The 72089-nt window shown below is 37.7% G+C and overlaps 6 protein-coding genes across 7 annotated transcripts in view; all 6 read right to left on the reverse strand.

Annotated features, from left to right (window-relative positions):
- Positions 1-694, reverse strand: part of LOC309501907 (uncharacterized protein) — a 427051-nt gene extending 426357 nt beyond the window's left edge. The window contains exon 1 of the mRNA XM_082174163.1: positions 354-694. Within this exon, the coding sequence (XP_082030289.1) occupies positions 354-412 (59 nt within the window). The 5' untranslated portion in view covers positions 413-694. The remainder of the gene's footprint in view (positions 1-353) is intronic.
- A 23468-nt stretch (positions 695-24162) lies between these two features.
- On the reverse strand, positions 24163-26758 carry LOC309502033 (uncharacterized protein). Its single transcript, XM_082174358.1, has 4 exons — positions 26684-26758; positions 26081-26295; positions 24717-24786; positions 24163-24618 (listed from the first exon to the last, which is right to left on the reverse strand). The coding sequence occupies exons 1-4, from the start codon at positions 26700-26702 to the stop codon at positions 24602-24604; spliced, it is 321 nt and encodes a 106-aa protein (XP_082030484.1). The 5' UTR covers positions 26703-26758; the 3' UTR covers positions 24163-24601.
- Positions 26759-40562: 13804 nt separating this feature from the next.
- LOC309501962 (serine/threonine-protein kinase 33-like) lies at positions 40563-42300 on the reverse strand. Its single transcript, XM_082174262.1, has one exon. The coding sequence runs from the start codon at positions 42174-42176 to the stop codon at positions 40686-40688; it is 1491 nt and encodes a 496-aa protein (XP_082030388.1). The 5' UTR covers positions 42177-42300; the 3' UTR covers positions 40563-40685.
- Positions 42301-43890: 1590 nt separating this feature from the next.
- On the reverse strand, positions 43891-46288 carry LOC309501937 (retrovirus-related Pol polyprotein from transposon 297). Its single transcript, XM_082174230.1, has 2 exons — positions 44110-46288; positions 43891-44068 (listed from the first exon to the last, which is right to left on the reverse strand). Exons 1-2 carry the CDS (start codon positions 46269-46271, stop codon positions 44041-44043), a joined length of 2190 nt encoding a protein of 729 aa, XP_082030356.1. The 5' UTR covers positions 46272-46288; the 3' UTR covers positions 43891-44040.
- LOC309501991 (uncharacterized protein) lies at positions 44792-48658 on the reverse strand. 2 transcript variants are annotated; one of them, XM_082174303.1, is made up of 2 exons: positions 47075-48658; positions 44792-44862 (listed from the first exon to the last, which is right to left on the reverse strand). In XM_082174303.1, exon 1 carries the CDS (start codon positions 48567-48569, stop codon positions 47631-47633), a length of 939 nt encoding a protein of 312 aa, XP_082030429.1. In that variant the 5' UTR covers positions 48570-48658; the 3' UTR covers positions 44792-44862; positions 47075-47630. The 2 variants fall into 2 exon arrangements, with proteins under 2 accessions (XP_082030429.1, XP_082030428.1); XM_082174302.1 differs by lacking the exon at positions 44792-44862 and having other exon boundaries at positions 46405-47183; positions 47302-48658.
- A 702-nt stretch (positions 48659-49360) lies between these two features.
- LOC309500517 (serine/threonine-protein kinase 33-like) lies at positions 49361-50500 on the reverse strand (the record flags this gene model as incomplete). Its single annotated transcript, XM_082172126.1, has 2 exons — positions 49578-50500; positions 49361-49490 (listed from the first exon to the last, which is right to left on the reverse strand). The coding sequence occupies exons 1-2, from the start codon at positions 50375-50377 to the stop codon at positions 49361-49363; spliced, it is 930 nt and encodes a 309-aa protein (XP_082028252.1). The 5' UTR covers positions 50378-50500.
- Between the last annotated feature and the right edge of the window lie 21589 nt (positions 50501-72089).

Below are 72089 nucleotides of genomic sequence, written 5' to 3' on the forward strand. Positions count from 1 at the left end.
GTTTATTGACAGAAAAGAGAGCAGAAATGTCTGTGCAACACAGTTTTGTTAGCAAACTTGAATTAAATGAAGTGTATAGTTGTTTTCTAATGTCTGTCAATAATTTTATGATCTAAAAACTAAAGTCATTTATTTGGATTAATTCAGCGTCTAGAAGGTTATTAACAAATTATTAACTGTGATATTTTCTATAGAGCAAACAGGGCTTTATATACAATGTCAGTGTTAATTTAAGAAGTTCAAAAATTGTGCAAAGCATTTACAAATATAAAACAATGCTTAAAGTTTTGTTATTGACAGGGAAACACAAAGTCCAGTGGAGTTTAAACTGATGAAAACAGACGCAGTCTTACCTGTGTTTCTCTGAGAGACTCATCTGAGAGAGAGAGTCCTTTCCTCTTTCCTCTGACATACTGCAGCTAAACTGACACTGAAAACTGATCAGCACTGCTTTCTGAAAACACTCAATCCTTCAGCATCACCTGGAAATGACACCATTTTACACAGATGAAGAACATCTTATTTAAGACAATAATGAAGAATGCTGAGTTATCATCAACAACAGCAACAGCAAAAACAATGTATAAAATAAAGTGAGTTACAGACAAATATATTGTCATGTAAAATAACCGAATGGTCTTAATCATTTCTGATTGTTTAATGAGTTTAACTGACTCTAAATGTGACCCTGGACCACAAAATCAGTCTTATGTGTATTTTTTTTTAAATTGAGATTTATACATAATCTTTCCATTGATATTAGGTTTGTTAGGATATGACAATATTTGGCCAAGATACAACTATTTGAAAATCTGGAAACTGAGGGTGCAGAAAAATCGAAATATTGAGAAAATCGCCTTTAAAGTTGTCCATTTCTATAGGCGATTGTGCTGCATCCACTCACAAAACAATTTTTTTAATATATTTAAGGTGGGAAATTTACTAAATATCTTCATGGATCATGATCTTTACTTAATATCCTGATGATTTTTGGCATAAAAGAAAAATCAATAATTTTTACCCATACAATGTTTTGTTGGCTATTGCCACAAATATACCCGTGCTACTTAAGACTGGTTTTGTGATCCAGGGTCACAAATATGAATTCATTGGGGAACAGAAATTTACATTGTGCTGGGAAAACTGAACCCAATTTGTTATATTCTCTATTACAGTATAATATCATTTTACAATCATATTTACCCAATCTTTATTAATTGTTGAATCGTTTGTCATTTAATCATTACTTCAAGTTCACAATGGTGGTTGATTTCATTACTTTCAAATGATCCTAAAACAACTGATTATGTAAAAGTAACCAGAATTATTATAGACATACTATAATTATTACAGAATTATTATAGACATATTCTCAGAATAACTACTAATCATAATTGCTATATGAACTGAAATATTCAGTTTAATAACAGCAGATTGTTGTTCATTGACGTTATGCTTCATCTCTGTCTACTGTAAATGTCTGCTTCAAAAATACTTTCGATTTCACATCACAAAAACAACAGCCTAAAACTGAAGAGGAAATGGGAGAAAACTTTCAGAAACATATTTGTTTTCAATAACCCTTTATCAATAAAACGTTTTGTGTTTTAACTTCAAAAGATTGTAATTTCTGTCAGATTCTTCGTCTGTTCAGAGTAGCAGAAGAACAGCCTTCTGTAACTTCACATTTAAATCACGCTTAATATACAATATGAAGTTCCTAATAATTACAAATGACTTTAATGGTGAGTGTATTAAACTTACTTGCAGTCTTGTCCACTAAGAAGAGAATTTATAAGTATTTTAAACTCAGTAACGCTTGTTTGTCCGCGCGCGTCGTTCTCAGAATCTCTTCCTGGTCTCGATGGATTGTGGATTAAACACATAAATGGCCGCGAGTGTTATCAGTGAGCAACAGGTTTAGGTGTCAACAGGTGTTGTTACTGTCGCTACTCGATCCGTACCTGAAACACGATCGGTTCTGCGCATGTGCGAGAACGCGTCTCCTTCCTGTCTGATGTCGAAACCATTTACGGCAGTTGTTGTTCGACACTACACGATCCGTATCGTAACTGAAGCCCCTTAACTGACTTTTATTACTTTTATTTATACTTTGTCATTTTATTTATTGTTTATTTATTTTATTTTATTTTATTTTAACTTTAATTTATTTTCTTCTCCCTAAAGTTGTGTGTTATTTTACGTGCTCCATTTCCTGTTAACACTCATATTTTTGTCAATTCTGTATAAGCCAGTTATTGTTGTAAATTTTACATAAAAAAAAAACAACAAAAAAACTATCCGTATCGGAAATAGTTATTTACTAGTGATTATCTTAATATAAATAAATAAATATATGAAGAGTTCAGATGCAAAAGCCTCTAAGTGCCATCTGAAATTTTCTTCTAGAATTTTTATCAAGCTTGTATATTTAAGTTAAATAATTTCACTTAAATGACAATGCAATACCTATTAATTGTCATTTAAGTGAAATTATTGAACTTAAATATATGAGCTTGATAAAAATGATCATTCTAGAAGAAAATTTCAGATGGCACTTAAGAGGCTTTTGCATCTGAACTCTTCATATATATAAATATAAAGGTTACATTAAATTGATTCAATTAAATAAATGGAGAATTAAATCGTTTATGTATGGGAAATACAGATGTGCATTAAGTGTGGGCATTATGATGGTTGTAGTGTGCGATCAGCCTCCTCTGCAGAAGTAATATTGTAATATATTGTAATATTTACAATATTAATACATGTAATATTTCATTTGATAAAGGTTTGTTCTACTTATTTCAGCATACTTTAACAAATGTCTGCACTCAAGAAAACACAAAAAAAACAGGATAAAATTATTTATTTATTTATTAATAAATGAATTCATCCATACCTACCTCCATCCATCATCATCCCTCCATCCATCTATCTCTCCCTCCATATATCTATCTACCCCCATCTATCTCTCCCTCCATCTATCCATCCATCCATCCACCCCTCCATCTATCTCTCCCTCCATCTATCTATCCATCCATCCATCGACCCCTCCATCTATCTCTCCCTCCATCTATCTATCCATCCATCTATCTATCTATCTACCCCTCCATCTATCTATCCATCCATCTACCCCTCCATCTATCTATCCATCCATCCGTCTATCCCTACATCTATATCCATCTATCCCTACATTTATATCCATCCCTTCCTCTCTCCCTTCTTTCTTCCTCCTCAATCCCTCCCTCTCTCCTCCATCCCCCCCCCCCCCCCCCCTCCCTCACACACTCGCTCACTCTCACACACACACACTCACGCTCTCACTCGCTCGCTCTCACACACTCACTCACACACACACACACACGCTCTCCCTCCCTCAATCCATCGCACCACCACTGGCGAATCAATGGCACCTCCTCCTAAAAACACACACAAAAATAAAAAATAAATATTTGATACATATGATTTTGATGGGATACTTGTGTGAAAATCCAGCTTACCTCTGTGAATATTAATGGACAGGAAGTAAAGGTACTGAGAGCATACTGTGAAATACAAATAACACTGTAAGACTTTGATTTTATTATCTAACAGCTCTGACAAATGAATTATTCTTACCATCAGCATGTAAACAGCACAGGAATTCTCTGAACACTGTTGAAGAGAAACCTGTAAAAGGGAAAGTCTATCCAAAGTCATTTTAAAAACAACTGCTAGCTTGTTTAAACATTTATACATGCATACTTTAATTAGTTTTACACAATTCCATCCTTTAAAACATACCCCAAGGTTTTTTCAGTCCAGGATCCTGGGTCAATGGAGCTTGCAATGTGCCTGGCATTCCAAAGAAAACACAAAATACATAATATGTAATTAAATTATCAATTATGTATGCTGATAACAAGGCTTTTATGTGAACGAAGCCAGAGAATGAGGCTCCCTGGAAATTTTAACCAAATAACATGCCTGGAACAAGGCTAGTAAATTAATTATCTTTTGTCTCTCTCAACCTAAATATGGTTCTGTAAGTGTCATCTCCAAAACCATCAGGACGAAGAGAATCAAGGAAAAGTATCTCCCTTTTAGCTACCAACATAACCTGCAATGGGTATTTTGTTAATATCCATGAAAATAGAACTCACTTAACCCTACCTGTTGAATTTAAAATGTTACAGCTAGAAAGATTATAGAAAAGAAACTCAACACCGAGCAGATAGTGATCCGCTTCATCCGGCTGGCTGCTCCAAGCTGGAAATAGTATGAGATCCTTGGACCTCACGTTTTCCTAATAGTATTGGAACAAAATATTATTCAATAATCAATAATCATAAACTTCTGTGCCTGTTCCCAAAATAGTTATTTCTTGGTTGATGAGTATATGATAGCAAAACATTTAGCAAAAGATAGCAAACTTTTGAACAATACCCGTTCTTGTCTTAGGACAACTTTGATGAACTTTTTTGATCCACTTCAAATATAACTTTTAAATCAAGGAGGTATCTAACAATCAAAGGTGGCAAAAGTATAAGAGATATAAGATAAAAGAATAGATATAAGATACCCATTAAGTATGTAAAATTACCCATTCTTTCACATCCTGGATAATTGTAGACCAATAGTAGCCAGCAATAACCCGGTTTTGAGTGCCTTTGACACCACTATGATTGCCAGTCCCAGGGTTATTGTGGGACTCCGTGAGAACGGAGGATGGATTGATCCAAGATGGCGCCGCGGATGGCTGCCTCGGTGTTGAGCTCTCCAGTTGTTACACTGTTTTTGTTAGTTTGTCCTGTTTTATGTTTGTCATTCGCTATCAGTTATACCAGGGACGAACTGCTGAACATTCGGCAGTGCACACCAACTGATCACCAACCAGTTTTTGATTCTTCTGGCGTTTTGCGGAACATTGTCGTCGGTTGCGCCGCTGCACTGTGGAAACAGTATAAGACGCGCAGGCGTGGGAAGCGAGCCGGCACACTCGTGAAGCTCACCCAGCTAACACAAATACGTGACTGTTACGTAACTGCAACGTAATCTGGTGACCAAACTTTCGTCGTGGCGACGTAATTAGTTACGTCGTGGCAACCGGAAAAGTGAAATTCCCAGATACGTTGCTACAACGTAACTTTGTAACGTTGTCAGCAGGTAACGGCGACGTCGTGGCAACGTTGTGGATCGACAGTCGTGTGTTGGTAGCCAGTTGGTCATTTTAGTTTTTAATAATATGGGCGGACATGCAGTGGTCTAATTTAACTTGTCCTCATTGGCCCAAAACTATTTTAGAGACTTTTTCAACGACATATAAACGATATACAGACTCAAAATTTGGTTAATTCAGTTCATTTACTATAGAACAAAGCATAAACAGCAAAAACAGTTTGCAAACAGGTTACATTTAAATTAACAAGATTTTTCTCAAAAGCTTGGACATCAAACTACTCCTACACGTCTTCATTTTGGTGGCCCTAATAACAAAGCAAGAATAAGAAAAGAAAAATGCAAGAAAAAAAGAACAGTTGAGTGTTTTCCCATTTAACATTTAAATACACAAAGCAATTAGCACTGAAAGATAGAATCTGTATAAGCAGAGTTTTGTTTAAAAATCGCTTGTATATTTTTCTAAACATTGTCACAAAGTTATGTTGTGGCAAGTGCATTATTTCCTTTTAAAATAATTTGATAACTTCATGACATGTATCACTATGTTCTATAAAACCTTAGTTTGAAATCTTTTTTTTTTGTACATTTTATAATACATATTTTGCTTTTCTTCTTCTGAAGTCATAATTACAATGTCCTTTTTTTTTTTTTTTTACTAGGAAACTAGGCCTATTCATGATTATTCCTGAAGGCAGCATTAAACTCCTAAAATGTCAGGTGGTGGTGCAACTGTCCGAACAAATAAACAGATTAAGAAAACAATTTAAAATGGTGTCTTAATAATAACAAAATAAAAACTATTCCATCATTTTAGGTTTGAAGCCTTTCATATAATTGTTTTTTATAAATATTAGTAGTTTTAAAGCTGTTGAGATAATTGAGAAACTTTTGTCCGCCATTTGTATATTCTCAAATGTTATGAATTTACAAGGTAATAATAACAGTAAACAATGATAATGCATCATCCAGAGGAGCCGAACTGATCTCTTTGGCAGAGTGAAAAAGTTTGTAGAGCTCTGATAAAATACTGATAAAAACTGCTAATTTCAAGTATGGGTAGGTTGGTGGTACACTTTCCATGTCAGGTGGTACAACTACAATACATAATATTTTTGCTGTACCACCTGACATAAAAACTTAAATTAGTTTAAACACTTTAAAATATCATTTAACATCTGAAAATTGTTTAAACACATTGTCTTCAAGAGTGTTGATGTCATTAGAAGTCTTCCCAAGTGAGGCTGGATCTGAACTGGAGCTGCTGTAATCTCTAGTAAAATATGCTGAGCATCCTGAGATAGAAACAGGGAGACAACAGGAGAAAGATTAGCATTGCTGCTGTTCATATTATTTCAGGCAAAAGATGGTCATGTGCACTTTTTACTATTTCATCACATATAGTGCAAGATTATGAGATGTGTTAATTGAATGCTTGGCTAAAGAGATGTGTCTTTAATTTAGATTTAAATTAGGATAGTGTTTCTGCCCCAAATATTATCAGAAAGGTTATTCTAGAGTTATTCCCTTACATTCTATTGAATTAATAGGAAATCATCTGATTTTAAAAAGAAAACATGGCCTAACGAGTCAGCATTTTAATATTTGAATACTATACATTCTTACAATGCAAACGTCCTAAACATTTCTGAGTATTATCAATGTTGAAAACAGTTGTGCTGATTAATCTTTTTGTGTAAACCAATGTAAAAGTTTAATCCATTTTCTTTTTTCTCTCTCCAGGATTCATTGTTAAATAGACCCAACATATACACTACTGTTCAAAAGTTTGGGTTCAATAGAGTAAAAAAAAAAAAAAAAAATCATATTTTATTCAGCAAGGATGCATTAAATTGACCAGAAGAGAGTAAAGATTTCTGTTTCAAATAAATGATGCTTTTTTTTCTTTCATTCATCAAATAACCCTGAAAAACACAAAAATATGAAGCAGCACTGCTGTTTTCAACACTGATAATAATCTTAAATGTTTCATCTATGTTTTTAGTTTTACTTATTCACTTATTCTTATTGCTCATACAGTGTCACTTAAGTTTGGATGTCAAAACTTTCTTAAAATAAATTAAACAAATAAATGTAAATGCAAATATGAGAATTTAAAATAACAGATGCAGGTTGATGTACAGTAGGTGACAAAATATTGTGAGAAAATGGATATGAAGTAATTTAATGAGCTTCCTCACTTCACCTGTTTCCAACTTCTCTGGCAGCAGCAGCTTTCTTCAGAAATATTGAAGTCGTGGAGCTTCCCCTCTGTTGTAGAAGGATTATTTTGTTGCTGCTGAAATCACAGAACTAGTTTTATCAATTTGTGTTTACCACTGAGCTAGTTTCAGCCAATTTCCACACTCCATGTAACGTTAAGTGACGTCATCGAGTACGTTTATGTTAAAAACGTTTATGTTAAATAAATTAGCTCACTTCCAAACTAACTTATTTTTTACAAAACTATCAAAACCTCTCATCTACCCATAAGATGTGATTAAAATCCTAAACTTTCATATGAAAAGCTCAAGCTATGAAGTTAGCATAACGTTACCTCTTCTGAAAACGGTTGAGATGCTAACGGACTTTTTCCTAAGACACTAAACCATTTCTATAAAGCAAATATTCAACATAAGCGTGTCAATTACAAGTACGAGAAGTGTCAAGAACAGTTGTGTGTATTATTTGTGTGATTTTAGAGACTAAACTCACCTGAAAGCAGTGAAAACAACAGAGACGGAGTTCTGCCGCTTTGTCAGTTGCAGTCAGTGGGGCGGTCGGTGACGCGCCGTTTCCATGGCAACTCATCTCCGCTCCAGTGTTTGAGGGCGACTCGAAGGTTCACGCGCACGCCCATTAAAACGTCAAAGCCACGCAACATTTCCAAACATAAACATCTAAAATTATAACCTTACTTGAATAAAATTAACGTATTTCAAACGTACAGTACGGAATACTAAACAAACAATTGAAACAAATAAAATATTTCATAGAAATGCAGTCTGATAAGATGGTAATGAAATTACGGGCCCGTGACGTTGCAGTTCCGTTGCCAGTAAGTCATGAAATTACCAAGTTATTACGAATAGAGTACGTCTCTGGAACGTAGTTGGTTATCTTATAACTTTAGGAGGACGTACTGACGATGTTGTGGGTTGGTAATATGATGGTAATGAAATTACGGTCCTGTTACGTTGCAGTTCCGTTGCCAGTAAGTCATGAAATTACCAAGATATTACGAATAGAGTACGTATCTGGAACGTAGTTGGTTATCTTATAACGTTAGGAGGACGTACTGACGACGTTGTGGTTTGGTAATATGATGGTAATGAAATTCCGAGCATACGACGTTGTAGTTACGTTGTCAGTTGGTAAGTCATGAAATGACCAAAAAGTACGAATAAATTACGTAACTGCGACGTCGTGTGTTAGCTGGGCAGGCAGCGCGGATTCAGAACGGCGCTGCCTAGCATCCATCTGGCGAATGTCCGCTCTCTCCCTAACAAAATGGACGAACTACTTCTGCTCTCACGCAAAAACAAGGACTTTACCAACTCTGCTGCTCTGTGTTTCACGGAAACCTGGCTGAACGAAGCCATTCCGGACAGCGCGTTACATCTACCGGACTTTCAGCTGTTCAGAGCGGATCGCGATATGGAGTCAACGGGGAAAACGCGCGGTGGTGGGACATGCTTTTACATCAACAGAAGGTGGTGTACTGATGTAACTGTGTTAAGGAAGATGTGCTGTCCTGATGTGGAAGTGCTTTTCATTAACTGTAAGCCGTTCTACTCGCCGCGGGAGTTTTCCTCGCTCGTTCTCATCAGTGTTTACATTCCACCGCAAGCACACGTGAGTACGGCGCTGCAACAGCTGGCTGATCTGATCACAGAAACAGAACAACAACACCCGGACTCTGTTCTTATCATTCTCGGAGACTTTAATCAGGCAAAACTCACACGTGAACTGCCTAAATTCAAACAGCACATTACATGCCCCACCAGAGACAATAATATTTTGGACCATTGCTACACCACAACAAAGGATGCATATCGCTCCGTCGCCAGAGCAGCTCTAGGACTTTCCGATCACTGCCTGGTTCATCTTCTACCAACTTACAGGCAAAAACTTAAAACTGCTAAGCCAGTAATAAGGACTGTAAAGAGATGGACCAACGACACAGAGCAGGTCTTACAAGCCTGTTTTGAATGCACTGACTGGAGTGTTTTTGAAGCTGCTGCCAGCGATCTGGACGAGCTCACAGAGACTGTAACATCATACATCAGTTTCTGTGAGGATTTATGCATCCCTACCAGGACTTATGCTGCCTTCACGTGCTATGGAAAAGATGATATTTTCCACTTGTGAACTGGTATTTACCAGTGTGTTGTGTTCAAGTGCTTTTGTTGTCGTAATGTAGTACCCGCAAGGTCTGTGTCAGTAGAGTATCTTTTATATCTTTACAAAAAAAAAAAAAAAAAAAAAACGTAAGTGTGGTGCTTTCTGATGATTAAAACATAATGAATAATAAAAAAATAAAAAAAACATGACATAAAATGATTAAATATGAACCAAGGAAATTGCGGCGAAGTTGAAAATTGAGTGTTAACGCATTATATTACAATCGTTAATGACACAACATTGTATAGGCTACAAAAACTATCCGCTAACAGTATTCAAGACTCTTGCGTTGCTCTCCGCCATTTTGAAAAGGTCAAAGGTTATCTCATCTCGGCAACTCGTGCATCAAAATATTCTACGAGTTGCCCAGTTGAAAATACCACATGAGGGGGTGTTCATGTGCATTTTCCATGTCGGCTTTTGGTATTTACCATAATTACCATAGCACGTGAAGGCACCATTACTTATCATTCAACAATGATAAACCATGGTTCTCACCAAAACTCAGACAGCTTCGTCAGGTCAAAGAAGATGCCTACAGGAGTGGGGATAGGATCTTGTATAATCAGGCCAGGAACACATTGACAAAGGAGATTGAAGTGGCTAAGAAGAGCTATGCCAAAAAGCTGGAAAACCAGTTTTCCTCCAACGACCCTGCATCAGTGTGGAAAGGCCTGAAAGACATTACCAACTACAAGACACCATCCCCCAGCATCGACAGCAACAAGCATCTTGCGAACGAGCTGAATGTCTTTAAATGTAGATTTGAGACCCCCGATCAGACACCCCATACCCGCCCTGACCATCTCTCTACACAGCCATCAACACCTCCAGCCATCCCCCTCCCCTCCCCCCCTGCACTTCAGATCAGTGAGGATAATGTGCGTCAGATCTTCAGGAAACAGAAGAGAAGGAAAGCACCAGGCCCAGACGGTGTTTCACCAGCCTGTCTGAAAACCTGCGCTGACCAGCTGGCCTCTATCTTCTCACTGATCTTCAACAGATCACTGGAGCAGTGCAAAGTCCCTTTCTGCTTTAAACGCTCCACCATCATCCCAATCCCGAAGAAACCAAAGATCACAGGACTCAATGACTACAGACCTGTTGCCTTAACATCTGTGGCCATGAAGTCATTCGAAAGACTGGTGTTAGCATATCTGAAGGACATCACTGGACCCTTGCTGGACCCCCTGCAGTTTGCCTACAGAGCAAACCGGTCTGTGGATGATGTGGTCAATATGGGACTGCATTACACCCTACAACATCTGGACAAACCAGGGACCTATGCAAGGATTCTGTTCGTGGACTTTAGTTCTGCCTTCAACACCATCGTCCCATCACTGCTCCAGACCAAACTGACCCAGCTCTCTGTCCCTAGCTCCATCTGTCAATGGATCACCAGCTTTCTGACAGACAGACAACAGCTAGTCAGAATGGGCAAAATCACGTCCGACAGCCGCACCATCAGCACCGGTGCTCCACAGGGATGTGTTCTCTCACCACTGCTCTTCTCCCTGTACACAAATGACTGCACCTCTAAAGACACCTCTGTCAAGCTCCTGAAGTTTGCGGACGACACTACTGTTATCGGACTCATCCGGAACGGTGACGAGTCTGCGTACAGACAGGAGGTGGAGCAGCTGGCTCTTTGGTGCAGTTATAACAACCTGGAGCTGAACACGCTCAAAACAGTGGAGATGATCGTGGACTTCAGGAGAAACCCCCCTGCACTCCCTTCACTCACCATCATGGACAGCACTGTGACTGCAGTAGAGTCATTCAGGTTCCTGGGCACCACCATCTCTCAGGATCTGAAGTGGGACACTCACATAGACTCTATTGTGAAGAAAGCCCAACAGAGACTGTACTTCCTGCGTCAGCTGAGGAAATTCAACCTGCCACAGGAGCTGCTCGTACAGTTCTACTCAGCTGTCATCCAGTCCATCCTCTGCACTTCCATCACCGTCTGGTTCGGCTCTGCTACCAAAACCGACCTCCGTAGACTACAGCGGATAGTTCGGACTGCTGAGCGAATCACTGGCACTACCCTTCCCACACTCAAAGTACTGCACTCATCCAGAGTGAGTAAAAGGGCTCGCAAAATCACTCTGGACCCGTCACACCCAGCACACTTTCTGTTTGAACTGTTACCGTCTGGTCGACGCTACAGAGCACCGAGCACAAAAACAACCAGACACAGGAACAGTTTCTTTCCCCAGGCCATCTACCTCATGAACACTTAAATGTTCCCCAACTGTGGAACAAACATGTGCAATACTTCCCTCAGACATTTCATTATAGCACCTTATAACTTTATATATATTTATAATTTATAATCTTTTATTTCTATTTTATTTTTATTTTTTTCTATTTTTTATTTATACTTATGTTACTTGTCACTTGTCTTGTCACTTTATATTGTATGTGTACTGGAAGCTACTGTCACCAAGACAAATTCCTCGTATGCGCAAGCATACTTGGCAATAAAGCTCTTTCTGATTCTGATTCTGATTCTGATTCTGAACAGACCTCTTCTTTTCCTCTGACAGGACAACTAGCCGCATATACTGCATACTGGGGCCGATGTCGAAGAGTCTGTCGTCTGTTTTAAAAGGAAAAAAGAAAACGTCTGAAAGAGTTGAAGTTCAAAGTGAAGACTAAAAATTTACTGTTTAATGTTATGTATTTGTATTATTTTTCTTTATTCATAATTTCATAATGTATTGTGTAAAGTCAGACTATGTTTGAACTTGTGTGCTGAGCAGAGAGCTAGAGTTTTATTTTGCTTAGAGGTATGCAATGTTCACTTAGCAGAGTTCCAATGATGATGATACTTCAAATGTGTACAGTTGGTATGCTCTTTGCGAGAAGAGGAATGTTTCAACTAATGCAAATGTACCATTTGTGTACCACTAATGTATTAATGTATATACAGAAGGATGGTGGATTGCACCATGTGTAAGAATTAGGTTTACATTCCATTTTTAAACATAAGCTATATGTTATTGATACCTTAAAAGGAAACTGTAAGTCTCTCTGTGATGTATATAAGCTCAACCTTACTGTACCACCGCAGAGAAACAAAGGCATAAGGCTGAGAAACAGAGGCAGAGAAACTTAATGGCATGAGAAACAGAGGTATGAGGGCAGAGAAACATAAAGCCAGAGAAACCATTTCCATCTAGCATGATGGGATGAGAAGATATCTGGAATGAAGACCTCTCATGTAGCCTTATTCTTATATGCCTGTTTCTCTCTGTCTGACACATGATACATAATAAATTTAATCTCTTGGCAAAGGTAACTGGTGTAGCTTCCGTGATTCAACCATAAAGGGGAAACCATGATTTTTAAATCTACAATTTGGCGTCACGAACAGGATCGATGTTTTCAGGATCAATTTTAGTCATTCCAGGTAAGACCTTATTTTATTCTAAATAATTATGAGTCTGCCTGATGATTAAACATAGACTGAAACTTCTTAAAAGAACTGTGCTATTTTAAATTGTCAGACATATTAAAAATTGGAATTCAATTAAGTAATTCAATTTAATTTGGCTAATTTAAGTTCCTCTGAAAAGTAAACCTCTAGGGTATTTGATATGCTGGGATAGAGATAGATCTTTTTTAGAAAGAAGACTATCTAGTCAAAAAAAATCGAGAAATTAGCTGTAAGACGGTTAAGCTAGGAAATTTGAGGATACTTGATTAATAGGAGCGGTTAGATGTAGGGAGTTTCCAAAGAAAGGAGTAAAAATAGTCTCTAAAAACATTAACGCTGGAATTAATTCAAGTATGAAAAGGCAGCAAGACTTGATTGACAGGAGTAGTTAAGTGTGACGAGCGCCATAGAAAGGGTTAAAAATAAGCTCTAAGGACATTAACACTGGAGTCATACAGGTATGAATGTGCCGATGTAACTAGATAAGATCGCAGGCATTTCTGATTTTGACCGTAAACATGTTCAAATATTTGAGGATACTATTCAGAGCAAGCTTAAAGGGAAAAGAAAAATTCAAAGAAATTAATCTGAGATAAAACTAAAAAAGAAAAGAAAAAAAGAAACTGATCTGAGTTTAACTGAAAAAGGAAGAAAAGAGATAACTGAAAATATAAGGGTTAATTTTGTTCATCGAGTGAGAAGGGAGAGTGAAGCAGCCCCTTCCTTTGGAATCTATACCCTCCTTTAGACACACACACACAGAGATATAAATAGGAAGCCTGTTGATTCTCTAGAATACACAAAGGTAATTGTATAGCAAAACATTATCTTTGGGGTATTTGAAGAGAAAAACAGAAACAAGTTAAGCTTTTTAACAGATTTCTGGTGTTAATGTGAGTTTGAAATTTGATCATTGTTAACATTACAAAATTTAAGTTTTGTCTGAAGAAGAACAAGACATAAATAACATCACAAGATTGAAGTTTAGGAATTAATTTGAGGAAAGATCTATGATAATAGTTGTATAGTTAAATGACAAGTACAAGCTGATGAAAATTATAGATAATGACTCCATAAGAATGTGAGTTGGAAAATATATAAGGAAAAAATTACAAATATAAACAAAGATGTCTATTTGGAATACATATTTCTGACTAGGTCAGAGTAAAAAGTGAGTAGAATGAAATTATAAAAGTATTGAAAATGCAGAATTACTCTGACATTCTCTTAGAGTTTTTTCTCTCATTCAAAGTCATTTAGATTTTGTTATTCGAGCCTCTGTCATAAGTAACAAGCTATTTAGAGTGAGCACAGCGTCTCAGTTGGAAATTATAGAGACAGAGATTTTTAATAAATAATAATATATGCAATTGGGAGTTAAATGTTTTAATGATATTCTACCTTAAATGATAAAAATGACTATGTTTATCCCATGACCAGTAACTTCTTTGTCTCATCTTTGTCTTCACCATGTACAGGAATGATGGTTCCAGTTATTGATTGGTTCCGGTTATTGATGTAACAGAACATTACACTAAATTAACGGTTGTAATAACTAAATTCACTGGGTAAACTCAGCATTGATATGTTGATGTTTGAAGATGTCTAATGGATTCTAGTGATTAAATACTATCATTAATTTGTCTCCATGTTTACACTATTAGGCATTCCAAATGGCTCTGATGGCTCTTGAATGCACTTTCCTGAGCTTTGGAAAATACCAGTTAAAAATGTCCTAATGGGAAGGAGCGGTTACCAGTGTGAATGATGTGATTTCTCAGAGACGGGTAAGATCCTCTTTTGGCCAACGGAGGACAACCTAAGGCAGGGGGGTCACCGCCACTGGGCACCTACCCTGAAGGGAGGTGTTATGTGAGATGGGTATGGTTGAGCAGATGTTTGTTAGGCCAACAGCATCACTGAGGGTTACAGCAGTCTGCCCTAAAAAAAGTGAGCTCTCCAAGGCCTGATCACCAGAGACCGCATTCCTTGAATGGTTTGTATTTCATTGTGACAAGTGCCATAACTTGATGTATCTATGCCAGGGGAAAACACCCTGAGGAAAGGAAATTAAATATGAAAGAGCTGATGGGAAGGAGTTTTCAAGAACTAGCTGAGACCATGAGGGTAATTGTCATTAATGATATGGAGAGTAAAACAAAGATTGTTAATTATTTTAGATTATGGTGTTAGTTGCCTTATAAAATGTCTAAAAGTTTTAGATCCTGAATATGTGATGGCTGTATGATGTTGAATTAATTTCTATCATAGTTTTCACATTTCAGATCATTAGACATGGCAATTCCAAGACATGGTGGTGTTTAAAGATGAAGACTTTGTTTTTGCTAATTCAAAAGAAGTAACAGGGAATAAATTAATTTATTATTATAACTAAAGATAACTTTAGAAATGCTCCTTTGATAAGAAATGGATAGAACTGAGAATGGGACATGAGGAGTGAAATAAGAGATTTTACATATTCTACACTACTTACAAAACACAACCTCACAAACAATGAACACTCGCTTACTGATTTTCAACCCCAATGGATAGGATCCTTTAACATCAACGTTTATTTTGGTTGTTGTTTTGGTCGGGAACTTGAGGAGTTAAGTACTTAACGAGTCAAGGCACCGGCAGAAGAATTATTAGTTTTTATTTTTTTTAGATGGTTGGGGCTCATTTTAAATGCTTACACATAGACGTTAACATAACACATAGTACACGGGGACATGACATGGGGTTGGGTTCTTTGTTCTTTGTTTTGTTTTATTTTCTGTTTCTATTCTTCTATCCTTTTCTGTCTATTTTCTTTTTTGGTCTGCTTTTCCTTTCCTCACTATTGCTTCATTAGATGGCCACTGGTGGAGTGAAGTGTGGAACTTACGGTCGTAGTTCCAGTGGAGGGACTGAAGACTAAAAATTTACTGTTTAATGTTATGTATTTGTATTATTTTTCTTTATTCATAATTTCATAATGTATTGTGTAAAGTCAGACTATGTTTGAACTTGTGTGCTGAGCAGAGAGCTAGAGTTTTATTTTGCTTAGAGGTATGCAATGTTCACTTAGCAGAGTTCCAATGATGATGATACTTCAAATGTGTACAGTTGGTATGCTCTTTGCGAGAAGAGGAATGTTTCAACTAATGCAAATGTACCATTTGTGTACCACTAATGTATTAATGTATATACAGAAGGATGGTGGATTGCACCATGTGTAAGAATTAGGTTTACATTCCATTTTTAAACATAAGCTATATGTTATTGATACCTTAAAAGGAAACTGTAAGTCTCTCTGTGATGTATATAAGCTCAACCTTACTGTACCACCGCAGAGAAACAAAGGCATAAGGCTGAGAAACAGAGGCAGAGAAACTTAATGGCATGAGAAACAGAGGTATGAGGGCAGAGAAACATAAAGCCAGAGAAACCATTTCCATCTAGCATGATGGGATGAGAAGATATCTGGAATGAAGACCTCTCATGTAGCCTTATTCTTATATGCCTGTTTCTCTCTGTCTGACACATGATACATAATAAATTTAATCTCTTGGCAAAGGTAACTGGTGTAGCTTCCGTGATTCAACCATAAAGGGGAAACCATGATTTTTAAATCTACAAAAGTAAATAGAAAAATATCATATTACTATCTGATATCTGACAGGTTTAACTACATTAAAGTCACGTATTAATACCCAGATATGGGAGCTGAACAAGTACAGTTAAAATAACTTGATATTTTAAACAAATTTGTCCATTTAGCACATGAGGTTGTACCGCTCAGTCAGTTCTCTTCTATTTTTCATTATACAATCTTCCGGTTCTTATACCCCCGGTTTCACACAGACAAGGCCCAGAGAGTAAAATGCATATTTGAGCTGTTTTAACTGAAAGCAACACCGTGACTGATACATCTTAAAATATTTCAGTGCCATTTTTTGTCCCAAGATACACACCAGTAATGTTTATTTTTCTAAGGCATGTTTATAAAAGTTGGGTGTGATACCCTCATTTCACGATTCGATACATATCACGATACTGAACTCACGATACGATATTATTGCGATACTCCCAAGAAATATTATAAAAGGTTAACACAAAATGCACTGTTGATTAAAATGCTAACCTTGATATTACATTGTGGGTTTAAATGAATAGGCTTGGACTTGGTGTATGGTTACATTTTAGTTTTTTTTCCCGCTATTTTCATCTTCCGGGTTTAAAATCTTCATCGTGTCCACGTCACAGCCGTGGCAGAGCACTGACTATAGTACTTTGATGACTCATCAGTGTCGGGGGCCTACAAGATGGCGGCCGAGACGGTTGGCGATATTCAAGGCTAAGGAAAGAAAAATGATTTTCTCACCTTAATTAAACGTTATTGTCTTCTTAATAAGAGGACGATTTGGACACTTCTCAGCGTGAGTTTGATTTATACAGACTATCTAGCACAGTTGTAAAAAAAAAAACCCCAAAAAAACAACAAAGATGACAGACAAAAGACCAAGAGATGGAGATAAAGAGGATGCCCCCCGCTCTCGAGATGAGGGGCTGTTGCACGTTAATGATGCTAGGGTGCCTGCTGTAGTTGTGGGTGAGGACGGGATGAAGGCCAGCTGCTCGGCTGGAAATGACAAAACATTGTAAAATGCGTGTTGTCTCATACAATACCCGCGGGCTGCGAGTAGGTCATACTGCTACTGATATATCAAAACGTCTGGTTGTGGATACATTGCTGGATGACATTCTGTGCTTGCAAGAAACTTGACTGGCGAAACAAGATCTGGATAAGCTGAACACTATACACATAAACTTTCATGGGACTGGAGAGTCCACTACTGACCTCAGTACAAAGCTGGTTCGAGGTAGGATAGCTGGTGGTGTAGCAATATTGTGGAACATCAAATATGACTCAATGGTGAATGTGGTGCGCCTAAATGTTGACTGGGCCATAGGGCTAGAGTGTAATTTTAATGAAAAGAAATGTATTGTCTTAAATGTTTATACACCGTATGAATCATATGAGCATGAGGATGAATTTTTGAACAGGTTAGCTTTTATTCAGTCATTCATAGAGGAGAATAGTTCATCTTGTGTCTATGTAATGGGTGATTTTAATGCTGACATGTCAGATAGCAAATCTTTATTTGCAACACACTTACAGCAGTTCTGTAATGAGTCTAACTTAATTCTATCGAGCATTGCTTTGTTGCCTGACTCAAGTTTTACCTATGTTAGTGATGCGTGGAACACAACATCTTGGTTAGACCATATTGTGACCACAGCTGATGCTCATGCCTCACTGATAAATGTGGAGATCTGTTATGAACTTGCCACCTCAGATCATATACCTATTGCTGCTTTATTAGATGTTGAAAAACTCCCTCTGTTGTCCAGGAATAATAATGCAGCTTCAAGTAAACTGGACTGGTCAAAGCTGAGTAAAGAGGAGGTGGCTGAATACTCATTGCGAACTGAAAGTTTTCTAAATAATATTCCTCTGCCTTATGAAGCCCTAATGTGCTCAGATATTAATTGTAAGGATGTGCTACATGTTGAAAAACTCTGTGCCATGTATGATGGTATTGTGAAATGTCTTAATGCTTCCAGTAAACCATTCTGTAAAAGAAAATGTAAGGTGCTTAACATTAGACCTGGGTGGAATGAGTTTGTGGCTGAGCAGTATGCTGAGGCAAGAGAGGCCTTTAGACTCTGGTCAGAGGCAGGAAGGCCTTAGCATTACTGTGACCTATTTAATTGTGTCAAAAGTAACCCATTTAGAATCAATCATGAACATATTGATTTCTCAGCAGATATGATGGTTAGGGTAGCAGATATCTATGATGCCATTAATATGTTGGAGAACAACAAAGCCTGCGGTATGGACTACATTAGCCATAAGCTCTGTCCTTTGCTTTCCATGTGCTTTAATGGTTGTTTGGTTCATGGTGTCCTGCCTAATGCTATTATGTCTGTTTTGTTACTACCTGTGCTTAAAGACAAGGCTGGTAAGCTCAACAGTATTGACAATTATCGGCCAATTGCATTAGCCAGTATCTTGTCTAAAGTTCTGGAGAGAATACTGCTAACAAAGTTAGAAATGTATGTTCTTACTACCGACAATCAGTTTGGGTTTAAAAGAAAGCATGGAACTGATTTGTGTATCTATGCTCTTAAAGAGATTGTGTCCAGGTATAACAGCCTGAATTTGTCCATGTTTTTATGTTGTTGCAACACGGTCTCACCCCTATTCGTCACATACTGCCGTTTGGTCATTTTCCCCTCACGTCCAAAGGCCGACGTTGAGGGTACCCCCTATTCGTCGCTTGACAACGGAGAGGGTCGTCTGATAGATTTGAGTGCAAATCCCTCATCTTTGAATTTTGACGAAATGGGGTTACCCATCCAGCGGTTTGCCTGCGCTGGAAAGTATGGTTTTAGGCGACTGATTTTATGCTGCAAATGTGTATTTTGCAGTAGCGTGCGGCGCATATACTGTTACAATCATTCATTGGTGCGGTGAGCCTACATTTTCGTGGGGCAGAAACCCTTGTCTGAATCGGTATCACGACTTTTTCCTTTCTCTTTTTTATATAATTTTGGGCTACATTAAAATTACATATTTACAGGACTTTATATTTGCTGTATGCTTAACACATGCCTTAATTTAGGTGGGATATTTTATAATTTTAGATCACATAGTTTGATCATTTCCCCCTCACGTCCATAAGCCGACGTTGAGGGTAGCTTACCCCATCCGTCGCTTGACAACGGAGAGGGTCGTCCGATATTTAAATGCAAATCCCTCATCTTTGGATTTTGACGAAATGGGGGTTATCCATCCAGCTGGAAAGTATGGTTTCAGGTGATTAATTATGCTGCAAATGTGTATTTTACAGTAGCGTGCGGCGCATATACTGTTACAATCATTGACGCGGTGAGCCTACATTTTCGTGGGGCAGAAACCCTTGACTAAATCGGTATCACGACTTTTCTCTCTCTCTCTCTCTCTCTCTCTCTCTCTCTCTCTCTCTCTCTCTCTCTCTCTCTCTCTCTTTTTTTTGGCCTACATTAAAACGACATAATTGCAGGACTGCATATTTGCTGTAGGCTTAAAACATGCCTTAATTTAGGTGGGATATTTTGCCGATGGTGTTTCAATTTGCAATTGCTGATACTATGAGCCTACAACTTAGCTTTTTTTGCAAAAAAACAAAAAACAAAAAAAAACACCAACCAAGAATAGCCTACTTTTATAGCACTTTCATCTCAATACTGATTATGATGTTGTAATAAATTAAATAGCCTACTGCAGAAATGTTTATATTGCTTAATATGGACATATCCTTTGGCAAAGTGATGGATGCATTCTGGGAAGTGGTGTGTTTAAATGTAATGGCTACATATACCCGTGTTTCCTTCACTTAGACATTTATGCTGACCCCTTTAAAAAATATTATTAAAAAATATTAAGACTGTACTTTTTAATTATGATTGATATTTTGGCGCAATTTTGTGCAACACGTCACTGTGTGCGACCATCGCAGAAACCATTGCCCAGCGCGATTCCACCACGGTAAGTCGCTTACAACAGAACAGTCTCATAAGAAAGAGAAATGAATAAGCATTTACACGCCCAAAATGAATAAAATTACGAGTTTATAAAAAAAACATGTTGGAGAGGGTTTTTTACATGTTTTTTTTATAAACTAGTAATTTTATTAATATTACATATATATATATATATATATATATATATATATATATATATATATATATATATATATATATATGTAGGGAAGATGTAATATGTTTCTCCCAGCCTTAGGGGGGCACTGTGTTCTATGAGTGTTTCACTGTGTGAGTGAGCCCTTCTTCACATGGGTGGAGCTGTTGTTAATTCAGTTCTATTTTCCTTGTGAAAAGGTAAGATGTTCTCTGTTACATCTATTACATTTCTTTAATTATATTGGCCATCCATGTTATTTGAATAAATATATTGCTGTTGAAGATGTTAACTAACATATTTGCGCACTTATTTGCGACGGATGGTTTTGTATTTCTGATATTATTTAATGGGTTTTACTTTCCATGTGATGGGGTATATTTTTCTGTATATTGTATTGTGTTTAACATTCTGAGTATTTTGGGTTATAGACTTTGTATGTTGGATGCATGTGACATTTAACATTAATTGTCATATGTGGAAAGTTATTTTTCCAGTCTTTGAGAACCCCTGTTATTGAAGGTTTAATATAACTGCAGCTAGAACTGTATTGTTTCGTTTTGTGATATTGTATGCATTTTTATTTTTGATATTAGTAACTAACAGTTCTATTTTCCTTGTGAAAAGTGGCTGATGCAGAAGAGCCCAATAAATAAGCTTCACTGCTGTGACGACAACGATATTTGTGTCCTCCTCATTCAACCATCATCCAAACACAACGCAGAGACATTTGGGGGAGCACACAGACGAAAAGGGTTACATCTTTGGTGCCGTGACCCGGATCGTTGGTTTCTACGTCAACGGAAGCAATCTGACAAATAAGAAGTGTGAGTAGAGTGAAAAAAAAAAAATCTAGAGAAAAAAAAAAAAAGAAGCAAAAGAAAAAAAGAAAAAAACACACCAAAAAAATCTAAAGAGAAAAAAAGAAGCAAAAGGAAAAAAACAGAAAAAAAAAACGAAAAAAAAAAACATTATTTCACCTACTTTCTTTTGTCTTAAAGTGACAGTGTTAAATATATTGTTGGACTGAACTGAGTTTTATTTAAAGTAATGGCGGACGCAAGCCCTACTACCGACGGAGCTTGCCAAAAAAATAAGATAAGAAAATATAGCAATGCAAAGAGAGCATCGGATAAAGCCCGGAGTAAAACCAGAGTAAATCTGGGTCTGGCGTTTGTCAGATGGCGGCAGATGAAGTTTTCATTTGGATTGAAGAGCGATGCAGAGTTGGCCACGTTTCTATTGGACAGGTACAGTAATGTAATACCTCATTTATCAGGTTAGTCAATGAGTGCTCTAGCTATGTACTGCTGCTAGATTGTTATTTTGCTAGATATCGACATTATCTGTTCTTGTTAGCTGATCCTACTTTATTAAATAAAAAAATAAATAACATTGATTTAGGAGTATGATTTATTTCTGCAAGTAGGTCAACATGAGAACTAACGTTATGCAAACGTTAGCTAGCTAAATTAGTCCAAGCAGACGTTCCTTTATTCCATGTGCTGCTGGAAAATATTGTAACAACCTAATGTTCGCAAACATTCATTGTGATCTCTGCAAAAGAGAAAGTAAAAAATATGCTTTGTGGGTTCAGGTTGGTCGACCAAACGTAATAAATTGCACGGAACTTTTAGCTATATTTTGCCTTGTGCAAGTTGGTCAAAAGACGCATATTGTTTATCCCCTATGCCTGGTACAGTACTGGATAGTCCAGATGACGTCGTGATTAGTTGAGCTGTATGTTTATTCTGTTTTCCGTAGTTATGAGAAGGGCCCATCTACTTCTACCCCATCCAAACGAATGTCGGTGTTCATTGCTCCAGGCTCAACTATTGGAGGTGGCTCGGCTTCGGACAGGTTAGTATTCTTAGTTCGTAACGAGTTTCAAATCTACGGAAGCATATTGCATTCACTTGAGGAAAAAAAAAAATCTACTCTGTTTTTCTGAATTAATGACTTAATTATCTCAGAATTATGAGAATTTTTTCTTGAAATAAAAATATTTGCTCTGTTTTTCTGAATTAATGACTTAATGAATTAATCTCATAATTCTGAGATAATTAACTCGTTAATTCAGAAACAGAAAAAAATATTTTTTTTATGAAAAATGATCTCATAATTCTGAGATCATTTCGGAAAAACAGAGCAAAAACTTTTTTTCCATGAAAAATTATCTCGTAATTCTGAGATAATTAACTCGTTAATTCAGAAAAACAGAGTAGATTTTTTTTTTTTTTCTCAAGTGAATGCAATATGCTTCCGTACAAATGCTAGTGATTCATACTTCTATCTAGCCCCCCCAAAAATAATGTACTCTTCAAAACTAAAGGGATATGGAGAAGTTTGAGGATATTCTACAGTTGACAGAAGAAAATGATGATGCGCGCGACTGCAGAATCCGACACGTGCGCCTTGCGGTCGCTAGAGTTTTTTGACATATGTCAGCATGACATCAGAGCAAGCGGTCTCGGACACATTTCTAACCGGCATGCATCTCGCGCTGATCACCGGTGATCGATTCTGCGCAGATTTTGCTCATCTCAAACAAGCCTATTCTCTTAAAGGCAACATAACATTCGAAATACAGCATACATTTTTCGTATTCACAACATGAGAAAATTAACAAAAAGAAAACACTTTTGGATCATTTATGGAAAAAAAAGTTTTAACTTAGCAATTCTGAACTCGGATATTAATTTACTTTTCTCTTCTTTTAGTAACCACTCTTGGCTTACTTTTTATTTTCTTAAGTTGTATTTGTAATCACTCTGACAACAAAAAACACAGCCAGTGCATGGCCAATTGGCTAAATAACATCTTACAACCTCCGTAAATATTATTAACAAAATACAAGCATTCTTATTTCCTTAAGAATATAACAAAAAAAGTTAAATAAATAAACAACAATGCCAGTGTATTTTAGTAACTTAATTCATCAAGCATATTTTAAATACAAATTCAAATAAAAAAATCTATATTTACAATAAAATATAACCAAATAGAAATAATGTTTTCTTCCTTTATCATTCACACACACACACACACGCACACACGCACACACACACACACACACACACACACACACACACACACACACACACACAAATGAACAAAGCCAGTGCATTTTAGGGAATTCTATCAATTTATCTGGCATATTTCCTACATAACTGGCAAAATAATTACATCATATCACCACAATATAAAAGTATAACCAAAAAAAACAAAACAAAGCAAAACAATAAAAATATACACCATCAAAAATATAATAATCAGTCACCATTGACCCACATGTTGTTCCAAACCTGTAATAATTTAAAAAAAAATTACCAGTTTATATCTTTATAATGAAAGTCTTAATAAATACTGCCCATGCTTACTTAATTAGATGTTTTCCATTCAAATTCGGTAAGGCTCTGCAAAAATGTGGATTCACATTTTGAACCTTTCTTTTAACTGTAGACCCAGTTTTGCGGCTAGTTCCAAAATTTGCAGCACACTTTGTCCCCTCAGGATTTATTCTCACAAAGAATCTAATCATCAAATCAGACAACATACATTTTAGAATTTTATCAGTTAGTAAAAAAAATAAAAATAAAACTGTATTATAAGAACCAAGTACAACAACAAATACATATTGGAAAAAAAGTTTAAAAACAGTAGTTGTTCCCATGTGTATTTGGACTAGCCATTCCTTTAATAAGACCATGATTGGACATAATGATTTTAACACTTACCGTTGAATTAGCTCAAGTGTGGCACTGGCTGACTCCTGGTACTCAATATTAAAAACATAAAAGCAACCAAAAAGTGCAGAGAGTGCTGCAGCAAAATCCAGCTCCTCTTCAATGCAATGTGTGACTTTCCCCTCAATGCTGACCATCCACTTAGATGAAGTTAGAAGTTTATCACCTGAAATATGAAAAGTCACCATAAAAACTGCAAAGAAACATATAGGTTGTTTACTATATATTTTATGCTTACCAAGCATGATGAGCCTTGGTGTGGTTGGTAGGGTTTGCTCAGTCTCTATTGACATCTTAGTGGAAGTTTCCTTGAAAACAAGATAAATAAAAGATTACTTAGCAAAAACTTAGCAATGTTTCCATTTAAAAGGTTATTTTAATAGTTTTATTTAATTATTTAAATAAAAATGAGTCATTAAAGGGATAGTCATACACATAATGTAAAAAACAATTTTTTTTTTTACTCTCCATGTTGTTAGAAACCTATTTGTGCCACATACGAATGTAAGTGTAATCTATTTACCTGGTCTGTTTTATTTATTTGTTTAATCTTATTAAGAAATTGAGTTATTTTGGATAGGCTACATTAAAAAAGTTTTGTCTTAACGGAAAGCAACTTGCACTGACATATTTTAAGATATGTCAGTGCAATTGTTTTGTCTCAAGATACACACCAGTGTTTTCTAAGCATGTTTATCAAAAATTCTTAAATGTCCTAGTATTAATTTTAAGCCATATCTGTGAAACCAGGACTCCATTTATTGTTTTAATGGGTTACTTTATTAGTGATGTAATGTCATAATTACTTACATCTACTAAAATGAAGAGAGAGTTTTCTTTTTCTTTGAAGTATTTCATTGTCAGTAGGATGGCTGATATGGCAGTCTTGTTATTAGTTGCTGGTGTGGCTTCAATTTCTTTTAGGAGAGCCTGGACCTCTGCATTCCATTTTAATGTCTGTTTTTGAAAGTAGTTGACAATCCTATTGCTTTTGCCAATCAGGCATTCACTGAGGCGACTGCTTATGTCAATCCCTGTTAGAGTTTCAAAATGATTGCATAAGCCTCTTTTAGTGAATAAATATGGCCACTCAACTTCTATGTCACTAATGGCTGGAGGGGGACATGAATTAATCAATTGTCGCTGATAAATGTAAGTCTCTTGCATTAGGTTGTCCACATCAGACAATTCAGTAGAATGTGGGCCTCCATACTGAAACTTTTCTAATAGAACATTTCTCTTCATTTCAAGAGATTCTGTGGTCTCTCCATCAGGCATGGAGGTAGGTTGCCAATTAATGCATCCATAACTATCAACTTTACATCTAACTTTTTTGACTGTGCAGCTGTTCAGTTCTTGTTCTGCTGTGTTTTTTTTGGGTTGACGTATTCTGTGTGCTACATTGTCTCTATTAACATGTTCTACTCTGTTTTTCAGCTGTCTTTGAAGTGAACTATAGCCTTTTCCCAGTTGTTCCCCTTCCTCTGAAAAGTCTCCGAATGTTAAAGAATGTTTAGAAAAAATTTGTTTAGCTACTTCCCCACAGTCAGCTAAGTTTGGGTTTGGGCACAGTTCTCTCATGGCTGCCACAACATTTCTTACAAACTCTCTCCTCGGTCCAAGTGGAGCCTTCTCCTTATTGGATGCTGCTTGTAGAAGGGCTGCAGGCATGCGTTCCCAAGGAATCTGGAATATACTGAGCCAATCAGAACTTGAAGGAGTGTAAGAAGTGGAAGGCTGTTCAGATAGTGAGTCGTGTGGTGGTACTGGAGTGAATGTGATCTCAATTGGCGTTTCATCCACTTGGCCTCTAGACGCTTTGAAAAATACAGAGAAACAAAGTGAAAAGTTGTATACGGCGTGGTTTCACAGACAGGGCTTAGCCAGATTTTATAAACATGCCTTAGAAAAAAAATAAGACAAAAAAATGGCACTGACATATTTTAAGATAATGTATTTCAGTGCAAGTTGATTTCAGTTAAAACAGCTCAAACATGCCTGATAGTCTGTGAAACCATTTTTTTTTTTACATTTTAAAAAAATTCTGTAGGACTTTTATAATAACTTTTAACTATACATGGAACAGCTGTATGTAAATTATTTCTCTCTTATGAGTGTTCTACAAAAAAACAGCATAAAATGTAATGGATCATAATGGTGAAAATAATGAGCAAAAACATGGTTTAGCAGCATATTTTGTCTTACCTCTTTGTTTGAAGTCCATTAGTAGTTTTCGACACTGTATAGGGAATAAGAAGTCCTGAAGATCTGTTACCTCTACTAGCGCAATATCCTGTGTCTTCTGAACACCCACCACAAAACAAAGATGATTGGCCACATCTTGAAGTTTGTTGACATCTAATTCTGGGAGAACTCTTTTGATTTCTTGTTGTATCTGCTCTGTGTCTGAAGTTAAAAAGAACACACTGAGTGATGTAATGACACCACAGAAAGGCCTGTCACTTTATACACTGGAAGGGGATAGTAATCCAACTGTCAGCATTAACACACACATACTTCGGATCATATTTTTGCAGAGAGTGAACTCCAAGGTCAGACAAAAGCACCGATTCATACAATTCAACAAAGTGGACATCGGTTGGACTAATGAGTATCAGTGATATTTTTCCAAAGATATACCCACAGCTGTTGTTGTCTACAACAACAACAAGGCCATTGGTATATTTGGTTCCTTTATAAACAACTCCTGATACCTCTGAAGTACTTTGAGTGACACAGTTAGCTTCCCTTATTGCAGTTTGTATTTTTGTATTATATAACTGGGCATTGTGTACATGTGTTTCACTGACAGATTGAATTTTAGGAGGAAATAACTGGCCACAAGCTAGATAGGACTGCAACATCTGGTGCCTTTCTGCCAAGGTTTTACAAAGATGCAAAAAATTTTGCAGTTTTCTTGCACAGTTCTTAAAATATGAATGTTTACTTTCAAACCTGAGGGTCCACAGGCGAATCAATGGTCCAAAATGTAGTATAAGGTCTGCATAGTGCAACAAGTAATGATGCTTTGCTTTCAGACTCTCGTAAGGAAACAAGGAGCTTCTTGCAGAGACATATTCTTGTGTTAAAAACTTGAGGTAGCCAATCTCATTATGACAAATTTTTGGAGCACAAATCAACTCAACCATTTCTTTCAGTTTAAGGCACAATTGCCAAACATCACTATCGATTGGGTTTTCAATTTTACTTCCTACATAAATTGGTAAGAGCCTCAAGAGACACCAATTCTGTGTAGCAGAACCACCAAGTCGTCGTCCATCTGCTTTAACAGCACATGGTGCATTGTGAGAGTCACTTCCTAAATGCCTGAATTGTGTAATGGCTCTATTCAGCTCATTGTAGGTGAAGTGCTTTTCTGCAGTGACCAAATGTTTTATGTAAACTGCCAAGTCATTAGCCACAATACCTTCAAATAAATCATGTCCTAAGCATGGAGGTAGTCCACCACACACATGAAAAGAATTAAGGGAATTGAAAACTGAATTGAATTTGATGCCATCTACCATACATTGATCAGTAGTTGTGAGCTGATCAACACTATGCGCATAATTTCTGTTTGTTCTTTTTAGGCCAAGATTTAAAGGTTGTTGGCGAAAAGTGTCTCTGTCAATTAGACAGTACCGACAGAAATACTTGTTGGTACTGAAATTTTCAGAAAAGCCACCTATACAATGAGACCCAAGATTATCCCCACAAATGGCAATTAGCCCTGCTTTAAGAATAGTGCCATCTACAGACTGAAATCCAGAATCCTCTAAATATTTTAGATCAGCAACAAGGCTGGAAAAGACCTTCTGCTGACCAAACTGTTTAAAGTCCTCATCTCTACACAGTAAAACAAGCTGCATTGGGTCAACTAATGAACGGTACTGTGGCAGAATCTCACCTAGGGTCATGTACACTGCCAGGATTTTATGTTTCTTTTTACCCGAGCCAAGTGGATTTACGACTTCAAATGCATCCTGGTACAACATAATTGATATTGATGATGGATGCTCATGAAAGATGGCATTTTGCTTGCTGCATGTGCCATCCTTTATATCCTCCATCACTTTGTCAACAGAATCAAGCATTTTTGACTGGCTGTACTGTTCCCTCATTGATGTTTGCCTAAACAGAGATGCAAGAGTTTCTTTAACTGGCACATACTGACAAAAGCGTTCTTTACCAGCTGTGTCAGTGCCCAGGTATATCTGTTTTGGCTCAACAAAGTTGAACTTTTGTTTGAAGAAGTGTTTTCTGGTTTTGTCAGACTTTAACTGACCCTCATTGTACAAAGTTAAAAGATCTTGTGTAACTAGTTCATCAATAAGTTTGTCTATGTCACATGATGGTATATTTGATGATGACAGCAGCTTTTCTTTTAGTCTAACAAGCATGGCCTGCATTCCATCAACATGAACTGCTTGAAATTCCTCGATAATTGATTGAATTGTACTGGCAGGTAACAACATTTTGCCTTGCATCTTTAGGTAAAACAGAGCCAAGTTATATAAAAAAGGCTCTTCATCAGTATTTACATGACTTTGAAAAGATGATGTAGATGGTACCTCACACAGATCTATAGGAGGTAGTTGACCATCAAGAGACAGATCTGTTGGTGTTGCTGTCTCACCCAGTTTGTGGAGACAAGACTGCTGCACTGGACCTGGCTGCTTATGCTTCCGCGATATATGAGTGGTGAATGATGTTCTCACTCTAAAATTTTTCCAACAGCCCTCAACTGGACAGCAAACTTTTCTACCATCTCTAATATGAATTCGCAAGTGGAAGCACAGCTCTGAAAAATTACTAGCCACAAATTCACACCCTAGGACCTGACAGTGGAGGTTCGCCTGTGGATGCCTATGTGTAACATTATCTTGTTTTTGTGACTGCCTGTGATTTCTGTGCATATGAGACCTAAACGAGGAGAATTTCTTAAATGTACAAGGGCACTTCTGCATTCCACAGGCATATTGAAAATTTGCTCTATGTTGGTGTCTTTTTATATGTGCATAAAAAACGCTTAGTTGGCGGAAAGGCACATTGCAGAGTTTGCATCTGTACATTGTGGCAAATGTTGACTAACCCATTAAATGAATAAATAAAACATTACTAAATAAATAAACAAGTTGGGTTGGTCGATTATTTATCAATTAAATATTGTGCAACACCAAGGGATGTAACTGAAAGTTGTGAGGAGAGGCTAAAAAGTCAGCCAACAGCTTTCTGGAACCAAGGGAGTCCAAGAACAAATAATAACGATTTAACTTCACATAAAGTATTCTAGAAACCTCACTTATATTTGAACAGTTTAACGTTACTTACTAGTTGTGGAAGGTTCCATTTTAGGGCTTAAAACTTGAGAACGTAGCAACTGAAATGATTAACGATGCACGCTGAAACGTAAACAACTATGACTTGACCGCCAGGTTGCCTTAAAGGGGCAACGCCTTCGCGTTTAGGATAAGGCAGTCAGTTCGTGCATGTGTGTGTTAATGCATAAATCCTTGGTTTCTGCCTGAATCTGTCTACACTTCACGATATAATGTGACGTAATGCACTCGAGTAGTTTCGGAGGACAGTAATTTACTGATTAATGTTACAGTTGGTACCTGTAATGGGTACATAGGGTTATTTACTGTAATTTATTATTTGAGCTGCATAAATTCTTAAAGATGCACCTCATATTACAGTAAAATACTGTTCCCAGATGATACAGCAAAAAACTGGCTATTTTACAGTTATTTACCCTAGAAAATACAGCAAGGGCTAACAGTGATATGCGCCGCACGCTACTGTAAAATACACATTTGCAGCATAATTAATCACCTGAAACCATACTTTCCAGCTGGATGGATAACCCCCATTTCGTCAAAATCCAAAGATGAGGGATTTGCATTCAAATATCGGACGACCCTCTCCGTTGTCAAGCGACGGATGGGGTAAGCTACCCTCAACGTCGGCTTATGGACGTGAGGGGAAATGATCAAACTATGTGATCTAAAATTATAAAATATCCCACCTAAATTAAGGCATGTGTTAAGCATACAGCAAATATAAAGTCCTGTAATTATGTAATTTTAATGTAGCCCAAAATTATATAAAAAAGAGAAAGGAAAAAGTCGTGATACCGATTCAGACAAGGGTTTCTGCCCCACGAAAATGTAGGCTCACCGCACCAATGAATGATAACAGTATATGCGCCGCACGCTACTGCAAAATACACATTTGCAGCATAAAATCAGTCGCCTAAAACCATACCCCCATATCTGCTCCATTTCATGTCAGTAATGGAGTGAGACAAGGAGGAATTATGTCTCCTATTTTATTTAATGTTTATATGGATGATCTGTCAGACCAGTTAAATAGGTTAAAAACTGGCTGTCTTGTGGGCAACACTGTTGTTAATCATCTAATGTATGCAGACGATCTTGTCCTGCTCTGTCCATACAGCGTTGGGCTGCAGCAGATGCTGAAAGTCTGCTCGTGCTCGCAATATGGCCTTGATTATGATATTAAATATAACACTAAGAAAAGCCACATAATGGTAGTTAGAAGCAATGAGGACAATAAATCAACTTTTCCGACTTTTTATCTGTCAGACAGCCCTCTTGCTGTGTGTGAGGAAGTCAAATATTTAGGTCATGTTATATCTAATGACTGGACGGATGACAAAGACCTATACCGTCAGCGCTGTAAAATTTATGCTCAAGCCAATATGCTCATAAGGAAGTTTTATATGTGTTCTGACTTTGTGAAGTGCTCTTTGTTTAGAACCTACATCACACCGCTATATACTGCTCAATTGTGGTCTAACTATAAGAAAAAGAGTATGCAGCGGCTAAAGGTAGCATACAATGATGCAATGAGGTTGCTGCTCCGTGTCCCTAGGTGGCATAGTGCCAGTCATTTGTTGGTTTTATGTGTCGACTGGACAATTCAGTGAACCATATAATTGAAGCCCTAGTCAGTCCTCTGAAAAGCTGTTATAGATACACTTCGAGGCTTAGACGACACTGGTGTAATAGCCTGTATATTCTATAGGCTATTATGGAATTTTTATGTATTTTTGTATCTCCTTTTTTATGCTGTATGTTGTGCTATATGGACCTGTGTCTGCAATAAAGCTTTATAAAAAGACAAACAAGACGCTGTCATTCTCCACTGAGAACAGAGATGTGACTGAGGATGTTATGGAAGTTGTTAAAGCAGGTGATGTGCATTCCTACACTAATTCCGACGGAGGAGTTGTCCCTCTTCCTGAGTCAGCTTCGTGCACTCCAGTCGCAAAGAAAGGGAAAGTTGAACCTACACTCTCCGAGTTGCAAGATAACATTGTGAGGCTTGTGGCTGAAAAAATAAAAGAGAATGCGGACAATCTTGCAGGCCTGATAAAGAAAAATGCGGACACCATCGAAGCTTTAAAGGAATCATCAGAATTTCTCTTCAACGAAGTACAAGACATGAAAACAGAAATAACAACGGTTAAAAACACAAGCGATGACCATCAGAAGAGAATAACAGGCCTGGAAGACAGAGTCAAATCATTTTCCTCTTTGCTATAAAACTCAGTTCTTTTTCTTTTTGAGTTAACTTGTTCTACTTTTCAATTTGTCTTTGTCATTTTATTCACTTAATGTGATGGGTATACGAGAACAGATTAAAAGGAAAGCTGTATTTTTATTTTGCAAACCTTTCAAGGCAGATTTGTATTTTCTACAAGAAACACATGCTTTAGCTTCAGATTTTAATTTCTGGAAAAATCAGTGGGGAGACAATATCTGGATGGCTTATGGAAGCAGTAACTCTGCTGGCGTGGCCATATTGGGATCCTTTCAGGGAAAAATCTTTAAAAATGTTGCTCATGATTCAGGAAGATGGGTTATTTTAGTTATTGAATTTATGGAGAATATATTCATTCTGGGTAATATATATGGTCATAATAATAGTCATAGAAACACACACCTTTTTGCAGAATTTGATGAACAAATAAATGCCTTATTGAATTCCTTCATCCACACTAAATTAATTTTGGGAGGTGACTGGAACTGCATAAGTGACCCCATCATAGACTGTCAACCTCAAAGGTCCTTAAGAGGCAATTATAGAGAATTTAATAATCTATGTATGCATTTAAACTGTTGTGACATATGGAGACTAAAAAATCCACAGCGTTTCCAGTTCACATGGAGTAACAAAGATTTATCTAAGAGATCCAGGATAGACTTTTGGCTTATTTCAAATGAGTTACTAGACAGTGTGGAAGAAACCAAAGTAGAACCCTCAGTATTTTCTGATCATAATATGATTACTTTAGTATTATGTATAAGGGATCAATCAATACAAAATAAACCAAATTATTGGAAATTAAATAATACACTTTTGAGTGATGAAATCTTCAAAGAAAAAGCCATAAAAATCATAAATGAAAATTTGATAAAAGCAAAAAAAGACAAAATATATGGCAAACAATGGGAATATACAAAATTTCAGATCCGTAATATCAAAAGGGCAAAATAATTATCTAAGGAAAAAAGAATGAGACAAGTAAATACAAGGAAATAATTTCTATCTATGAAAAGAATGAGCAATCACAAGCTGATATCAATATTTTATTTGAATTACAAGCTGAATTGGACAATATTTATCAAAATTTGGCACAGGGAGCTTTTATTCGTTCTAGGCGGAAATGGATAGAACATGGTGAAAGGAATACAAAATATTTTCATAATTTAGAAAAAATAAATGTTAGTGTTAACAGTATAAACTTAAAATGAATGATCCGATCTCTGAAGACCCCTCCAAAATTTCAAATTTTGTGGAAGATTTTTATAAAAAACTATACTCCGAACACAACAGTTGTCAGAGCTCATATTTCCTCTCTTGCATAAAAAGTGTGGCTCAAGGTATTGATGAAACTCAGAAGGACATCTGTGATCAAGATATATCCCTAGAAGAACTAAAAAAGAACATTAGTAAGTTAAAAGATAATAAATCCCCAGGGAATGGTGGCCTTACAGGTGAATTTTATAAAGCATTTCAAGACTACATTTCTGAATTCCTAGTTTTAGCTTTTAAGGAGGCTATAGAAACTTGTAGGCTTCCCCCTACTTTGTGTCAAGGTGTAATCACCTTATTACCTAAACCCAATAAAGATTGTTTGCTTCTTGACAATTGGAGGCCTATAACTTTAATTAATAATGATGCAAAATTGTTGGCTCATATTTTCGCGTAAAGAATAAAGTTGTGCTTAGATACAATTATAGATGATAGTCAGTCTGGTTTTATGCAAGGACGGCATATTAGTAATAATATTCGATTAATCTTAGATTTAATTGATTATAAGGATTACATAACTGATAATAGTTACATTCTATTTATAGATATATACAATATACAACGCATTTGATACTGTGACACATGATTTTTTATTTGACGTTTTAGATTTTTTTGGTTTTGGTCAATACTTTAAAAGGGCAATACAAACTTTATATAGTGACTGCAATAGTTCAGTTAAACTTCCATGGGGAACTACTCGTAGATTTAGCATCTCCCGGGGTATAAAACAAGGAGATCCAGCGGCTCCGTTCCTATTTCTTTTGGTCATGCAAACTATGGCTCTATATTTACATAATGACTCTTTTCAAGGCATCAAAATTATGCAAAAAGAAATGAAATGCTGTCAGCTTGCTGATGACACAGCTATTTTTTTAAAAAGACATATCACAGGTTAAAAAAGTTATAGATTGTCTTAATATATTTTCTAAAGCTTCAGGTTTATCTTTAAATGTTAATTTTTTTTTACTCCTTTTCCACTTAAAGACAATGAAATTCATTTAACCGAATTTGAAGGTATTCCAGTTAGGGAGGAAGTTGCGTATCTCGGTATCAATATTTGTAAAAATCAATCAGTCAGAGTGTAATCCAGTTTCCAACCCCTTATGGTAAAATATGAAAAAGAAATTTGATATGTGGCTCATGAGGGATTTATCACTCAAAGGTAGAGTTCTTTTATCTAAAACTATAGATAAAACTATAGATTTTGCTTGTCTATCAAGCAAAAGTGTTAGATGTACCAAAATCTTTTACTAAAAAAACTGATTCTACCGTATTAAACTTCATATGCAAAAACAAGTCACACTATTTAAATACAAATATTTTATGTAATTCTTATAATCAAGGAGGTTTGAATGTGCTTGATTTTGGTACTTCTAATACAATTTTCATTAAACATTATATTAAGCATACTGATAAACTATGGTACATAATTCCTAATCTTTTTTTTTTTTTTTTTTTAAGTTGGTGGTACTGAGTTCCTTTTAAAATGTGACTTTGAGGTTAACAAGCTCCCTATTCAGCTATCCAATTTTCATAGACAGGCTCTTTTATGTTGGCTTCTTATATACAAAGTTACAAACATAACTCCCCCCCCCCCCCACAAACAGTTAATTTGGAATAATAAAATGATTAAATATAAGAATAAATCAATCTTCTACGACAACTGGGTTAAAAATGATATTCTATTGGTATCACAACTGATAAATAACGAGGGCTACTTATTTACATATACTGAATTCTTAAAGACATTTGGGATTCCAATATCTCCACGAGAATATTGTTTTTGATGCAATACCAGTAGGTTTTTTGAGACTTTTGGGAGGCAGTAATGAACATCATAAGCAATATCTGTTGATATTAAAGACAGTAAATGTAACTAGATGCGAAAGTTCGTCGAGACAAACTTTAAGTTGGCTTGAGAAAGTTTGGACCAGAAAGTTTTTTGCTAGGCGGTTGCTAGGATGTTATGGGTGGTTGCTATGGTGTTGCTAGGGTATTTTGGGAGGTTGCTAGGGTGTTCTGGGTGGTTGCTAGGTGGTTGCTAGGGTCTTTTGGGTGGTTGCTAGGGTGTTCTGGGTGGTTGCTAGGGTGTTCTGGGTGGTTGCTAGGGTATTCTGGGTGGTTGCTAGGCGGTTGCTAGGATATTTTGGGTGGTTGCTAGGGTCTTTTGAGTGGTTGCTAGGCGGTTGCTAGGGTGTTCTGGGTGGTTGCTAGGGTATTCTGGGTGGTTGCTATGCGGTTGGTAGGATATTTAGGGTGGTTGCTAGGGTCTTTTGGGTGGTTGCTAGGCGGTTGCTAGGGTATTTTGGGTGGTTGCTAGGCTATTTTGGGTGGTTGCTAGGGTGTTTTGGGTGGTTGCTAGGGTATTCTGGGTGGTTGCTAGGATATTTTGGGTGGTTGCTATGGTGTTTTGGGTGGTTGCTAGGGTGTTCTGGGTGGTTGCTAGGCGGTTGCTAGGGTGTTATGGGTGGTTACTAGGATGTTTTGTGTGGTTGCTATGGTGTTGCTAGGGTATTTTGGGTGGTTGCTAGGGTGTTTTGGGTGGTTGCTAGGGTGTTCTGGGTGGTTGCTAAGTGGTTGCTAGGGTGTTATGGGTGGTTACCAGGATGTTTTGTGTGGTTGCTATGGTGTTGCTAGGGTATTTTGGGTGGTTGCTAGGGTCTTTTGGGTGGTTGCTAGGCGGTTGCTAGGGTGTTTTGGGTGGTTGCTAGGTGGTTGCTAGGGTGTTCTGGGTGGTTGCTAGGATATTTTGGGTGGTTGCTAGGGTCTTTTGGGTGGTTGCTAGGGTGTTCTGGGTGGTTGCTAGGTGGTTGCAAGGGTGTTCTGGGTGGTTGCTATGGTATTCAGAGCGGTTGATATGGTGTTACTAGGTTGGTTGGTAGTTGTCACAGATGGTTACTATGGAGTTTTTATAGAGTTCTTACTTAACTAATCGCTATTAGCATGTAGCTATTCACTGCTAGCATGTGTAGCATGTTGAAAGTGCTGTTTGCTAGCATGAGTCAAAAGAGCCAAACCTCATCTCTATACGATGTTCTGATACAGAGATATAGGTCTTGCAAAACGGTTGCTAGGGTACTCAAGTTTGGTTGCTATGGCGTTGCTTTGGAGCTGGTATATTTCAATTAAGAAGTTTAAAGTGGTTTGAAGTTTAAAGTGGTTTGAAGTTTAAAGTAGTTTAAAGTAGTTTGAAGTTTATGATAGATAGACAGATAGATAGATAGATAGATAGATAGATAGATAGATAGATAGATAGATAGATAAGTTAGATTGATAGACAGACAGACACACACACACTAACTCGCTCATACACTCACTCAGACACACACGCACACTCAGAGTTTATGAGTTTAGAGTTTATAAGTATAAATTGATGAGTTTATAAGTGTACGAGTTTTTGAGTTTAGAGATTATAAGTTTAAATGAGTTTACAGTTTATAAGTTTGAGTTTAAGAGTTCAGAGTTTATACATTTATGAGTTTAAGAGTTCATAAGTCTATGAATTCATGAGTTTAAGTTAATTAGTTTATAAGTGTATGAGTTTAGAGTTTATAAGTTTAAATGAAGTAAATTTAGTAGTTTGAAGTTTAATTTAGTTTGAAGTTTAATTTAGTTTGAAGTTTAATTTAGTTTGAAGTAGATAGATGAGTTTATTAGTTTAAATGAAGTAAATTTAGTAGTTTGAAGTTTAAATTAGTTTAAAGTTTAAATTAGTTTGAAGTTTAAAGTTTAAATTAGTTTGAAGTTTAATTTAGTTTGAAGTTTAATTTAGTTTGAAGTAGGGATGTCAATTTTCACAAATTCCCATGATCGATCGTCGTTTAAATTAACGATCAATTAATCGATTAATCGCTAGCCTTAATACTGCGATATGCGTCTACTGCAGTGGCTTTGGCCAACAGAATGACAGGGTCTGCAAATGCTGCTCAAAACGCTATGTTCCTCACCAAATCAATTAGAATGGTTTTAAATATAAATAAAGGGCTAGTAGGATTGTAAAATGTTTCGATGTGATTGATAATTAAATTAATTATTTAATAATCAAATATAACTACTAATACAACGTGTCACCAACGCCGCCTCATATGCGCTTAGAATGTGTGACTGTTGTGGACGCGCTCTTCCTGGAACAACCGCACGCGCTGAATGAATCTGCTACCGTTAAACTGGAGCACTTTGCTAGCACGTTATTTATCTAAAAGAAACGCATCCTATATGAGATTAATCAGATATATTCAAAATAAACATGATATTACAAATTATATCTGCACAAAATGACGCGAATTCATGCACAAGTGAACTTGAACTAAGTTACGTGCCATTCATTCAGAACTACTCATGTTGTGGACGCGCTCTTCCTGGAGCAACGCGACACGGCAACTAAACACAAATAATTCACAATGTTTTATTACAATATTGTAATCTTTATAATGTTATGTAATATTACAGTCCCAATAGTCATTATTAGTCGTGCACTGCCGTTTGAGCTGCGCGCGCTGAAGCTGACGCTTTACTACAGAGTTAATTCTTAACCAAATGCATCCAATATGAGATCAATCAGATATAGATAGGCCTACAGACAGTATTACAACTTACATTTGCACAAAACAAAAGGCTGCGAATGCACACGCAAACTTATAGTCATGATGAAGGTGTAAAATGGTCCCAAACATAACTCCGGCGCGCTGGCTTTACATGTTTCGCGGTTGAGCAGCGCGCACGCGCATGAAGACCTGCTTAATCGATGATCGATAAGTTGTATCGATTAAATGTATTATCGACAATTAATCGATCGTCGATTAATCGTTGACATCCCTAGTTTGAAGTTTAATTTAGTTTGAAGTAGATAGATAGATGAGTTTATTAGTTTAAATGAGTCTCAATGGCTCATATAGTATATAGAACGGCAGTTTGGTTTAGTCTTCAAGGGATTTAGATTTGAATTTTTGTCGGTTGGTCAGTTTGAAAAAGTCAATGGGAGTTTTTCCGAGTTTTGATCGTCATTTTTAGGAAAACCGTAAGTCCGATCAGTTAGAAAAGATATAGCATACCGAGTCAGAATAGTCTGAAGGTCTGAGCCGAGTTTGGAGTATGTAGAGTTAAAGCTCTAGGCTGTATTAAAGTTATATTTTTTTAGTCTCAGAAGAAGAATAATAATATTAAGTTTAAGTACAATATCAGTAAGTTGGCTCTCTCAAGCCAACTTAATAATACATTTTTCAGATGCCTGATTCATTGCCCTGCAACACCTCGAAATAAATACTTTTGGAATGAACATTTTGAAAACTTAAATTGGAGATTGATTTGGACTTATAATAACAAATATTGTATCAGTAATAAAGTTTATGAAATATACTTTAAAATTATACATAACATTTATCCAACAAACCAGTTCTTAAAAAGGTATAAGAATGACCTTTCTGAATCTTGTGTATTTTATAAAAAGAATACTGAAACTATTTTGCATCTTTTCTTTAAATGTATGTATGTGAATAATTTTTTTTTTGGATTGATGTGGAATATTTATTTAAAATGCTAAGTGAATCAAAATTCAAATAGAGAAAAGGGATGGGACCTCCCAGGGCCGGCTCTAGGTTATTTGGTGCCCAAGGCGAGAGTGGCCCACTGAACTGGGATCAGTGTGTTTGAACTGAAGCGTCGGGACCTTAAAGGCACAATATGGGATTTTTTCTCCACTAGGGGTCGCTAACCTATTTACAATAACAAAGGCGTAGATTGATGACGCAACATTTGCTATGAATTATGGATTTTGTCGTCAACGTCAAGCCGACCGATCTAATAATGTATATGGATTACTGAATACATCGATGCTTTTATCATGACTGTGATATGAAGCAGTTCGGGATTGCTAAGAGACAGCTATCAGCTCCAAACGCGATGCGAGTCCCGCGGATATAAAAGGAATATGGCCATTCCATTCTACCGAACTACACGCAGAATTACTACTCACAGGTCAGTTTATTTGACAAATTAAACTTGAGAGGTAACGCAGCGCTGTTCCACTTGGTCTAACATTACACTATCACTCTAAACTGCATTTGAATGTGTTGAAATGTATGTGTTAACATTAGTTTGTCTGTATGAGACTAGCAGTAAGCTAGATCAACATTAGAATAACATACAGATCATATTCTAACATTTTATCATTGTTGAACTATATAACCTTGATTAGTTTTATGTAAATGTGCTCACCTGTTTAATAAAGTACATGTAGGAGTTGTCGAAGTCTCGGACGTGGAGCTCTCGTTTATATAGTGTCCATGGGAGCTCTCGACATCTCGAAAACACCGCGCTGATATTGATTCTCGGTTTAGTTCTCCTTTTTTATCCAAAGTCTGCTTGCCATGGTCCATAATGTTTGAACGAAACAACAACAGCGTGCAAATAGACATTGCGAACTACACAGTTGTCCGCGTCAGTTTGGTTACTATCAGAGGGCTCTGGTTCATAGCTCTGGTTGCCATGGCAGCACGAGCGGAAACCAGAGACAACACGGATATGACGGCATTGACGGCGACAAAACGGAAATAAAGACACGGTCCGTGTCTTCGAATTAAAATATTAATTTCTCTGGATTTAGAAGTTAATTGGAACTGTCGGGATAATGTAAATACACAACTTTAAAAAATATATAACATGGATATAGTGATTTTTTATATTTTTAAATTAAAAAAAATACATATTGTGCCTTTAATTAAATGATGTAATATTATAACAAACGTGAACATAAAAACCCTGCTTTGTACCTCAAAACTTATAACCACCATATAAAGGAGGTATAGAATAATAAGAAATCTATTGTCTCGTTGAATATTTTTTTTTTTGTCTTTTTTTATTTTTATGCGACACACCGAAGCAGTTTGTTTATATCTATGGATCTAACATGGCAGCAGACGCAAAGTTACCTTTCGATGCAGCCTTAGATAGTGTTCATCTAAACCAGGAAAAGTTTAGAACTACAAAAAGTTTAGTTTTACCACTACCGTGGTAACCTGTCCATGTTCAACTTTTACCCCATCATTTAAAGCGCTAAAACCAGCTGTCAGATGTTTTCGCGCCACTCCCGGTTGCTGAGCAACGCGCGTGAGTTTGACAGCTGCCAGGCCGATCTCATCCCAAGTCGTCATATACTGACGCTTTGGACATTTCGTCTACATCGAACGCACATGGCACCCTTTAGCGTCAATTTATTTATTTTTTTTATTTTTTTTTGGAGGAAGTACAGTTTTACTTTTGATTCATTGTTTTGGCTTAAAGAGTCATTCGTGTGTCCAGCGGGCCTACCACGCCGCAGTGACCCCCAGGAATTCCTCATCTTTGGCACTGGATGAAACCGTGATGTCTAGCTGCGTTTTTTAGCCCGGAAACCAACAGCTGGATTGGTGGAATGGTGGATAGAAGAGGTGGAGGGACGTGGGGACAAGCTTTCGCGCTTGCTTGGGTTGGATGCAGCAGCTTCTACCAATGATGTTTTGAGACAGGATCCCGAGATGGAGGAGGCCTTGCTGTAGCTTTTTGTGCTTGGCTGAGCAGGGGGTTTGTTACCTGTGTGGGACTGTGCAGTGGATGTATTTGGAGTGTTGCAGGCCTTTGCACCAGACACACTCTTCTTAACACCATTAGAGGATGAGGCTGATAGTTTTTTCTTCAGAGGCTTCTTGTTTGGGATGGAGGGTTTGCTGCTACTGTTGCTGTCTTTGATGTCATCAGGATGTGCTGGGGTTACTGAGAGTTCTTCAGAAGTTCTCGGCCCTGACCCTTTGTCCTCAGAAGAAGTGAGAGAGAAGTTGTCCAGTGCCTCGTTTATTGCCACACTCTCTTCGTCCACTGGAGCATTCTGTAACTTACGCATCATCTCCTGACGCATCATCACTAAGACGTTTGTCTGTGTAACCGTGGTTGAGGTGTCCCCCGAAATCCAAGGGTTATCTAGCAGCTCATTGGCTGTGATGCGGTGAGCTGGGTCAACTTTCAACAAACACCGTATTACATTTTTGGCGGCATCACTAATGGTGTTCCACACAAGGCCAGAGAAAGTGAGCTCTTTCATAATCATCTCAGAAAGTCTTTCCTTAGGGCTGTATATGAATGGAGGCTCTCCACACAACAGCATGTACATGATGACGCCGATGCTCCACAAGTCACACTGCTGGCTGTATTGGTGACCATTAACCACCTCAGGCGCCATGTACATAGGTGTCCCACAAGTGGCCTCTAGCATGTTTTCACTGCCCACACCGCCCATCTTCACAGAAAGACCAAAATCTGTGACCTTGATATTGACCATGTCGTTATCGTTGCCTTGGTGACAACTCTTCACAAGAATGTTTTCCAGTTTGAGGTCACGATGAACAATGTCTTTTTTGTGCAGATATACAATAGCTTCAAGCAAGCTTTTGATGATGTGTCTGGTCTCTTCCTCAGTGAAGTGCTTTTTTTTCTGCAGGAAATCCTTTAGATCGCCTCCTTCACAAAGTTCAGTCACAAGGTACATCCTCTTTAGTGTCTCAAAGACTTCCTCCAGATGTATAATATGTTCGTGTTTCACTTGTTTCATGATGCTGACTTCTCTTTCCAGATGTTTCACACCAGAAGTGCCTGCCTTCTCTTTGTTCACCCTCTTAATTGCCCACTTCCTCTGCGTCTCAATGTGAGTGGCTTCGCAAACAACGCCAAAGTTGCCTTGACCTAATTTCCTCCCAAAGGAATAGATTTTCTGTATGCTGGATTCATCCTCAATGCGAGTGTGGGGCACCTCCTTCTCCGCACTGTTTGTACGAGCCCACTGAGAAGCCATTTTCTTTTCAGCTCCAGACACATTTGTATGTGTCATCTTTCATATAGATTGTTGTGTTTGCGATGGCCTTTTCATTTGTTATGCCTCTTGCAGGTCATCGAAAACCTTGATGCAAGAGAATTTAACACTTGCGGTTGTCAAAACTTTCCTCCCTCGAGAGGGAGGGAGAACTACGGTGTGGTGCGAGGGACATCACGAGAACGAGACACCTGCACGCTGCAGTTCATTTATGAAGTGATCTGAATCTGCGTCGTTGAACTAATGGATGTTAACTGACTACCCCTTTAGCGTCAATATTACCCCTTTTCCACCAAGGCAGAGCTGGTGCTGGTTCGGAGCCAGAGCCTAGTTTCAATTCGGTTCTTTGGTTTTCCACACGCAAAGCACCAGCTCCGAACCAGGAAAAGTGGTTCTTAAGTAGCACCAAATCATTGCTGGTCTAGAACAGAGCCAAGAAAGAACCGCTTGCGTCAGAGGCTGGGGGTGGGGTTACCGGGACCAACAAGACGAATAGAAACTTGTGACCGCCATTTTTAAATAGCAGCTAGTCGAGCTAATAGCAGCTCGATTATAATATCCGTCTATGTAAGTTACGGCGAGCTGCACGAACGCGTTGGATTCGCCGTGTTTGGATGCCGATTTATTTTCGCAAACCCATGAGCATCCATAGTAACGCAACGTCTATTATTGTTGATGCCTTGTTCGAGATGCATCGGAGCAGCGTGGACCGATCAGAGCTGCGGGAGTGTTTGGAGACCATACGACTCCTTGTGCTTTTTGATCGCTTTCGCAGTGCTTTGATTTCATGTGCTGATCTGTTACGTTCCCACTTTAGTCTAGGGGGTTTAAAGAGGGAGTAACAAATGATGTAACAAAAAGTAAATAAATAACCGTGAGAAATCTCCTCTCCATCTATCCCAGCTCTAATTCCTGTTCACCTTTTTATCCAAAAGGCTACACAACACCCATTGATTCGCACCTTGCAACAAAAAGGAAACTGAAAGAGTATACTTAATGAGTTTCTTTTATTAAAAAGGTTTAACCAATATATTTATAAAGCAAACAAAAATCAACAAACAGACAAACAAACTTAAATAATAACCAGATCGTCAGGAGAGGGCCAGGCCAAAATAACAAACAAAACAAGGACTTCCTAAAGTTTAAACCCAAATAAATTGCCTAACAAAAGAAACAAAAAAATTAAAGACAGTTATCTTACCTCTCTCCCTGACTAGAAATAAACAGGAGAAAAGTTTAGGGATGGATCATCCAAATAAATTGGCGCCCATCTCCCTACACGGTTTTAACTATTTAAACTCACACAGTCCAAATAGTCAACAGGTTTCACAAAAGAATATAAGTTCTCTTTTCAACAACAAATCACACAATAGTGTCTGGGATAGCTGGAGAGGGATCCTCACGATCACAGTCTCTTTGCGGTTTTATACAGGCTGCAAACAGAAAAGCCACGCTCCTGCTAATTAACATCAGCTGCGGATGATTTGGAGTGCTGCATGAGAGAAAGAGAGAGAGATAAAGAAAAAAAAAAGAGAAAACAATCACCAACATAATATAAACACAAGACTACGTCACAGGACGTAACACCCCCACCGTTAAGATTATAAATAGAGTTATTTATAATAAACAGTCACCAATTCACTTTCACTATTAAACATTCACATGTTATTGTAATAATCATTAAACCAGTTATGATCTAGACAACGCATCCGCAACAACATTTTCTGAGCCTTTTTTGTAACGGATGTCAAGATTAAACTCTTGTACCGCAAGAGACCACCGCATAAGTCGCTGACTCGCATTGGACATGCGCTCAAGAAAAATTAACGGGTTATGGTCTGTGTACACTACTATTGGAGCAACACTACCACCCAAGTACACTTCAAAGTGCTGTAGTGCCATCAACATTGCTAGTGCTTCCTTCTCAATAACGCTATAGTTCTGCTGACACCTTGAGAACTTTTTAGAAAAGAATGAAACCGGATGCTCTACAAAAAAATTGTCTTCCTGCAACAGGACCGCACCAGCTCCTGTAGCGGAGGCATCAACCTCTAATTTAAACGGGGCATCAAATTGAGGGGCTTTGAGTATCGGAGCATTACAGAGCAAGTCTTTTGCTGCCTTAAAAGCATACTCACAACTGGGTGTCCAGATAAACCTCTTTGTAGTGCTTAGTAGATCAGTTAGTGGCGAGACAACTGAGGAAAAGTTTGGGCAGAAAGCTCGATAGTACCCGCACATCCCGAGGAACCTGCGCAGTTCACGTTTATTAGAGGGAATCTTGTATTCGAGGATAGCTGCAACTTTGGCCTCGACAGGCTTCACCATTCCCTGTCCCACTTGCTTACCCAAATAGCTGATCATTGCTTTTGCAAACTCGCACTTGGAAAGGTTCAAGGTCAACGAGGCATCGGCAAAACGCTTAAAAACATTCTCCAGGGTGGAAAGATGTTCTGTCCAGGTATGTGAATGGATAACCACATCATCCAAGTACAGTTCACAGTTTTTCACACCTGCCAACACATTATACATTAAACGTTGGAATGTGGCGGGAGCGTTTCGCATCCCAAAAGCTAAAACCGAATACTGCAGAAAATTGTCTGGAGTGACAAAAGCTGAGATTTCTGATGCACGTGGAGTCAGAGGCACCTGCCAGTATCCTTTCAGGAGGTCTAGCTTTGTTACAAACTTCGCATTACCCACCCTGTCCACACAATCTTCCATTCTAGGAAGCGGGAAGGAATCAGCTTTAGTTATGTTATTGACTTTACGAAAGTCAGTGCAGAAGCGATAGGTGGAGTCAGGTTTTGGCACCAGGAGGCAGGGCGAACTCCAGGGACTTTGACTGGGCACAGCAAATCCGTTCTTCAGCATATACTCCACTTCAGCCTTCATTATATTACGCTTTTGGGGATTGACTCGATAAGGATGCTGTTTGATCGGGGATGCATTTCCAACATCAATGTCATGAGAACACATTGTAGTTTTTCCAGGCACATCTGAGAACAGACTAGGAAATTTGTGCAGTAAATCAGTCAGTTCTTTAGCTTGACTTTCACCCAGATGAGCAAGGTAACTCTTGAGGTCGTTTAGAATGGCAGAGTTCTGTAAACGTGTGGAGGAAATTTGAACTTCTCTGCTACACAACCCGTCTTCTTCCATGGTATAGTTGGTAATCATAGCAACAGTGGAGGTTGGCACACTTGCCGTCACACAGTTCGTTTCATCTGTGGGTTTATCACACTTCGTTTCACTTTTGCAATGTGCAGTCACATACCTTTTCAGCATGTTGATGTGGCACAAACGGCTTTTACGCCTACGGTCAGGTGTGTTAATGACGTAATTTGTGTCACTCACTTTCTTCTTGACAATGTAGGGACCATTAAACTTTGCCTGGAACACAGAACCAGGAGTGGGTAGCAGAGCCAGAACCGAATCACCAGGCTGGAAAGATCTTTTAACAGACTTCTGGTCAAAGCGTGTTTTCATCTTGCCTTGTGCGGTTTCAAGATGTTTTGCTGCCACTTCACGAGCACTCTGAAGTCTCTGGCGGAGAGACTGGACATAGTCAGGGATAGCCACAGGTGTTGGATGTTCAGTCAACAGCTGCTCGCTCAACAACTTTAACGGTCCTCGCACCACATGACCGAAGACAAGCTCAGCTGGACTATATCCTAGAGACTCTTGTACTGTCTCTCTCACAGCGAACAGAAGAAAGGGGAGACCCTCGTCCCAATCTTTTCCCGTCTCAACACAATAGCTGCGCAGCATCGTTTTAAGAGTTTGATGAAACCTTTCAATCGCACCTTGTGACTCTGGGTGGTAGGCACTGGATAACTGATGATTTATGTCAAGCTCCTTCAGAATCTGTTCAAACATTCTTGACGTGAAATTTGTGCCACGGTCTGTCTGGATTACTTTTGGCAGGCCGAAAGTGGAACAGAACTTGATCAGCTCTTTCAGCACTGCTTTGGCCTTCAGGTTGCGTAATGGAACTGCTTCGGGAAAGCGTGTTGCAGCACACATGATAGTCAACATATATTGATGTCCTGCCTTAGACTTGGGCAACGGGCCCACACAATCGATGATCAGACGTTCAAATGGCTCACACATCACAGGGATTGGCGAAAGTGGAGCGACAGGAACTCTTTGGTTCGGTTTTCCTGCGAGTTGGCAAACTTTACACGCTTTGCAAAAGGCAGACACAGCAGACTTTATACCAGGCCAGTAGAAGTATCTGGAAACTCGATAGTATGTCTTCGTGACTCCTAGATGACCGGACATTACGTGTTCATGAGCGAGCTTCAACACATGCGTGCGGTAGCCAGAAGGCAAAACAATTTGCTGCACCACCTGACAGTTCTCATCATCTTCGTCTGGTTTCCATCTACGCATCAGCAGTCCCTGATCCCAGAAATACATAACCCCAGAATTAGATGCTTGCCCAAAATCTGTAGCTTTAACACAGTTAGCTAGAGTTGGGTCCTCTCTCTGCGCAGTTATCAAATGTTCTCGACTCACTTTCAAGGGAGTTGTTGACTCTGAACTAGGATCAGGCATAAGCTCAAGCTCTGTGGTCAGTGTATACTCACATGGGGTAGTATCAGGGACTAAAAAAGAATCAGCAAGATCCACCACTTCCTTGAATTTATGTGCTTGTGCACGGGTCACTGCGCATGCAGGGAATGCTGAAGGATACAAGGTAACAAGATTAGACTTCTCCTCCACACTTGGGGTATGTGTCACAATTGGAAAAGGAAAAACTTCACCTCCTGCTAAATCATTCCCTATGATTAAGTCTATACCTTCTACAGGTAACTGTCTACGGACACCCAGCTTAACAGCTCCACTGACAAGACCTGACTTTAAGTGAACCGTATGCAAAGGTACATTAGCACAGCGCATCTCAATACCACGGACCAACACATCATGTCCTGTGTACGTGTCAGCAGAAAATGGTAGGCTACGCTCAAGAATGAAGGACTGCGCAGCTCCAGTATCTCTAAGCATGACTACTGGCTTAAACTCCGCATCAGGGAATATAGAAACCATGCCCTCTAGAAGAAATGGTTGGTAACTTTCTACATCAGCTGGGCTTAATTTTGGTAAGGTCTGAGCAAGTGCTACACTCTTAGTTTTCGACCCCTTCTGCTTCCATTGGTGACAGTCTGCAATCAAATGTTCAGGACTTAAACAGTAAAAACATTCGCGTCTCAAACTATCTGCCGACTTAAATTTACGAGCACTCTTTGGGAAATTTTCGACTCTAGCAGGGCGGGTTACATGAGGAATTACGTTCAACGTATCAACTGCATATGGCGTGGCAAATTTTGGCTGCCGTGGTGCAGCAAAAACAGTGCGATGTGTTAATACAAACTCGTCAGCCAAAACAGCAGCGTCAGACAAGCAAGCAACTTTTTGTTCGTTCAAATGAACCACCACATTCTCTGGTACACAATTCTTAAAGTCTTCTTACATGATTAACTCCTGCAATTGTTCCAGGGTCGTTATCTTGCTAGAGAGACACCATTTATCAAAGAGGATTTTTTTCTCCCTTGCAAACTCTACGTAAGACTGTCTGGCTGTTTTCACATGTCGCCGAAATTTTTGCCGGTATGCTTCAGGGACAAGTTCATACGCGCGTAAAACCGCTGCCTTAATTATATCATAATCAAGAGAAGACTCGATTGGCAGAGCAGAACAGACCTCCTGCGCTTTTCCAGTGAGGCTACACTGCAATAATAGAGCCCACATCTCTTTCGGCCACCCTAACTTTCCTGCGATTCGCTCGAATGTAACAAAGTAGGAATCTACTTCTGCCTCTCTGAACGGCGGTACCAGTTTAATATATCTACTGGGGTCAAAAGGAACAGCAGGAGATACATGGCTATGCCCCCCAGACAAAGGACTAGTTGCTGTCGATGTAGGAGAGGAAACTGAAGAGGTTTTAGTACGCGGAAATGGCATTGGTTGTACAGCAGTACGCTGAGCTTCTAAAGCCAATTTTCGTAACTGAATATCCCGATCAGCCTCCACTTCAACAGTTCTCAACTTAATCACCTGAGCTTCACACTCCTGCTTCTTTATTTCCAGTTCTAACTCCTTTAACCTCACTGCCAACCTAGGGTCTTGAAAAGCAACAGATTCAGTGTCAGGATGACCTATACTATCCTCTTCTTTACCTGCTGCTACTACTAGTTGTTCTACCTCTTCACCATCAACGCTTTCACTTGGCAAAATTCCATCACTTACCAATTTGTCATACAAGATTTCTTTAATGACCTGTTTGGTAGCTTCTTTAACAATGAGGACATTAAAAAACTCTGCTATCTGAATAAGATCTTTCTTTTTACAGCGATCAAAGGCATCAATAGTCGGCGCAAGAGTAAACGAGAGTAGATCAAATTCCATCTTTTAATCCCCTACTACACTCTCCTCTTTCACCCAAAGAAGAAAACAGCCAGCAATCAAGAAAAAAAGTCGTACTCACCAAAGTAGAGTTGCTTGCAAGCCACTAACGAATTCTCAATATTAGTAAGGACGAGCAAATTGTCACAAGGCAAAATTAGTAGTACTGTGGAAAAAAAAAAAGACCCAACAAGATCACAAAAAAAAAACGCAAAGGACGAGCCCCCAATTGTTACGTTCCCACTTTAGTCTAGGGGGTTTAAAGAGGGAGTAACAAATGATGTAACAAAAAGTAAATAAATAACCGTGAGAAATCTCCTCTCCATCTATCCCAGCTCTAATTCCTGTTCACCTTTTTATCCAAAAGGCTACACAACACCCATTGATTCGCACCTTGCAACAAAAAGGAAACTGAAAGAGTATACTTAATGAGTTTCTTTTATTAAAAAGGTTTAACCAATATATTTATAAAGCAAACAAAAATCAACAAACAGACAAACAAACTTAAATAATAACCAGATCGTCAGGAGAGGGCCAGGCCAAAATAACAAACAAAACAAGGACTTCCTAAAGTTTAAACCCAAATAAATTGCCTAACAAAAGAAACAAAAAAATTAAAGACAGTTATCTTACCTCTCTCCCTGACTAGAAATAAACAGGAGAAAAGTTTAGGGATGGATCATCCAAATAAATTGGCGCCCATCTCCCTACACGGTTTTAACTATTTAAACTCACACAGTCCAAATAGTCAACAGGTTTCACAAAAGAATATAAGTTCTCTTTTCAACAACAAATCACACAATAGTGTCTGGGATAGCTGGAGAGGGATCCTCACGATCACAGTCTCTTTGCGGTTTTATACAGGCTGCAAACAGAAAAGCCACGCTCCTGCTAATTAACATCAGCTGCGGATGATTTGGAGTGCTGCATGAGAGAAAGAGAGAGAGATAAAGAAAAAAAAAGAGAAAACAATCACCAACATAATATAAACACAAGACTACGTCACAGGACGTAATGAGCTCTTTCATAATCATCTCAGAAAGTCTTTCCTTAGGGCTGTATATGAATGGAGGCTCTCCACACAACAGCATGTACATGATGACGCCGATGCTCCACAAGTCACACTGCTGGCTGTATTGGTGACCATTAACCACCTCAGGCGCCATGTACATAGGTGTCCCACAAGTGGCCTCTAGCATGTTTTCACTGCCCACACCGCCCATCTTCACAGAAAGACCAAAATCTGTGACCTTGATATTGACCATGTCGTTATCGTTGCCTTGGTGACAACTCTTCACAAGAATGTTTTCCAGTTTGAGGTCACGATGAACAATGTCTTTTTTGTGCAGATATACAATAGCTTCAAGCAAGCTTTTGATGATGTGTCTGGTCTCTTCCTCAGTGAAGTGCTTTTTTTTCTGCAGGAAATCCTTTAGATCGCCTCCTTCACAAAGTTCAGTCACAAGGTACATCCTCTTTAGTGTCTCAAAGACTTCCTCCAGATGTATAATATGTTCGTGTTTCACTTGTTTCATGATGCTGACTTCTCTTTCCAGATGTTTCACACCAGAAGTGCCTGCCTTCTCTTTGTTCACCCTCTTAATTGCCCACTTCCTCTGCGTCTCAATGTGAGTGGCTTCGCAAACAACGCCAAAGTTGCCTTGACCTAATTTCCTCCCAAAGGAATAGATTTTCTGTATGCTGGATTCATCCTCAATGCGAGTGATGGGCACCTCCTTCTCCGCACTGTTTGTACGAGCCCACTGAGAAGCCATTTTCTTTTCAGCTCCAGACACATTTGTATGTGTCATCTTTCATATAGATTGTTGTGTTTGCGATGGCCTTTTCATTTGTTATGCCTCTTGCAGGTCATCGAAAACCTTGATGCAAGAGAATTTAACACTTGCGGTTGTCAAAACTTTCCTCCCTCGAGAGGGAGGGAGAACTACGGTGTGGTGCGAGGGACATCACGAGAACGAGACACCTGCACGCTGCAGTTCATTTATGAAGTGATCTGAATCTGCGTCGTTGAACTAATGGATGTTAACTGACTACCCCTTTAGCGTCAATATTACCCCTTTTCCACCAAGGCAGAGCTGGTGCTGGTTCGGAGCCAGAGCCTAGTTTCAATTCGGTTCTTTGGTTTTCCACACGCAAAGCACCAGCTCCGAACCAGGAAAAGTGGTTCTTAAGTAGCACCAAATCATTGCTGGTCTAGAACAGAGCCAAGAAAGAACCGCTTGCGTCAGAGGCTGGGGGTGGGGTTACCGGGACCAACAAGACGAATAGAAACTTGTGACCGCCATTTTTAAATAGCAGCTAGTCGAGCTAATAGCAGCTCGATTATAATATCCGTCTATGTAAGTTACGGCGAGCTGCACGAACGCGTTGGATTCGCCGTGTTTGGATGCCGATTTATTTTCGCAAACCCATGAGCATCCATAGTAACGCAACGTCTATTATTGTTGATGCCTTGTTCGAGATGCATCGGAGCAGCGTGGACCGATCAGAGCTGCGGGAGTGTTTGGAGACCATACGACTCCTTGTGCTTTTTGATCGCTTTCGCAGTGCTTTGATTTCATGTGCTGATCGTTCTGCGAGAAGCCGATGCATCTCGAACAAGTCTGGTGTGTTTGTGTTTGGCGCTGCCGCACTAGCGTTGCTGGGCAACATGATACGTATGCAGTGACGTAAGATATAGCTCTGTTGTGGCTCTCTGGCCGGTGGAAACGCAAACTGGTTCTTAGTAAGCTCGTCAGTTGAACCAACTCCGAACTGGCAATAGCTCTAGCTCTGAACCAGCACCCGGTTCTTGTTGGTGGAAAACCCCTTGAGACGCAGATAGATATGGGCCAGAAGGCGCCTCCTAGCGGTCTAACCCTAACCCTACCCCAGACCTAAACCTACCCATAACCGAACAAAGCTCTGTGCGTCTCATATTGACGCTAAAGGGTGCCATGTGCGTTCGATGTAGATGAAATGTCCAAAGCGACTTGGGATGAGAATGCGTTGGCCTGTCAGAGTGACTTTTTTAGGATTGTATAATCTAGTAAAAGAAATGGACAAATACAAGCAGTGTGTGGACAGTGCACAGTAAAAGTGTACAGCGTGTGCGCAGCTTTCATAATACGATACATACATTTACAATTTTTTTTTTCTGCAATTTTGCGCCCCGTCCAGCAGATGGCGCCCCAGGCGGCCGCCTGTGTCGCCTGTCGGCAAAGCCGGCCCTGATACCTCCTCTCCAACATGTTTTTTTTTTTCTCTCTCTCTCTCTCTTCTTACTTTCCTTAATATGGGAATTGACTGTTTAGCATCTTTGATATAAATGTTACCTGTAATGTTCTTCGTATCTTATGATGCTCTGGACTCATTTTGAACCTTATATGTGAAATATGTGTTTGTTGTATTATACAATGTATAATTCTGGAAATAATAATAATAAAAAAAAAACTCATCGGTGTCTCATAATTATTCATGTACTGAGTTTTTTTATCCAATGAGAAGACACTTTCTCTTAATTATTCATGACACCACGTGGAACTTTCCAATGACAGACATGTCAAACTGTGATATCGCGTATTAGATGAGAGAGTCAATGATGGGACGCGCGTTTGTTTTCGTGGTGCAAAAGTTCCAGTGCATCTTTCCCCGCGATGCTGCCAGAGCTAGACTCGGCCATCAACCACGGACACATCTAAACTATGTGTGTGTAGCAACCAGTCAACGGGAGAATGGTGGACTTTGGACTTGTACACCAATGCAGGTTTCGTCTTGCGAGTGATGCGGTCCCGACGACTTTTCTATCGCTTCAGCGGTGTGTGTGTGTGTGTGTGTGTGTGTGTGTGTGTGCGTGTCTAAGATGTAGCCTACCCTGACCGTATTACTTGCCTTTTGTTAAATAATCACTCGTTATTAAAATACATTTATGTTTTAAATACAATTATGATTACTGTAGTAGGCTAATATATGTAGCAGGGCATTCAGTTACTTCTGAAAGGACAAAAATAAGGTGTCAGTGTATTTCATTAGACTTTAACTTTGCCAGCTATAAAAAAATCTAGCATTTCCTCACGTTTTACCACTGATTTTAGTGACAGTCGATATGCATGGGCCACTGGTGATGACAGTCCCCCCCCCCCCCTCCCCCCTCCCCCCTGGATATTGTAAATGACTGACATCCTGAGGATTGTGTTTATTATACATTCAATCCTTTTGTTTTGTATTAGGACACAAATGATTCATGATTCACAAATAGAGCTGGGCGATATGGCCAAAAAATATCATCATAATTTGTTTGTTCACAATTAAACTCCACAGAGTAAGCTACCTTTTAATTTAGGGCCCAACTGAATGAATGGGTGAATGTGAGGCAATATGTAAAGCGCTTTGGTGGCCATAGGTCTGTGAAAGCGCTATATAAATTCAGTCCATATGTGAGACTGCGGATGCTGGTGTGTGTGTGTGTGTGTGTGTGTGTGTGTGTGTGTGTGTGTGTGTGTGTGTACTGTGCAGCACAAACACAGACGTGCACTAGCTCTTACAGTCAGTTAACTTATGTTGTACATGTTGGTAGAGTGTCTGATTGAAAAAAAAAATATATATGTTTTTTTTTATGGTCTTGTAACGTAACTGAATATTTGGCTGAGATACATTTTGAGTTGCTGTGTGTAAAAATCTTTGCTGTGGTTTCAAGCAGGACATATTCTTGGGTCAACATTTTTGTTTTCATCTTGGAACACAATTCCTGTCCAGAAACCCTAACCCTACACATAACTTATCCTTAAAGAGGGAAATGATGGGTAAATAACCAGCATCAAACCCTGGTTGTAAGCATAAATTAACATAAACTGTAAACTTGTCACTCAAATATGATTTGTTGATTGGAATGCAGGATTAACAAAGATGTTTATCCAGAAACATTTGTTGAAAATATGTGTCATCTTATAAACTGCTTGACTCTGATATTCTATAAAAAATTAAAATAAAAAATAATAAATAAATAATAAATATTTAATTTGTCATTTATATCACTAAATATTGACATTTATATGACATTTTTTATAAATAACAATAGCCTATCAGTATATGAATTGATCAATTAATTTATGAGTGAGTAAATGAATGACAAATCAGCACAAACTGCTATGAGAACATTTTACTGTTATTTTAAAATGAACCTTTTTCAACCCTTTTTTATTATGCATTCATGACCAAAAAAAAAAGTCTGCTTTGCTAGAAAACCAACTTTGTTAGAGATAAGTTAAGTCAAGTATAGTTGATCTCTATTTATTTATTTATTTATTTATTTATTTATTTATTTATTAATCAACATGTATTTGTAGTCGGCTAAATTGAAACTGGTTGGAGGTTTCCTATTTCCGGCTCTTTAAATGTAAAATTAGCCACGCAGAAAAGGCAGAGGAGGATTGTTGTGTGGAGAATTGATGGTGGAAAACTGCACAAGTAAAGTTAAGGTAAGATTTCATAAAAAATAAAGGATAAATGTTTGCTGTTGGCCAAATCTTGTAAATCTTTCTGTTGGTGATTTATTCAGTTGGAGTATTGCATGTGATGTGATATTAGAGTTAACAATGATAACTCAGCAAATTGTTAGCTAGCAAACACAGTTATTTTGTCAATTCAACTCTTGTCACATCAAGTAAATATTACAGGGAAAATGTTTAAATATGAATGTTTCTGCAGAGAAATTAGCTGAATGATTTTGTAAGTAACCATGACAGTAATTTGCGATGTGTGACCTTACAGTGCGCACGTACAGTAACAGTAGACACTGTGGATGAGAACATCGGTTAACAACATGCTAGATTTCAGTTTTACTTAAGACTCTGCTATGGCCAGTAGTGATGGCTCGATCAATGATGATTAGTTCAGTGTTTTTTTAATAACCTTTAATATGGCTCGTGAATAAAGTTGATTAGTTCGCCTCCCGAGTCACGTGACGTAGGGGAGAGCAGGGCACAACCTAACGCTTTTTGACATTCTCAGTTTGTGTAAATCTACTTTAGGGTTCAGGGTATTTCTTTTTTCCCACATTAATTTCACACGTCTAGTTCAAATATGTGGTTTTGTTTTATTAATACAGTGTATACTTTTTTCTTAATATAGCCCGAAAGAATGGAAGTGAAATGTGACAACATGCCCCATAGGTGTGGTACATTATAACATGACCATATGACAGATTAAAATGCTATCTGATCTAATTAAAAAAATATACAAGACAAACTAAAATCTTTTCTCAATAAAATACAACTATTAACTTTTTCATATAAAATAATGGCATTTTTTAATAATTAAAAATAAAATAATTTTTGACAACGAACTCAAACTAAAACAGTTGATTCTACCGTTATTTAAAAAGCTGTTGCTTCAATTAGCTTGAACAAAACTGAAAATCATTAAGAAGATCTTTGTCTCAAAATATAGTCAATAATTTTTGCGATTCTCATTTTTTATTCTTTTGTGTATGACATTAGATCCAGATGATCTATATAATGCATTTAATATGGTTAGGCACAATTTCATGTATCAGGCCCTAATTATTTTAGCTTTAACAAGGTTGTCACAGGGGTGGTTGTACACACACACACACACACACACACACACACACACACACACAAAGATGATGATGACGGTAATATGTGATGTTTAATAAATCCAGGTAATCCAAATGGAACAGAGCAACAACACACCATTTACTGACGACACCAGACACTGAACTGAACACACTATATGCAGGTGATAATGATTGTGATGGATGAGTGAACATATATATATAAATATATATATATATATATATATATATATAAAAATATTTTATATATAAAAAATATTATTATTATTATTATTAATAATAATTTATTTTTTTATTTTTTTCACCGCCAATTTTGTCCCGGCGTCCATTTTCAAATAGACAATGCGCCATTTCCCATTCCACTTCTTGCGTATGTTTTCGTGACAAAACATGGTTTGGGGACCGGATAGAGTCGTTGGGTGACAGAGTTGTTGTCAGCTCATGTAGTGTGTGTGTAACCCCCTGTTGCAGAACATTTACATAGTGTCACGTAGTGTGAACACCACAACGACTTCAAGACTCCAGAGCAAGTCATGTAGTCTAAACAGCACAGCGATCTGCCGACGTTTAAAGTTGTGTAGTGTGAACTAGGCATAAGGCAGACGATGATGAAACACAAAGAGTCCAAATAAACGAGACCTAAATTCCTCCCTGTGTGTTGTGTATCAGGCAGACGGAGAGTGGTTTTGTTTTAGGAGTTTTCTGTATGTTGTAAGATGTGCATATGTTTGCATGGAGCCTACAGTATACTGGTGGCATGTGCATGTAGAGGAACGAACACAAAGTCCAGGGTGGTGATGAAGGTGGAGTGAGCCAAGAGATGAGCTTGAGCAGGGGATGATGGTTCTTCAGCTTCACAGCGGCGTTGATGGAGGGAGAAGCCATGGAGGAACACTGATGAGGGCCGCCATGGGGATGATCGGACGCAAGGACGGCGTGGATGGAACGACCACATTGATCTCATCTGGAAATGGTTTGTATGTGGTTTGTCACTTTTCCCTTTTTTGCTTGTAATTGGTAGAATTTCTCAAAATCAAAAATATGCCATTCCTTAAAAAATGCTATCATCATTTACTCACCATCATGTTGTTCTAGTCAAAACATGAACACAAAAGTCAAAGTCATACAGGTTTGGAACAACATGAAGATGATCATTTTTGACTGATGTTAATCAGTCTGTCAGTTACAGTGCTGGGTCCGTCGACCTTAATCAGCACCCAATCACATGGTAAACGAAGTGCCGCTGTCATTGGTCGAGCCGTCCATAGAGCGCCGCGTGGAAAGGTACATTTCAGTGGTGACGCGTGAGGACCGTCTCGCTGGCATGTAGTTCTTCCCCAAGCACCAGATGTCCCGTAGGATCTTACAGAAGTGCACTGTAAAAATAAAAGGTGCCTGGAGGAACCTTTTGGGGTTCTTCACTTTGCCACACCGGCGGAACCGTCTGTAGATCCTCTAGGCACCCTTTAAAAAGGGGCGGTTCTCTGAAGAACCACACAAGTTTCCTGAGGAACTCTTATGGGCACTGTGTGGAACCACTTTGGGTGCCTCCAGGAACCAAATTTCATTTTTTAAAATATTTAATTTCATGTTGTAACTATGGTTACCTTTGACTTCTATTATAATAAACAAATTGAACCAAATACAAAATAAATGTTTATTACATATTTTATATTCATTTTTATACATACACTTCCATACACATGGGAAAAAAAGCTAAATATAGATTAATATCAATGAATACACAAAAAAAAAAATAGTATAATACATAAGCAACATGAATAATCAACCAATGCAATAGGCTATACAAGAAAAGACATTTCAACAAAATGCATGGAAACATGGATCCTAACCTTTATCTCTATACAGAAATCTCTGATGATTAGTTATTCAGCTATTTTGAATCATAAAGTGTTGAAGTCTGGGATGCCTTTTGAAAAGCTTAAATGTGTGACTTGAATCAACAGTGTTCATAAATGGTTGTTGAGTATTCTCATGAAACAAGATAGAGGAAGTAGAGGTAGAATTCCAGTCATTTCAATAAGAATCCACACGATCAGCAGTTTCATTTGTGGTCAAAAATGTCACTATGGGACCAAGTTGGTTACTGGAATTCGCTAGATTTGACCAACAGAAAGCTGCTTGAAAGTGACTCCTGTGTGAGCTGTGCTTCATACATTACGTCGCTACACTGCTGACAATGATCAATGGACTTTTTTGCCCGTGTAATTTCACGAAATTCAAAAATGTGATGCACCTTTACTCGCTGCAACATAAAATGCAATCAATAATAAAATCTTCACAAGGGACATGTGAGGTACTTAAATAGTTAGAAAAGTGAAAAGGTACAGCAGATTCGTTTTCCGTTTGTTTTTCCTCTTTTTTGGTGGATGGTCCAGACACTTCAGTGATTTCCAGGTCTACAGGAGGATTTTTATTCTTGTTCAAACTTGTATTTCAGCTTACCGAGATCCCTGCAAAGTACAACATTTACTGTTAATAAGGTTATTAAAGTGATAGTTGTGAAATTTAAATAATTTCCTCAGCCTTGTGACGTTCCAAACCTGTTTGACTTTCTGTCTGTGGAACCCAAAAGCAGATCTCAGGCAAAATGCAACCCGTCACCATTCGCTTTCACTGCAACACAAGCAGAAAAAAATTGTGTAAATCATTCATGAAACCATTCTTATGTACACTTGTGTAGTTCAATTCAATGCAACAATTTATGTAAAAATGGTTAAGCTCCAAAAATGTCCCAGAAAAGATCCTAAAAATAATCAATGAGTTCACAACTCATGTGTTATGGGTTGTGTTGTAAGTCTTCTGAAGCCATATAATAGCTTTTTCCTCTTTTTATGTCGAAAAAGACTAAACTTGAAGTTAATTCAGAGTTAAAATGTCTTATTTTCAAATGCAAATGATAAAGATATCAGAAAAAATGCATAGCATTATTGGCGCCAAATCTGTGATATTATTTTTCTGAGTAACATGAATGAGATTTGAGAGCATGAGGGAAGATTTTCAGAGAATAACTGATTAAAAAAACACAAGTACACAGTCAAACAATACAATTTCACACAGAGAAAGTTCATAGTAATAAAGTACGTGCATGTGGTGTATAGGTAACTTACTGTAATTCAATGTTGCCACTGAAATGTTCAGATTATTTTAGAAATGTACTGGTTGTTCTGGGGAAACAAAAGAACAAAGCTGATTATTCACAAATATTTATTGACCAGTAAATGGCTTTAAAATGGTATTTGAGAGAATGAGGGCACCTGTAGTAAGTAAAGTTAGGCTAAACAAAAACAGACCAAACTATATTAACCTGCTTTTGTTATTCATAACAAACGCCAATGACGACAGCAGGAATTAGCTAAATTAGTTAGGCTATATATCAGCAATTTTAAGACACAGTTGTACAGAATATGTTGAATTGAATGACTAAATCAATCTAAGACAATAAGTCAATAATTTCCATCTGTTCATTAGATCAACGTATCTAGCATCGCGGCTAAAACCTTCATACTGTGCAATAAACGAGTGGTAAACACTGTAAAAACGTAGTATTGTATAATACATTTAGTTTATATATATGTGTGATTGAATATATAGTGAGTAGACTCTGTGTTTATATTTATTTGGTGAGTTTACAAACCTTGTAACGGAGAGCCGATCAAACGGCGGAAGCTTTGATGAGAGGAGCCGTTACTTTCAATTCAAACCCGATGTCGATCAGCTGAGCTTTGATGCGCGCGAGCAGCGCGAGGATCACTGAAGTGACGACAGCAGAGGAGAGAGCAGCAGTTTCGTGACAGAATAAAACTTTTAACTTAAAACTTTTCTCCTCCTGGTTCTTCTTCTTCATATTATTAATATTATTATTATTTAGTGTTGTAGTTTAAGGTTTAAATTAATCAATAAAATAGGCCTAGATAGGCTACTAAATAAATGTAAGCTACCCAGGTGAAAAGACGTAGGCTACTGTTAAATGTATTACAAATGCATTAAAGTATATTTGTATTGTAGGCCTATACTAAAAACACACTTAAGTACATTTTTAATTCATTTAATAGTAGCCTACGTCTTTTTCACCTGGTATACTGAATCAAACTTCAGTAGCCTATAATAATAATAATAATAATAGGATATTAATAACCGTATTCTGGCCTCACTGAACCATTGGGTTCCTCCAGATGCTGGCTTTAACATAAGAGATCTTCCAGGAACCACTTAAATGTTAAAAGATCTTCCAGTAACCCTTTTATCGCATTCAAGTTCCTCTATTTTCCCCCAAAGCACTTCGAGGTCTCATGGTAATGAAAAGGTGACTCCAGAACCTCTGAACTAAATACAAATTGCTTAAAGGATCCCATAAGTTCCAGCAAGAACCTCAAAGATTGTCAATGCTCCTCCAGTAACCCTATTATAGGAGAAAGAGCTTTGAGGCACTTAAATTACATTTTGAAGTTCCTTGAGTATCCGACAGGATATTTGAGGCTCCTTTAGTTTTTACAGTGTGGTTTCTGAAATTCACTCCAATGAAGGCGTACATCAGGGGGTTGAGACAAGAGTGCAGGTATGCCAGGCTTCTCGTGATGGACATGAGTAGTATTAGGATATACCTAGTAAAATATTGATTGATGGCCCTCTAATGGATTGATGGGTTGACCTTGTTGCGGAAAATTCAGTGTTTCTTATAATCATTCGTTTCCAAACTGTTTAATCATATGTTTCTGTGAGGTTTTCTAGCAGCTGAGGGGGGACAGGGAAGCGAGAGGGCCAATTTAGGTCGTAGATGAAGGCCTTTGGGTGTCTCAGGGACAAAGAACAGTGTGACCTGCACCAGGGGGTAGAAACCAGTCCGAACTAGCTGAAGATAGGGGGTATCTTTCTGGAAATTTACAAGAAACCTGGAAGGAGGAGTTCTTTTGCCAAGAAACTGTATAAAATGTCTCTGTTTTATTATGTCTAATAGGTATTCTATTTCAAAGCTGGGTGGCTGCGGCTTTTGTGAAAAGAATCCTCATTGAAATAAACCTTTTCTCTTTATTACAGTTTTGTCTCTTGAAAGTTTCTTACACCTCTGATGCTGTTTGATATTAACTTCTGAAAATTGCCATTACAACCTTTTGACCTGGTTTGCCCTCTTGACCTTGCCCCTCCCCTTGCCCTAGTGGTGACCTTACTCTCTCGATGACATTGTCACCTTTGACCTTGTATCCTCCGGGGGTGGAAATGACCTATGACCATTGACTAATTGGTTAATGGGATTATTCATGACCTTGTGAGTATAGGGCTTCCATTGATGAAAATGTGAACTTTGATATAATGGTGGGTTATAGATATCAGGATGTGTGTCACAGGCATCAGCATGGATCTCCCTCTCTCCCTCCGCATTCCTGAGCGCATTGGGGTTGCTGGACACTGTGGAAGTGAGAAAAAGAGATTTTCTAATAATGTTGTATATCTCACACTAACAAAAGTTGAAAAAACTTTGTTCTTTTAAAGAATATAAATGAAATGATTATAAAATAAATTAATATAAAATAAATATCTTACTAAAAATCTACCGAACCAATTATTTCAGTTTAGATAAACAAAAAAATTAAAAATTAAATCATCTTACATTTTATAGAGAGTTGAAGAAGCTCCTAACATACAGCGTATGAATGGGTTCACAAAAATGCAATAAGTTAAATATAAAATCTCAGAGTGTTTCCCTCTCACACCAGCGTTTGACAGTCTCTGAGCCAGAGTGTGTGTGTGTGTGTGTGTGTGTGTGTGTGTGTGTGTGTGTGTGTGTGTGTGTGTGTGCATTCAGTGATCAGGATGTGACATTGTGATTGTTGTGTTGAATTTAATTTCAAAGAATAATCTTAAAAGTTTAAATTATATCTTTAAAATATATTTTTTAATTAAATTTCAATTAAATATTTGAATGAATGAATGAATGAATGAATGAAATCTTTATTTCGAACAATTAAAAAACTAATTAAACAAAAGACAGCAGCACATAAAATATATCCATCAATAAAATAAAATAATTTTCATAATAATCAAACTGTTCAAAAAGGGATAGGTAGAAGCCCTAGGCTTATCAGGACCTTCCCCCAGTAACTACCCAAACCAAATCACAATCGAACAAGATAATCCAACATAACGTTTAAGATAATACAGAAAAAAAATACTAAATTAAATCATGCTTTTTCTTAATATTAAGATAAAGATAAAGAAGCATAAAAAACCATTATCAAGCAAGCTTTACAAGTTAAGAGTTATCATTCACCCTCACCACTTCTGTACTTATCAAAAATAAAACTTTTGTACCTTTTTTAAATTGGAACATGTTAACACTTTAAAGTCTTATGAATGTAGGCTATCTATCCATGAATATGTCTTTGTATATAACGCGTTGCCTTCGGATACAAGGCCTTTCACACAACGGTCAGTCATGACATACATCAATAAAAATAGGGGGGCTTAGCCTCAAGGGTATTTGTAACTTGCGTTTATAGAAAATCTTACAGTGAATTTGAGTAAAAAACAACTATGTATATGTTTAGCTGTTTTTGTCTCTTCAACCCTGTTACCATCAGTCTCAACCCCGTATTAGTATTATTTAAGGTTAAAAATAACTCAAATTAAATTTAATGTGTTTTTTTATTATAATAACAACTTTATTTAATGATATAAGTAAAAATATAATAAATATGTAGCTAATATAGAACACATATTTAGCAAAATACTCTCTATAGCTCTTTTTTCCTTGCCAACTACCTGCTATAGCCTATATTATGTTCATTAAAGTCCCACTCCGATCATATTTTGAGCTATTTTTAAACATTCTCAGTGGTCTTTAAATGATGATTATGCCGTTTTTAGCCAAAATCACAAAACCTGTGCCGTTTTCTGGGACTTCGCTTCAGCAGAGCGGCAGTAGCTCATTAGCAATTCGCCACTGCGTTGTGGGCGTTCATCCATTCATCTCTCACAGCAACATGTTTTGGTAAAGCATGAAAGCTAATACCAATATCTCTCCTCTTAGCATTGCAACTAGTGATCGACCGATATTGATTTTTTATAACCGATACCGATACCGATTATTTGCATGTTTATGTGCCGATTACCGATATGCAGAACCGATATTTATTTACTGTTATACTTCTGTTTTTGACACAATTATTACAACACAAATGAACTGAACAAACAATTTTATTTATAACAATCACTCCCTCCTTGCATACATAAAAAACGTTATATTTATACACAAATAAATAGAGGGGTCTGAGTCCAAAAAATAAAGTGCATTGTTACTAAGTGTCTTTGTTTAAAAATAAAAGCTTTGATGAGGTAAAAAATAAAGCACAAAAATTATTCTAACATATATTCAAAGATAGTTGAGTGATGTATCTTTAAGTGGTTCCACATGTTGGAGGTATTTTTTGTATTGTATTTTGTATTGAAATGTAATTCATTTTAAACAGTTTTAGAAGGTTTATATGTGCCATTTAATAGGTTTAAAGAGTGAGGAATAATTCACTGGGTAATATTAATTCACTGAATAATATTAGCTGGAATATAACATTATCAGGAAAGTAACAAACAAAACAGCATATTTGCATTTTCCAACTAGTATGTTATTAATTATTAATAATGTTTTTGTCGGTCTAGATCATGAAATCCTTTCTGACAAAGTGCTGTTTATCTATGCGTTTACACAGAACTATATAACTTACTCAACCGCGATCGCGCGTGGAGATAATAAATAATTAATTTCCACAGCGCGTTATTTATTTAGATTTGTATTAGCGAAATAATGGTTATGCAGTAAATGATAATATAATTTAGGTTGTTTAAACGAGATAATCTTGTCAAAAGTTTCATGCAGTAGCCGTGCTTGAGCATTCCTGGTCATCAACCCAGTGAGTGCGCAGCAATATGAACAAACTTTTTTTTTTCGAGACTATATAAACAGCACTTTGTCAGTTGACATTTCATGATCTAGATTGAATCTAGATCATGAAATGCCAACTGACAAAGTGCTGTTTATCTATGCATTTATTTTACACAGAACTCAACCGCGATCGCGCGTGGAGATAATAAATAATTAATTTCCACAAAGCGGTATATTTAGATGTGTAACGTTATTAGCGAAATAATTGCTATGTAGTAAATAATATAATCTAGGATGTTTAAACAAGATAATCTTGTCAAAAGTTTCATTCAGTGGCCGTGAGCATCCTGATCATCAACCCAGTGAGTGCTCAGCAATATGAACGAACTTTTTTCTCGAGACTAATGGTGAGCAAATACAACTGATAGAGAATTAAATTCAGTGCTTTTATTTTCAACATGCACTCATTCATGTCTGTTTTATTTAATTCATGTAAAGTTACGTCTTTATTGGGGCAGGACATGACGGATTACGCTACGTGACTCCATGAGTTCGTCTCAATTTTTTAGAACCAAGCTGCATAAATAAACTAGGCTATATCAGGCATTCATGTCTCAAATCTCATTTCTGCATGTCTGTTATGTTAAATAAAGTTGAAAAATTAAAGCAAAGCAAGCAGAACATATGTTTTACCTGTGCACAGAGTTGTTGTTGACTGATCTCCTCAGACGCGGGCTGCAATGGCGGAATTCTCAAAACGGCCACAAGATGGCGCCGTTTATCGGTGAATCCGATATTACAAAACCGATACCCGATTATGGGAAAATGCTTAAATATCGGTAAAAATATCGGTAAACCGATACATCGGTCGATCACTAATTGCAACCCACTACCGCACATAGGTGTTGATCCGCCATCGTCTTCTCTACTCCTCAGAACCTGAGCGGGCGGGGCGGAGGGGAGTATGAGCTTGTGGCCCCGCCCAGTGGAGTTACTACGTCACAACTCCAGTCTATTTTAGCCGGCATTTTAGCGTCTGCAACTGATTCACAGCCATTTGAATGCAGAAATACTCAGAAATACAACTTTGAGCTTATTTTTGTCAAAAATGCCACAAGAACATGTTAACACCTAGAAAAACATGATTTTCATCGGAGTGGGTCTTTAAATGGCTTTCCTGAGGTAAATGTGACATAATTGTTCTCCATGTTATTGACCTCTTCACGCTGATAAAAAACACTGATTGATTGATATTATGTATGAGGAATATACATTTCGGTAAGTTGTAGCCTACTACTGTATCTTTCAACAGTGTTCGTTTTTTTTACTATTAGCTAGTAGAGATGATCGGTTCATGCGCTAGGGATCTGTCACGTCACATTTACAAACGCCAAAACGGTATTTATTGTTGGAATGTCATAATAAAATTGACAAGATCTGAGAGTTGAGATTATTTTATATCATAAAGTAACTGCTCTGTCTAGTCTGTCGGTCTCCGTGTCCTCTTTGCTTCGCGATTTTTCTGTGCGTGAGAAAATGGATGTGTGGCGTGAGAGCGTGTGAAAAGTGTCAATTACGTGTGTCTCACGGTGAATGCGTGAGAGTTGGCAGCTCTGTTACGACTCTTCCCAGCAAGCAATTTTGCGTCTAAAAGACGTCTAATAGCCGTCAAAACAGCCCAGACGTCTAGGCTAAAACAAGGCTAAATTTGGGCTGTCAGTGAAAATCTAATAGACGTCTAACCATAGCCCAAGAATAAGACGTCTAACCATAGCCCAAGAATAAGACGTCTAACCATAGCCCAAGAATAAGTCAAGTCAAGTCTATTTGTATAGCGCTTTTCACAATACAGATTGTATCAAAGCAGCTTCACAGTATTAAATTAAAATAATACAACAAAGTTTGGTTCAAGAGTAATTTATTGATTGATAAAATTTAATTAAATATCCCCAAAATATCCCCAACTGAGCAAGCCAAAGGCAACAGTGGCAAGGAACCGAAAAACTCCATCAAGTGACCTAATGGTGTCCTAAAACTCCAGGCAATAAGATAACTCCTAAAAAATAAGACGTCTAACCATAACCCAAGAATAGACTAGTCATCAATTAGACGGCTATTGAACGACTACATATATACGTCTAATAAACAGTGCATATGGGTCTAGGCTAAAACAAGGCTGAATTTGGGCTGTCAGTGAAAATCTAGTAGACGTCTAACCATAGCCCAAGAATAGACTAGTCATCAATCTATTAAACGACTACATATACATGTAATAGACAACAAAATGATGGCTAAAGAATTCCTTTCACTCAAATATAACCGGTTCTCATAAATGACAATCTATCCAAACAAATTAAATATAAAGGTTTTATTTGGAAAAAGAACATTAACAACTTACAAAAAGATGAAAACATAAAAATGACCAAATCAAATATTAAAAATACAATATAAATGATAAAAAAAATATGGAACATCAACAACTTAAGATTATAAAATATAAAACTCAGTTGCTGCTGGGAAGTTGGTCGTCACAGAATCTGCCAAATAAGAAAAAATTTATTTCGACAAGAAAAGCATTGTTGACAGTTTAACCTCAAGTGTGCATGGACTAATACATTCACCTGTACTGTTGTGTGTGTGTGTGTGTCTTTGTATATAATGCGTTGCCTTCGGATACAAGGCCTTTCACACAACGGTCAGTCATGACATACGTCAATAAAAATAGCCAACTATTGCGTTAATGAATTACTCCGGAGGAATATCCACGGTTTAAAATACACAATACATCTCTGAGATCTCTGTGAATCATCCAATTGTTTTCGGTCTCTGTGAATAACGTCGTAAAATGCTGTACGGTAGCCTGGCTAACGTCAGACCACTTTCTCTTTGAGACGTGGTCTGGATACTACATGTTCATTTTCTCGTATTTGAGGCGTGGTTTACGAATGCCCAGAGCCGTTTATTGGGCGCTACAAATGTCTATCAAATGCGCCTGTACGTAGCTTATAGCCAATCGTTTCAAATTATACCAGATGACGTAAGTAGAGCGACAGATATTCAACGAAGACGACGATGGGTCAGAGATTTATGTGTACACCAGAGAGTCCTGCACGGGTCCGATTTTGTAAATCCGCACCCGACCCGCTTAAAATAGAACCGACACCCGACCCGCACCCGAAATAAAATCAGTTTAGACTATCACATTATAGACACTTACAAAAATGTTTATTGCCAGGTCATACAGAAGTTACACGACAATTAACACAAGGACAACTTCAGCCGAAGCTGTCAAAAGGCCGGTACATTAAGAACATGGCTAACGTTACCACACAAATCGAACAGACGCGGCTACACCACTATATGCCACGCAATTTCGTCTAGCCTACATCTGACAATTTTGGGTTCAAACACGCCCTGCACACCACACATACTAACAGTGTTAAATATGAAAAATACCGTTCGATAGAACGGCTTTGTTACCAGTTATCTGCGTGCTTCCTCAGGGATGAAGTTCCACATTTGCGGCTATCCAACACGAAAATGTTTGCAGCAAAGCTTTTTACAATATTTTCTTCAGATAACTCCAAATTTCTCCCACACACTGGACTTGATTTTTGATGACGTATTGTCGACAACTTTACAATCTCCACTAGCTATTCTTTTCTTCAACTCCTCAGCATCCATCTCGACGACTGCAAGCAGATCGCGCACGCGGTTATGAGGAATTTTTAAAAGTGGAAGTAGCCTAGGTAACGTTATAGATCCTGGGAGGGGTGGCGCGTCGGCACAAATAAACTGATGTGGATTTTAAATTATTTTATCAACTTGAAATACAGGCATATTTTTGTAGATGTGTTTGCTTGCTAAACTAAATATGCATATATTTTTACGTCTGTCATGTTGGATCCATAGATAAACAAACTGCTTCGGTGTGTCGCATATACTTCGTCATCGTCTTGCTGCTCCCTCCCCGTTCTGTGATTGGTTCCCTATTTCAGGGGAAAAATTAGCCCATGGTAGCCAGACTACCTTGCAGCGTGAATAAAATCGCGCTGCTCAAGGCAGTATGGGGAAACCCAGGCTAGCTGTACGGGGTAATTAAGTCGTAAATGATGTGAACTGATTTAACCATTGTGTGTGTGTGTGTGTGTGTGTGTGTGTGTGTGTGTGTGTGTGTGTGTGTGTGTGTGTGTGTGTGTGTGTGACAATGATATTTCCCTCATAGAGTACTGGCGACATCTACTGGACAGACTCTGACACGCGGGTTCAGAGCAGTACATTTTTGAAAACTATATGATACAAATAATATGTGAATCTTAAAGCGTATTTAACAATCGATACGGGCCATTTAAAATACACTTTTTTCCTATTTTAATCTTAAATGTTATACATGCCATTATTTCTATATTTTTCTTATTGTCAACAAATGCCTTAGGCTAAATATTCCATCACCTCTAAGGCGCGCGATCTCTTTAAATATTATGGCATCTTGGTGGATACTTTCAAAACCAGGGATATCACTAGGACTGGAAGACGGGGGGGCTTAGCCTCAAGGGTATTTGTAACTTGCGTTTATAGAAAATCTTACAGTGAATTTGAGTAAAAAACAACTATGTATATGTTTAGCTGTTTTTGTCTCTTCAACCCTGTTACCATCAGTCTCAACCCCGTATTAGTATTATTTAAGGTTAAAAATAACTCAAATTAAATTTAATGCATTTTTTTATTATAATAACAACTTTATTTAATGATATAAGTAAAAATATAATAAATATGTAGCTAATATAGAACACATATTTAGCAAAATACTCTCTATAGCTCTTTTTTCCTTGCCAACTACAGTACCTGCTATAGCCTATATTATGTTCATTAAATGGCTTTCCTGAGGTAAATGTGACATAATTGTTCTCCATGTTATTGACCTCTTCACGCTGATAAAAAACACTGATTGATCGATATTATGTATGAGGAATATACATTTCGGTAAGTTGTAGCCTACTACTGTATCTTTCAACAGTGTTCGTGTTTTTTTACTATTAGCTAGTAGAGATGATCGGTTCGTGCGCTAGGGATCTGTCATGTCACATTGTCATGTCACATGTCACACATAACGCCAAAACGGTATTTATTGTTTGAATGTCGTAATAAAATTGACAAGATCTGAGAGTTGAGATTATTTTATATCATAAAGTAACTGCTCTGTCTAGTCTGTCGGTCTCCGTGTCCTCTTTGCTTCGCGATTTTTCTGTGCGTGAGAAAATGGATGTGTGGCGTGAGAGCGTGTGAAAAGTGTCAATTACGTGTGTCTCACGGTGAATGCGTGAGAGTTGGCAGCTCTGTTACAACTCTTCCCAGCAAGCAATTTTGCGTCTAAAAGACGTCTAATAGCCGTCAAAACAGCCCAGACGTCTAGGCTAAAACAAGGCTAAATTTGGGCTGTCAGTGAAAATCTAGTAGACGTCTAACCATAGCCCAAGAATAAGACGTCTAACCATAGCCCAAGAATAGACTAGTCATCAATTAGACGGCTATTGAACGACTACATATATACGTCTAATAAACAGTGCATATGGGTCTAGGCTAAAACAAGGCTGAATTTGGGCTGTCAGTGAAAATCTAGTAGACGTCTAACCATAGCCCAAGAATAGACTAGTCATCAATCTATTAAACGACTACATATACATGTAATAGACAACAAAATGATGGCTAAAGAATTCCTTTCACTCAAATATAACAGGTTCTCATAAATGACAATCCATCCAAACAAATTAAATATAAAGGTTTTATTTGGAAAAAGAACATTAACAACTTACAAAAAGATGAAAACATAAAAATGACCAAATCAAATATTAAAAATACAATATAAATGATAAAAAAAATATGGAACATCAACAACTTAAGATTTAACCTCAAGTGTGCATGGACTAATACATTCACCTGTACTGTTTTGTGTGTGTGTGTGTGTGTGTGTGTGTGTGTGTGTGTGTGTGTGTGTGTGTGTGTGTGTGTGTGTGTGTTCTGTTTAGGTTTTAATGCACATCTGAGCTATTTGCATTATTGATATACTGCCGGATACTTTTTATAATTGCTAATTTTATATAGCCAATCATTTATTTTTTTATGCTGTATTATAAAATTAATTTGAAAGTTTCAAACTTGAATGAAGGCATTTTGAATGAAACTTCATCTTATTGTGCTAGTACGATGACAAATATTATTCTACTCTATTAGCTTATGCTCTCTCTCTGTATGTAACAAGCCATTGTTCAGACAAATTCAATATTATAGTTCAAATCAATGATGGACTTTGTCAAAGATGAGAGCTTTAGTGAGGAAATGCTATTTTCATATCACAATGATCTAAAGAAAAGAGTAAAATATATTTGTGGCTTTCATAACACTTTATAATAGTTTGCACATGTTTCATGTTTACACCTTTGGATTTAGATAATTCGAGTTTTTATGGGCATATGGAAACATGGGGTTACAATACACGTGCATGTATCATGATACACTGTTACCCACTAAACTGTCACGATTCCAACAACACATGATAACAAATAATTTAGCTAAAAAATGAGCACATGTCAAAATGAAAACACAGATACTTACAAGACAAAAGTAGGAATGTCTTTTACCTGTTCTCTTTGACCGACAGCTGAATGCAATGCTCTGGCTAGGGATGGCTGACGCGAAACAGTCGTTCCGAAGCTTTGCGAGATCCCGAAGCGCAGATGTTTCGAAACACTGATCCGAAGCGTGATTCAAAACACCCATGTCACGTGACTATGGCCAAACGAAGCCTCGAAGTGTTTCACTAAGTGTTTCATCAGGTGTGGTCCGCCGAATCAGCGTTTGATTGACACGGGCGGGAACAGACCACACAATCACACATCTGTATAAAAGTGAAATCAACGCATATTGACCTCGTGGGTTTTTGTGAGAGGAGTTTGATTTTGAGATAGCGGATTTTTGGTGATATAGTGACAGTGCGATTTGATTAGTTATAGGCTATTTAGGCTTACATTTAAATTTACACAACACATTGACTGATAGAGACAGACAGAGTATACATATAGTGACACATTAATAGATACATAGATATAAATATATATAGCAAGCTAGATTAATAGATAGATACATACAGTATATAAATACATATATAGATTATAGATAGATACATAATATAGATAGATTATATCTAGATACATAGATAGATTATAGATATATATCTAGATACATAGATAGATTCATATAGATAGATAGATTTGGATAGATAGATAAAATGGAGGCTCCCCAGAAGAGATGATGTACATCTGTGGTGTGGGAGCATTTCCGTTTAGAAACCCCAAATAAAGTGAGATGTGTGTATTGTGATCGGCAGCTAGCCTACTGCAACAATACATCATCCATGATGTGCCATTTGAGGAGAATCTGAAATTTGCGTATTTGCCCAGAACTCATGATCCACTAACTTACTGGAAAGAGAGAGCAGTAATCTTTCCTCATTTGTATGTCCTAGCTAAAAAATATCTTTGCATGCCAGAAACAAGTGTCCCTTGTGAGAGGATTTTTTCAAAGGCTGGAGAAATTATCTGTAAAAAAAGTATTAGGCTAAGTCCTTCCACAGCAGAGAAATTAATATTTTTTAATAAAAATCTCTAAAAAAGTGAGACATTGTGGCTTGATTTCTTTTATTAATATTCATTTTGCAGGACCAAAATAACATTATGCACAGTGAGGAGCCTACAGGTTACAAGCTTCACATATTAGAAAAATACAATAATAAAAAAAAAACCACATTTTTTTAATGGCTCGTTGTCAAGGTTGTTTCAGATCAACACCTGCAAGTGACCACTAGGTGTCACCGTTGAGATGGGTGTCGGATTGTTTCGAAGCCTCGAAACAATATGGCCCATTTGGTTCAACTGTTTCATTGCTTCACGAAGCCTCGATCTGCCCACCACTAGCTCTGGCTCGTTTCAAATGTTTCAAATGGTGGAAATGTTTATCGCGCGATCGCGAGAACGGTGATCTCTACTAACTATCAAGTCTCGCGTTGTCAGTAGTCATGTCTCAGTAGGGCTGTTGCCATCTAGCGGTTGAGAAATGTAATTGCATTTTATTTTATTTAAAATGAAAGACAGTAAAACAATATCATAGATTTTTTTTATAAATGTGTGACAGCAAACATGAAGCTGCTTGGGTGAAAAACATGTAAACAATTTTAAGACTATTTTGGCTATACTTCGCTGGTCTAAATCAGGGCTAGCCAAGCCGTTAAACGTAGACCACTGATTGCCTCGATTTCGCCGGGTGGGCTAAAAGCAGACTACACATAGCCCGTCCAATTCAAAGCTGAATCGTGACTACAGATCGACCATGTCATGAAATGACACTGGCACCTTGTAGATATTATTACCAATGCTGGGATGATGGGATGATGGGAACATGATGGGATATCAACCATCTCATGCGTTGCCTGCCCATCAATTAATTAAAACTACAATTAATCAGTTTCGACTATAAGTGGGCTACAAATAGCCGGGCTGACTATACGAGCTAGATCGTGTCTACGCACAGCCTACACATAGAACATGTCAAAGAAATGAAACCAAACACCTTGTAATCACAGTTGACTTTGCTTACATGATGGAATATCATACATTTTGCAAGTTATTTTGGGAAAAAATTACATGTAACCAGATTCAATGTTATCTGGCTAGAAGTGGGTTACACATAGCCGGACTATATCGGGTCTATATTTAACCGAGACGGTGAAATGACGGCTATTGCTTGCTGGGTTTGTACTTCTGTCCAACTTCTGACCTTTCGGCTATTTTTTGTAGCTGGATATATATAATTTGTTGCGTCTAAATATGAATGAGGATACGGTTATTGATAAATCAAATAGTTATTGTTGTTCTTATTATCATTTAGGGGGGCTTAGGAACATTTTGGGGTAGCTTCAGCCCCCCTAAAATAGGCCTAACGACGTCCCTGTTCAAAACTTTGGTGATTTTACTTCTTG

This window comes from Leuciscus leuciscus (assembly GCF_965113295.1).
Source record: "Leuciscus leuciscus genome assembly, chromosome: 6".
In the NCBI taxonomy this organism is placed as follows: Eukaryota; Metazoa; Chordata; class Actinopteri; order Cypriniformes; family Leuciscidae; genus Leuciscus; species Leuciscus leuciscus.

What these genes read in the sequence shown, in the direction of transcription:
- LOC309502033 (XM_082174358.1), bottom strand. An exon ending in TTGGACCGAGGAGAGAGTTT is followed by an intron (nt 24,787 to 26,080) that starts GTAAGAAATGTT and finishes CTTGTTTTCAAG; the next exon opens with GAAACTTCCACTAAGATGTC.
- LOC309501962 (XM_082174262.1), bottom strand. Translation starts at nt 42,176, where the DNA reads ATGACACATACAAATGTGTCTGGAGCTGAAAAGAAAATGGCTTCTCAG.
- LOC309501937 (XM_082174230.1), bottom strand. Translation starts at nt 46,271, where the DNA reads ATGTGTGAGCCATTTGAACGTCTGATCATCGATTGTGTGGGCCCGTTG. An exon ending in TTTTCTAAAAAGTTCTCAAG is followed by an intron (nt 44,069 to 44,109) that starts GTGTCAGCAGAA and finishes AGGAAGCACTAG; the next exon opens with CAATGTTGATGGCACTACAG.
- LOC309501991 (XM_082174303.1), bottom strand. Translation starts at nt 48,569, where the DNA reads ATGGAATTTGATCTACTCTCGTTTACTCTTGCGCCGACTATTGATGCC.